We start from the raw sequence: 72,089 nt of genomic DNA on the forward strand, positions 1-72,089 counted from the left end.
AGGGGCCACGTCTGCAAGGCCGAGCCATGCCATCCGATCAACTCGGATCCTTGTTCCCGCCTTCTCCATCTTTAGCTATTTCTCCGCGTCAAATACTGGATATCTGTCTTCCGAGTAGTCTCGTGTTCAGCTTTGAGGATTGTGTGGTTATGGTCCAATGCCGCTACAACTCTTCCTGAAACCATGCTTTCGGGTTGGGAAGTTTACGGATAACATGTAGCCACATAGACCATCGTGCATTAGGAACTCTATAACTTTCGGGTGTATGGAGAGAAGGGCTTCGAACCAGGAGCTTGAAGATTCACTGCGTCGACCTCTCTTGAAGATTGGTGTTATGTAAGCCAGTTTCCAATTTTATGGTGATTGATAAGTTTTCTAAATGAACGCTACATTCGGTTCCTTGGCTCTTCTGGTAATCTCTAGGTTAGGTCTACACAACAACGTGAACACGAGAAAAAAGGCGCGAAATATGGAATGAACGCTTTACTCCAAATGTTCGTCTATGTACAGACGATCTAGGGTATCTATAGTATTTTAGATGACCTTGGGCTTCCAGAAACGCTACTAACGCTACTAAACGTAGTAGCACTATGGATAATCATCCAATCACAAACTCTATTTGTGACTCTTCACTTTCCAGATGTTTTTGGCAAAACCTCTAGTAAATGCTGATTAGATAAGATTCTTCTTAATTTTATCAGAACCTTTGTTGGGATTATTCGAGTTTTCTGGATCTCGACAACACTTTCTTTCCTTTTTCTTTGGGTATACCTGCAGCTTGATAACTGGTTTTCTGGTGCTTTGGACGCCCTCGGTAACCAACGTCTATGCGTGCCTTTTGGGGTTCCTGCCACTAGAGAATCCTTAATTATCTCTAGCGGAAGACTGACTCAACTATCTACCGTGTTTAGCATCCTTTTTCTCTATGTATTCGATTAGTGTGTTTAATCTACGTTCCGAAAATCCCGCGCACGTCGTATAAAACACTCCCCATTCTCTGTTCAATGACTCTCGGTTCCCAATGGTTTTTCCCAATGTATGGCTTGACCCCCACTTTATCACCGACGTTAAAACTTCGGATATTCTGGTTTTGTCTGAATCCATCCATTGGTTCCGGGAAGCAACATGGTGTCGAATATTGTTCGGATGCTTCTCCCGAACATCGCCTTGGCAGGGGACTGTCCAAATTGTACGATGGGGTTGGCTACCATGTAAAGATATTCTTCCTGTTCCACCTGTGAACCAATCCGTCTAGACAGAGCGTCAGCTTGTCCAAAATCAGTATTGGGCTGGTACTTGATCTTGAAGTCATAACGCAACAGTGTAGTTTCCCTTCGTTGCGGTCTGCTTGCTGTGTATACCGGGATACCTTTCTTCAGCCCAAAAATGGCTAGCAAAGTTTCATGGTCAATTAATATACTGAACTGGCGTCCAAAAATTCTCCCACATTCACAGCCACTTATGGCTAGGACTTTTACAAATGTTAATTTCTATTTTTCGGTGTGATGTGATTTGTTTGGTTTGTGTATGAACCTGTAGAACTATGGTCTACTATGATATTGGTACTGCTCGAATAATAGACCTAATCCTAAAATTGTAGATTTGTCATATAACTGCCTAATCTATAAGATCTTACGTGGAAGTCACACCATCGACTACACCAACTCACCTTATCATATCAATTACCAATACATGATGTAGAACAAGGTTAGGCTAGAGGAAGAACAATATATTTAATATGAATAGAAGATATAAGGTAACATTCAGCAGAGACCACGCCTGCATGGTCGAGCCATGCCATCCGATCAACTCCAGTCCATTCAATTCATTCTTCGCGCCTTCTCCATCGTTAGGTATTTCTCCGTGTTAAATATTGAATATCTATTTTCTGAGTAGTCTCGTGTTCACAGCTTTGTGGATTGTGTGGCTATTGTCCAATGCCACTACACTACTCTCCCACCAGAATCAACGTGATGTTGGTTCGATACCAAATTGGATGGGATCGTTGCGCGCCGGAGGTTACTAAGGATAATAAGAATCCTCCGGGTATCGGTAAGCTGAAAGATAAATCAAGAAGAATGCGGCAGCATCTGGTCGGAAAATACATGTAGTAATTTTAAAATATCTGCCTTTATGCTTAACATGCTTGAAATAAAAATTTGGGTGAAGATTATTTGAGCTATAAAAAATGGGATTACAATAATAATAATAAAACGATGCGTGTTAATAGCCGTTGGTTAATGACTTAACGTATAAGTAGTAAGTATTTTGTGTTTAGAAATATTAAAGTAATGAATATTGTATGAATGTTAATATTGTTATTAGTTTTGGTTTAAATTATGAAATCAAATAACGATTATGCCGGTAAGTTGTCCATATGAGTTGAATTCCAATTCCATCTGTATTAGTAGGCTAACTGAAGGAACAAAAGTAATAACGTGGAAGAGAATTCCAACTAGTGTTCCAGTTAGTTTGATACGGTTTATTTAGTTACGGGGAGATTCTCTCAACCTCATTTTTACTTGACCGTGATAGAATTTAGTATTACTACTAATACACACGAATGGTTATCAAAATAAAATTTAAATACATGAGTGATAATTATATGGATTTTGGACAGATAGCTAGGAAAAATCGTTAAACATGAGTGTGTTCGTAAGAGACATGCTCTGGACTCAATGTTCTGATCTGCGGCAGACTATTTATTTATATGTATACTTGCTGGCTGATTGGGCATACAAGTTAGTTGCAAGTATACAGTTTATCATAAGGCGGAATACGATTTAATTCAGATATAGTGGTTATAAGTTATTAAAATCAGTTAGACCTGTGTCATATTACGAGGTGATGTGGTGCTGCAAGATGTATTTGGCTAAATAAGTTTTTACCAGATGATTAAATAGTGAGTGATGCTCATGTGATTATCAGGGAGTACATAAGTTGTAACCAAGGGGAGTACACTCCCAACTCATGTCTATGATAATGGCTTGAACCTTAGTCAGTGTTGGGGTAAATTCGATATTGATGTTTTCAGTTTGCAGGAGGTTTGCTCGACTTCTTATACTGATTATTTGCATGCAGGATTGTGTCGCTAAACCATCAATTAGACTGACAAGGTTTCGAGATATTTACTGAAAGAGCAACTGATAAAGAAACATACTGTAATCATCTGTAGTGAATGAAGATGAAAGAAAAAAAACACTAGTGATAATTATAAGTCAATTTGCTGACCGATTTTGTTAATAGTTTCATTGATTTTATCAATCATATTACGTGATTGTCATGTCATGACAATGCTTTATGACGATATCCTGAAACTAATATGTTTAACTGGTTATAGTGTTGAATGAGGATTAGTCAGTGGAAAAATAGGTATTGTTGCTTTAGGTGATTCGAAATTATCAGAAATTTGTAACGTTAAAGAATCCGAGACGCCTAATTTAATTATAAATTTCAATTCAGAAATATTCGTTTAGTGTTAATTCTAGTAGGCTACGGAGTTTTGATTTTAAACGTTTGTTTAGCCAACAGCTACCTAGGGATTTAGTTATTTTATTAGTGTAGTTGATAGTACCTAAATTTTTAGCCTTATTATCTAAACTATGTTCGCATTTTAGGCTGCTAATATGGTAAACCAATCCATAAACCCAAATACGATTAGCAACAACGACTATGATGGGTTTATTGATAAATGTTAAAGACGATTCAGATGATTTCTAAATTCAAAAGATATGAAGATATAGTAAAACGTATGTACGGGCCAGGTTAACATGCAGGTTGTTGACGTATATAAAAATTTAAAAATAATGAACATGACCAGAAAAATAATTTTAAAGCTAAGACTGCTTGTGTAACTTCAGGCAGGAATATGATGCGTTATAAACATTCCATAAGAAGTTACTGCATTTAGCCTAGGGACACTTACAAATATATAGCAAAAGGAACCGGAAAACATATACATGTTAAGTAAAAAAAATCACTAGGTAAAATAGTTGAACTCGCCTGGGTTATTTTTGAAAATTAGATTATTCAGTGGACGACATATATAACGCCATTCATGAGGAGTAGTAATGATCCAAAAGCATCCAGAATAAAACATGCAGAATGGCAATCACTTCCAGGGTGCTTGATGCTGTTGAGGTTTTTTGGGACTCGCTCTGATCAGAACAACTGAATGAATCCAGATAATTGTGTGGTTGTCATTGAATGAGCCATCTAAAATGACCTTATGATTGCAGGAAACTTAAAGCTGAAACTCACCGTATGCTTTAGTAGTGTCATCCTTGTTGTTTGGCAATGGAACTCGAGAATATGAAATTAGGCAGGCAGTGGTCGGAAGAAAAGATATTACAGGATAGTGCATAGTTTAAAACAGGATGAGGTGTTAAGTGAAGGAACACTGAGAACTAGATAGAGATAACTATTTAGTCCTTGATCGCATTGTTAGTCAATGTATATTTACACTATTTACAGGTCATATTTGCTAGAGCTTGATGTTTAAACAAGACTATGTCGCTGAAGCATGTAAATGCTATTATAGCTTGTCAACGAACCATCAAAGCTAATTAGTTGATATAGATGATCAACTTTTATTATCGATTGAGCTAGTAAGTTATGTGAACTAGTAGATATAACATTACGATAATATATGTGACCATTAATCAAAGGACTATTAGAATAGTGGGTTTACAAAAATAAAATCCGATTGAGAACGTTAAGGTGGAAATAAGGATTAACAATAATAGGTTGCGTTTCTTTAGTTGGGCTCACCAATGTAGTATTATGGTCTACTAGGATATTAGTACTGCTCGAATAATAGACCTAATCCTAAAATTGTAGATTTGTCATATAACTGCCTAATCTATAAGATCTTACGTGGAAGTCACACCATCGACTACACCAACTCACCTTATCATATCAATTACCAATACATGATGTAGAACAAGGTTAGGCTAGAGGAAGAACAATATATTTAATATGAATAGAAGATATAAGGTAACATTCAGCAGAGACCACGCCTGCATGGTCGAGCCATGCCATCCGATCAACTCCAGTCCATTCAATTCATTCTTCGCGCCTTCTCCATCGTTAGGTATTTCTCCGTGTTAAATATTGAATATCTATTTTCTGAGTAGTCTCGTGTTCACAGCTTTGTGGATTGTGTGGCTATTGTCCAATGCCACTGCAAACCCATCATGTCTGAAATACATGATTGATAACTCGGAGGCTGGGATTGGTGTTCTGGACTCAACAGGCAAGTATAGGTAGAGAGAATGGTCGGTTATTATTCTAGACTGCTCATACGGATTTATGCGTCATTGGCCCGGTCGATAAGACACCGTTCTCTAATTGGCGGTATCATTACGTCATATTAATGGGGAACAAGGCCAATTTCCTCTGGTTAGAAGTGTGCAGCTTACCATTGGGTGTTGTACCCTCCATCAGTCTACAATATCGACAGTCTTGAAGTATTCAGCTGGGACGTTGAAATTATTTGACATTTCTTTATCAATAGCAGTTTTGATCACTCAGAGTAACACCCCTGTCACGTCGAAGTCTTTGGTCGTTCCCTTTATTGAAGTACTGTATGTCGATCTATTTGCAACTCACGAACCCAAATTATCAATAGAACCAGAGTCCAATTAAATACCAAAGTTTATTCGCGATTCACAAATAGTCGACCCAAATGTCGTTCTAACAACAATAATTATAACAATTACAAAACAAACCTTCAATTTTGTAGGTCCCCGGATCAAAAACTCTCAAATACCAAACCAACGACAAAGAGAAACCTAAATGTCCGATAAGAATGATATAAACAAAGCAGTTCAAAGGATAAGTAAAACAAATACATCCAGAAATACAGTAAAATTATTGGTGTACAATGAGAAGGTTTTAATCAGTCAAGTGTCTAAAGTTCTCCCGTAACAACCCCATTGTTAAACCCTATCATTTATAAGACGTACTAGCGATTCTTCACGATGAGAAATGATTTTTAAGGCTTTCGAATCAGCAACATTATTATCAACTTAAAAATAAATATTTATGAAGTCGTCTAACGACGCAAAAACACAGCAGGTGATTCTCGATAAGTCTGCGAGTAATCTTTTTGAACGGCAGTATATTCAAAAGATACACATATACTGGTCTGACATTTAGACACTATAACAAACAATTACCCACAAGTTGTACTGTTATAACGCTCGGTTTTACTTTGTCTAATGTTATAACGGTTGGGTTTGCATGTTTACACGTATGGGACGTCAGTTTACCTTAAACGATTGTCTACACTAGATTCCCTTCCAGCGTCTATCCTACAGGACTTCAACACAACTCAAATGATCAAGAACAAGTGATTAACCTGACCACAACGTGAATATATTTCCACACCAAAACCCCACACAATCCAACAACAATGAACCATCAATAATAAGTGAATATCATAATAATAATAAGGATAAGGGAATATATAACTCATCTGACACCTGTCAGACTATTTATATGTCTGACTAAGCAGTCAACCAATCACTATCATTCTCGCCCACACATCAGATACATTAGCAATAAGGATAGAATGTATTATGCGAGAAAAGTCCAAAGAACAAAATCAGTTTTAAAACAACTTCAGTAAGCTTCGTAAACAAGACTGTCGTTCCGTATGCCATCTAAGAGTTGGATATTAAAATTCAAAACGATCGGTTAACAGGACACAAAATGTTGGGTATATGACGATGATATTGAAGAGCTTTAATAATGAACATAATTTTATATAGAGCACTCGCAAACGAGGCTGGTCGATTCTGAACTGGTCTAAAACCATAATTGCTGGCTAAATGTCCAATAAATTCTGACTGGATATATAGAATAAACACTCTGGATTTACAGCAACGTTCTTATTCAGTAGACGATGTGTACACGATCGTAAGTATTGTATTTATAATTCGGATTGCGGAAGGCGCAATGTACAAAAAATAATCAGTTAGTATAAACAATACTGTTAGCCCTATCGAGAAACCACTTAACTTGAATTCTAGACGAAGATTATCCCATGAAGGGCGTGATGGAAGAATCCCAATTCTTTTGATGAAATTATGTGTTAATTTGCGTTGTAATTCTATGAATCATGATTGATCACTCCAGGGCATCTAGTTTTTTATCCCTTCATGTATGGTCATTTGCCTTTAAAAATAGCTCGTTTTACCAGTATTTCGCATTATGTAGGGCCTAATTTATACGGATCTTGTTGTTTTAGATTTGTCACATTGATTCAACTGAAAATATCTGTTGGATAATTCAAAATTTTGCCTAATCAGTGTATTAGTTTTCGACCCATAACTATAGAGACTGACCAAGAAGCCATTGACAAAGCTGAACCGTTGTGATATTTCTTGTTTTTAAATGAATTTACCATGTCAGTGGGGTAGAAATATAGGCGCGATTATACTTGCTTAATAGTGCTAACGTTATATCAATTGACAACAACATCTCCACATTTATTGCTATGATGTTATTTAGTTCCGTGTCCGATGTTTACGGTTTAAGATCGAAGCTTAAACTCTGTGGTGATAGCCGACAAATATTCTGATTACGAAAAATCGCAAATAGAATTTTTTCTTAGCAACGTTTATGGTGTCAGTAACTGAAACGTGTTATTATTCGTTCGTCTGTCGTTATTTAAGGATCTGCGATGGTTAAATGCATTGTATATTATTCGCCGCTTGGAAGTCGATACCCCAACAGAGATAGAATTACTTTTCGACTATTACAGTAATCGAGTCCAAAGTATTCATCTCCAGACAAATGAGTTTCAAAGTCACTTTTAGTGTCACAAAAGTTTTGAATTTACAGTCGACATTTCGTGAGTCTAAAAAGTACTGGTAAAGGTATTAGGAGGGCGTCATGGAGTTAAATATACAATGAAATTTAAAACCTGTTCCCTGAATGGAAGACTATTCTGTTTGTGCTCACACTCATTGGCATAAAAGTTTGATTTGTCATTTGAGAGAAGCAGAAGTCAGTAATTGATCATACCACGAGTACATGCCGTCTTGAAGCACGTTCAGTCACAGTTTTAAAGAGCTTACTATTGAGGGCATTGCATTGCTTAATTAAGGGCTAATCTGTCTATCTGATATCAGATATACATATTTTTTTAGGACGTCAACAATAACGTATTTCTTGTTAGTGGGCTGAAAAGAACATAAGACGTAAGTAAATGATTTATCATCATTACTTAAACACTGATGAAACAAAATGCATTTACAATAAAGTATGCAACAATGGGATAACAACTATATAATTGATACAATTTATGGCTATAGATTTACAATCAATGTCCTGAACCGATACCCAGGTGTATTCGTGGCTAACTACTGAGCACATAAAGATTCCAATATCACTAGATGGGAAAGGATCTTCAAAGTAATTGCGTGGGTCAGTGAAAGTCCTAAATTTTACTAGTCCATCCTCCCTTATATCAGTGACTAAACCTGGCTGGCCGTTCACTACTACTACATTATCAGGCTGACATGAAGTTATTTTACTGTTGTTAAACATAATTACTTGTTTAGTGGAGACATCATTAGCGCCTATTGGGGTAGTATTTGTAAAACCACTAATTTGAAGCCTATCGCTGAAGGACATTCTCTCAGCATAACGCTATGCTGCTTGCTTAGCAACTGCGAACCCACTACGCACGGAATCCTTAATTTTTCTCATATAAGACTCGAATGGGAAGGCTGAAAAACTATCTAAAGGTCCATGTGCACGAACGTCGTCAGGGAGGTCCTGCAACGAATGCACATTATAAACTAACTTTTCACACCCATAACACCATTCGTATTCACTAAGGAGGTTTAGTAAATCTATTTTGGCGGTTTCTACAACACTTTTATGTAATTGTGGATGTGCGAGCAGATACATGGATAACGCTGAACGCCGAAAATTAAGATAAAAAGGTTGTGGCAATGTTTTTTTAAGAATCACCGGGCCTAAATACAGAAGGAACAACCTACATTCAGAAGCTTTCCATGCCGATACAAAGTCTAGTGTGCGGCATTTACGGGGAAAGTCAGAAGGAGTACTTGCCACACAACGAGATATAAAATTATTTATGTCCCGAATTGCACATGAGTTAAAGTTCCGCAGTCTTCGGCGTCCTAAATCTATCCATAAATTAGGTAGTTTCTTGGTAACACCAAGGTACACCATGTGCATAGGATCTAGAGGAAAAGTTATAATCATATTAGTAGAAAGCGTTTTTATTATATAATGCCCTTGATGGTGAATAGATTGAGTCTGATGACGGAAGGTGTCGTCTGTTCTTAAAGTGTATACCGCCTCCCAAGAACAGTACACCTATCGCAACCTGCCTTACCGTTATGATTCACCGTGTACCTAACAGAAGAACGAGCAGGTGCGTCACATATAACAGCCGCCAACCGAATAGATATGCATTTATTAAACTTGACACTAAAAAGACCAACGTCAGTCGTTTCTTTTATTTCAGAAATTGTGTCTGCAGAAAATTCGTTGAATTCTGACGGTTTACTATTCCCACCGTAGATCTCTATCATGAACACGTCACTAAACCTTGGGGGAAATGATCCGTCCTAGTATGGGCCATAACTGTTGATTGGAGCTTCTAGACATAGAAAGTCCATCTATATTGACATATAAATTTAAAGAGTCAAAATCAGTTGTACACAACCAAAGCTCAACGTATCTTAGCAGATTGGTTTTCAATCCTAGATGGTAGTAAATCCCACTGCCGATTAACTTTGGTTGAACACTTGGACACGTCTTTAGGACACCTCTGATGCTTTTCGGTAAGTCCGGGATAAGAAATCGTAGACCATACAGAACCCGATCAGCATCTCTTATGCTCAGAGATGTATTTGACATTATATACATCATCAAGTCGTTCATCAGTTCTTTGCGCTTCACGAACTTTTGAGAGCACAAGTTCACTTCAGTATATCCTATAAGATATATATTTACGTACGAATTTAATGTTCACACCACTATTATCTGGAAGCCTTTGATTGATGTTGCTAGTGGACGGTGTACTAGTCGAAGTACTTTCATTACAACTGACTTCTCTCTTTACTTCTATCAATTAAGTAAACAACATTGTTGAACTCAGTTACCTTTTAGCGTGCTTTCATTAGCAAACTCACTGAACGAAAGAAAGTGATATTTTTTCATGAAAGCAGCTTTCATTTTATTCCACCTTCTGTTATAAGTGGATCTATGACAGCCAAAGGAACGTGACAAGTTCACAGTGGCCCTAAATCTACGAACATTCTCACTGACTCCAATAGAACTCATAGTATTGGCCTTACAAGGTAATCAGTTACAATGAACATGAAAATCTGAGAGCACGTCACTCACCTGCATCACGTAAGTTTTTTGTGATGGCTCCAAAGCATGTCGGAACACTTTAGCTAAACAACAAACGAAGTCACTGTATATGCGTATCAACCGAATGCCTGGTTCCGTATTTTGTACCTTGTTTTTATTACAATAGTTTCGTTTTTTATTAAGCGGTGCCTAAATTTGTGGAAGTTTATGAAAACTTCAGTTCCCGATGCAGTTCATCCAAACACTGTACGTTACGTAGAATTGTCGACAAATTTCCACAAATACACGACGTAAGGGGGAAAAGGCGACATTTCCCCTTCATTTACGCTTTCGTCCGCTTTATTTCCCCTTTCTTCCCCTTTATTTCCCCTTTTTGTGTTACTTGGGATACCAAGCATACCGAAAACATGCTGTACCAGGAACCCTAGATTCTGTTTTGTTATAATACTCATTCATCACCTGAGCTGAAAAGACCATAATACACTGCATCTAATTCAGATATTCTACATATGGAAACATTTTGTTCAATAGTGCGCTATATATTATGACTACGCTCAAAGCGCGAATTTAGAGTTTCCCTTATGACCTTGTGTGTTCTTTATTTTTCGTTTTTCAGTCAATAAGTTTGTGGTTTCTGAAACTAGGTATAATCTTTTAATCAATACATCTTTTGAATATGTTCCTTATGCGAATAAGTTTACGGCTTAGTACGGCACTCTGGTTCGTATTCTGTAGCAAGCTTTTGCCTTCCACTTACCGAGCATATATATCTACATGTATAGGTGTTTGTCGCTGGAAATCACGGATCGACTTCTCTATTTTTTTGGGAAATGCTGTCAGCTAACTACCATATAAATAAACTTGGGCTCGGACCGGGAAAAGCCTTTTATTTAAGCTGAGTGAAACTTGATTACTCGTAATATTTTTCAAACCTCCAGTGAATAATTTTGTTGTTTTTAACGTTTAAGGACCTGTGGATTCTAAAACGCAGTTTGCCTATCGTCAGTGAGTTTGTGTTTTATTTCGACAGGCTACGCGTGTCTGTCATATGTGATGTGAAGTACCATCACAAAATATGATAATTTAGATATATTTTGTCGTGTTTTTTGTTTAACTTATACGCAACCCAAATTTATGTTACGACAAGAGACGCCTGGATAACTTGTGGGAATACATAACCCATTTAAATGGTCGTGTATTCGAAATACATTTCTCGTTATTTTAGACAGCTGGCGAACAAAGTGCACTAAATACATTTAACATTACAGTACTGCGGTGTAGATATGCTTGCGGAATTCTTCGTTGTCCGACTCACAGCGGCAGTCAATGACTGAACCTGTTTATGTTTTTAGTCAAATGTCTGACACTTCATTTATCCTATAGCTTCTCATAGTACTAAATTCCCATATCTAGTCAAACATCTAGGCTGTTTACTCAGATATTAATAATAAAAGTCTGATGCATGAGAGTCCCCATTCAAGATAAGGGTGTTTTTGTGCAGAAACATCAATATTATCCGGCTGAAATAAGCTTGCCTTTATGTAATTGTCATTTACTCACGTACATGTTAGCTTCGATCATAATTTCTGGATGATTTTTTGTGTGGTCTTGAACTTCGGTACTCGTATAACTTGTCTCTTAGGAAATCAAACACAGTATATTGTAGTTTTTATATATATATATATATATATATATATATATATATATATATATATATATATATATATATTGGTTGTTTGTTCCCACTGCTGTTTAGGACTGCGATTGTTTAGTCTTTTAGCATGTGTTCATCCTGTGTAGATTGCTTCAATTATGCATGATGATCATCACCATTACGCCTTTTACACCTCATCAGCAAAAGCTATCTCGACGTTTGTATTGGAGGTAATTTAATGTTGGTTGACATTTGTTTCCAACACCATATATTATTCAACTGTAGGAATGCGGCTCTTGCTTTGTCAGCCCTCGCCTTTACATCTGCATCGGATCGCCTTTGTTCATCGATGATTCTGTCCAGGCACATACGTGAACATTTCCACCCCTTTCGGGGTTTCTCCATCAAGTGTGATTGGGTTGGTGCTCAATGCGTTGTATTTGAGGATCTTGGTTTTTCCTATGTGCGTGTTGAAGTCTACTACTGCTACACTATTTGTTTTGACCTGAATTCGTTGGTGTGTATGGGATAGAAGTGTTAGGTCATCTGCGAAGTCCAAACCGTGTAGTTGCACACAACCTGTCTATTTTAGTCCATACTTCCCTGAGTTGTAGAGGTCTTCATAACCAAGTCATTCACCAGAAAAAGAGAAAAGGAAAGAGTAGGCAACCTTGTCTGATACCGATCTTCACTTATAATGCGTCTGTCAGCTGTCCTCCACGCAAGACTTTGCACTGTAGTCTGTCGTATGAATTCCGTATGATGTTGGTTATGTTTTCAGGTATACTATAGTGTGAAAGAAGTTTCTATTATGTTATCCTATCCACACTGTCAAATGCTTTTTCATAGTCCAGGGAGTTGATGTATGGTGACGAGTTCCATTCAATTGATTGTTCAACGATGATCCGTATTTTCGTGATTTGGTCTGTGTACTAACGATCCTTACAGAATTCGACCTTTTGATCTCGAAACTGGGCATCTAATGAGTCTTTCATCCGGTTCAGCAACACTCTTTTGAAATGCTTTCTTTGTGCTGACAGTGGTGTGATGCCTCCGTAGTTCTCACATTTGCTCAGATCTCCTTTCTTTGGAATCTTGATGAGGTGTCCTTCTTTCCAGGCCATCGGCACTTGTTCCTCCTTTCATATCTTCCTGAATAGAATATGGAGCATGTTTGAAGTTGCTTCCAAGTCTGAATACAGAGCTTCAGCTGATATATAGTCAAGTTCTACTGCTTTCTCACTCTTGATTTGCCTGATGGTTATCCCGATTCCTTCTATCCTTGTTGGGGTGACATCTATTAGAAGATGTGTTTATGTTCTGCTTCGATATCCGGTAGATTCAATGTAGCTGGTCTATTCAAGAGTACCTCGAAGGTATTCTTCCCATCTTTTCCTCTGTTCTTGAATTTCGGTGATTGGTTTGCCTTCTTTGTCCTTGACTGGTCTTTCTGGTTTACTATATTTCCCTGCAGGTTGCGTTGCTGTGTCATGTGGTCGATTTATATTTCCTTCTCTTGCAGCTTCATCTGCTGTCGTTGCCAGGCCTTCCACATATTTCTGCTTGTTTGCTCTAATGCTTCTCTTCATCATCTTGTTTGTTTCTGTGTATCGGGCCTGTGCCTTGGATTTTCCTGCTATTGCACGGCTGTTGTTAATTACTGTCTTCTTGTTCTTTCTTTCTTGAATCTTGTCCAATATTTCCATAGAGGTCCATCACTCATGCCCAGCACCTCCTGACACGCTGAAGTTGATGCTTGCTTGATCCCTTTTCAATCGTCCTTCATAGTAGTTTCTTCTTTCAGTAGATCTTGTAATGCTTGGAACTTAGTGTTGAGAGTTATCTTGAATTCGTTGAGTCTGTATTATTTATTTATTTTAACACATAGATATTGGTACAAGGAGGCACCAAATACATATGCGCCACACAAATCTCATTCGATATATGTGAGGGCTGTGATACTGCCCGGGTGCTCAAACCGAAGCAGGTGGTTTTCTTAGGGGGCCACTCCCCGAGCCTTCGACCTGAAGGTCTGATCCACAAGGCAGTGAGGCATCGTAAGGAGATGCAGTCCCATGGAAGCCGGTGACCAACAATCGGTTCATACGCCATTTGTTCCCGCAGGATACTAGAGCCCATGTGGACCAATGGTTTGGGATCCGGTTAAAGCGCCAGACATTCGCTTTTCGTCCTCTCATTTTCGTAAACAACACCCCTGGTGAGAGAAGGCAGAGAGGAGAACTTCCCTGGCAGAGGCTATATAGGCGTGGCCATGTGAGAGCATTTCGAGAGGGAGAGCGGACTTTGACCACTCTCGGCCGTACCAGGGCATTTGGGGGTATGTTGAAGAAAGGCTGTATTAGACACCTCTGTAATGCTGTTTTTCCTAATTTGCAGTGTTTCTTTAGCTTCAGTTTCATCTTGGCAATCACAACCAGGTAGTGATCTAAAGCCATTTTAGCTCCTCCTCTGGTTCTCTCGTCTTCAATTATCCTTCTGGATTATTTTAGTGATACAAACATGATCATTGTTGTTCTGTGTAGTGCTATCCGGTTAGACCCTTATTGCTCTGTGTATGTGTTTGTGTGGGAATATTGTGTCATTTATAAACATTTTGTTGAAGGCACATGAATTTGTAAATCTCGCTATTTTCGGCCTCTTCCATGTCGTTCCATGATATCTTCATACCCGGTGTTGTCCATTCCGACTTTGGTGTTTAGGTCTCCAATCAGAATGGTCAGATCCTTTCTTGAACACTTCTCCCTAATCGATTGCAGACCCTCGTAAAAGTGATCTTTATCGTCGTCGTTGCTATCAATGGTGGGTGCATAACATTAGATAAAACTCATTGTGATTCCCTTCTTCTTTGTTTTTAATGATGCTTTGATATTCCTAGATCCACGAGACTCCCACCTAATCAGTTCATTTCATGCTTGTTTGGATAGCATGAGAGCAATTCCGTGAGTGTGCGAAGCATGTTTCCCGAATCTATCCTTTGTTGTCCACCTTGGGTTCAATGTGTTTCACTTATTCCGAGCATTGTCAGGTTGTATCTACTCATTCCTGTGGCTGTATGGTTGGTCCTCCCAGTCTTGCACATTGTCCGTGCATTCCATGTACCTATATTAATTGATTTCCAGGTTGTTAGAATGGGGGTCAGCCTCGTGACTTCCGAAGAATCTTGGCTTTCACGATGAGGCGTCATAATTCTTCCTTGAACTCGGAGGACAGAGTTTAAATGTTTTAATTTGTTTATTCTGGTTGGCGTTTTTCGGCGAGGTTTCTTTCTACGGGATGGGGTTGCTGACCCCATACCCAGCCCTCCTGCTTTACTCGGTCTTGGGGTCGACAGCAATCTTAGAAGAGCTACAGGCGGAGTTGATTATGCATGATAAGCAGTGATTGATGGCGGCTAGCATTTAAATTCAGGACACTTGTTTCGTCCTGTCTGGGACTCGTCAGCAGAAGCTATCCGCATTTCACAGCTGATGTTCACTCCAGGATTGGAACTCAGTACCTTTCTCTTCAAATGTCAGCGTTGTCCACTCAGTTACTGAGTTCAAATAGCTACTAAAAGATCCAAATAACCATTATTTAGGAATGTAAATTCAGTCGTTGACTATCTGAACTCAGTTTTAAGTGGATAATGCGACGGCGTTTGAAGCAAAAGGTACTGGGTGCGAGTTTTTGAGTTAATATTATCTCGGATGAATGTACATTTAGCTGACGAACTTCAAACAAAACAAAATGTGCATTTTGGATTGCACTGCTAGACACCAACCGTCTCTTTACAAAACCATATAGTATTTAAAAATAGTTGTCTTGGGTCTTTTAAAAAAAGATTTATGATATCAAGGCTAAGTTGCTTGTTCCAAATACTCTTGCCCCTTGCACTACTTTGCCTTTTTACGATGACAGTACACAACAATGACTTTCCAAGCGCCTGTTTAATTGGGTCATGCCACACATAACCAAATGAGGTTCTTATAATATATGAGGAATTACAATCGAATAATTTTGGCAGTGTGTATAACTGAAACATGAGCATTGTAATGGGGTGAAAAATCTCTAGCTCAGTTTTAGTGACTCTTCACACATACGTGTTTTGTTACTCACTGGTTTTAGCACTCATGTTTCGATTGGTGGCTCATGTGTGCGAATTCATCCGAAATTATTGTAGTTCAGGTAGCTATCTTGCATCAGCAACCATTATCAAGATGCCGGGGTCATAATCTAGGACACGGATCTGTGCATATTTAACTTTTGAGTTATTTTCTGTACCTGTATTTCGGTATTAAACTTTCTGACAATAATATTCAGCGAATAAATATGTGAATGAAAAAAAGAAGCAAATTATGTAGGATATGTTGGAATAATATATATGTGTAACTTTGCTGAATGTTTTCAGCTGACTGTATATTTAAATAAAACCAGAACAAATATAAATGTAGAATAATATGAATTCATTATATTTCATGGTTTCTCATGAGCTGCTTACAATCAAATATGTGTTAAAATTTTACATTGAGGTAAGATATAATATGAAACAATTGACATAAGTGAATGAAAAGAATTGGAATTACAAAGGTTATTAATAATAACTATATATATATGTGTTGTGAGCAGCTGATAAGAAACCACGAAATATAATGAATTCATATTATCCTCCATCCATGTTTGTCCTGGCTTTATTTAAATTCATAAATGTAATTAATTGCATGACTGTATATTGTCAACTTTACTTGATCAGTCATATAGTTCAAATACTTTACATTAATTCCAAAATATGTATTATATAACAGAAAGTCAATTCAGAAATAATATTTCATCTATCTACCGGTGTTTTTGCTCTTAATTTGCCAATATATGAGCTTCACTTTGGGTTTAGGAATGACGAGTTTTGGGATTTAAAACTTCAATGTCAGACTAGAAGTCCTCATCTAAAATAAATAAATAAGTAGCCGAGACTAATTTTTTTTTGGGTACTTCGATTATTAGTTGGGTGCCAATGCTTATATATTATTTGGAAATGAATCACTAACATCTACTGTTTTTAATTTTTAGACGTTAGTTTGAGTGTTAATAGGATCCTGATGGTCGATCTCAGGATGTCGAACTTCTGAGATAACATGCCTCATGCTTAGAAACAAGTAGTTAAATTTAGTGCTGGATATACTCACCATCTATTTTTTGTCAATTTAGAGCTCAATCTCAGTACAACTAAGGCACTATAAAATACTTAATATTACATATGAGGCTATAGAATAAAACGTTAAACTCTTAAAGGGAGTATTATTTACATCGGAACCACTTAACTTGGTCTTGATGGATTCTTTTCTCATCCGTATTCATTGTATTTTAACAGTTAACCAGATTTCCTTGCTTTTAGTGTCAATATGTTTGGTAATATTTCAATGTATGAAATGCTTCTAGATCCTAGGTCAACTAAATCAATCTCTCTCTATTTAATTAGTTCTCGGTAAAAGATGTTTCTTGGGTTAGCGTTTTTTTAGCGAGTTAGTTTTCTACGGGATGGGGTCGCTAATTTTATGCCCAACCCTCCTTTATCTGGGCTTGAGAACGACAGTAGCCCCAGAGGGGCTTCATGCAGAGTTTGTTTCTTGGGTACTCAGCTCAAAAGATGGTCTATGTGTATCTTATCACTTTGAAAAAATTTTAGCCGGTTTTAACTATTTAATGACTTCATGTCAATTTATGACTTGTTGGTATTTTCATTGTTCAAATTTTTTTAACAGAAAAGTAAATATCTATTCATATCATGGATGAAGTTTGTTCCACTCAACCTACTGACTTTATAAATAATGATGTAATCAGTAAACCAATGGATAAGGTATTCACAATACATTATGGTTATGTTTGATAAAAATCACAGGTTCCTGTTTTAAGTGTTTATGCATCTGAAAAGAAAATTATGGAATATCCACTTGTGAAAAGTGAGTCTTTACCGTTCTTTTAAATATTTAATCGAATCCTTGTTTAGAGTATGTAACTATTGGGCGAGATCCGAAGTGTGATATATGCATTAAATCTTCAGTAAGTGATTTTTTCTCTCTTCCTTTTTCACTATTTAGAACTATTTTCTAAAGTACATATTATTAATACTTGTAAAGAATTGATGAGTTAATAAAAAATCCCCTTTGGGCAATAATCTCCGAAGATATTGTTGTCCAATCGATACACACACACTCGATAACTAAATCAAAAAAGAGCCTCAAGCGCAAATGACCAGTCAGTCGGCCAAAATGTAGGAACAGGCACATATATGCATCGGTCCAAGTTGCCATATCTAATTGGCACAGTAAGATGAACACCGGATTCATAGTAGTTAATTCAGTGGTGGTGATATATATAAAAGAAGGATTGCATATGAGGGTATATTACAGGAAGTAATAATTAGTTCATAGAGAGAAAGATATTAGGCGATTTTAATCTCATTGTTTAAGGAAAGACAGAGAATATATACACCGATGCTATTGTGATCGATTCTGAGCCATGTCACCAAGAGTCTCCAATCATTAGTTAAGATAGTCACGCGGACCCCAACTAAGTAGTCTGTATCTACCAACATGGCTCACATCAGAAGTTAGTGACTTCAAGCACTGATGCCACGTTTTGGTTTGGCCACCCCTAACTTTCTTCCAACCGTCTCCAACACTAGTCAGCATTGCGCATTGTGGTAATCGGTGTTCAGGTAAATGACCAGACACAGAGTTTAAAAAAGTTAGTAGTTTTAAAAGAATTTTTTTATTGATATTGTAAACTAGATCATTTATTTATTTATTGTTAGCTTTATTCAATGTTATATTTTTGGTACATTATAGAATTCTCAGCACAAACTATTTCAAGAAGTTTCCGCTTCTTACTTTTTCATCGATATTGACGGCAAATATTGAATGATCACCAGTTAGAAGTTAGCACTCCAGTCAATCGACATATAAATAATCTACATTCTTTTCGCTGCATATTACCAGCAACGATGATAACTCTGATTGGGCCTTTTGTAACAACGAAAAGTTGTGCACTTTTCAAAAACGCACTTGAATAGGTTATGCGATTAATATCCAAAATGATGTATTAAAACAAACGAAATTAGATAACTTATTGAAGTATGTAGATGGCCGAAACAGGTAGCTCAGATGTTCAAGCAAACCGCCAAGATTTGTAGTATTCAGACGAATGACTAAGAAAGTATAAACCGCTAGTCTATGAAGTCTGCTGATTATTGGTCTAGATCATTAAAAGTCGAAGAGTTCCTGGTTGATATCCATACGTTTGTTGTAATCAATAATTGGGAGATCTTAAGTTATTTGATTGTAAATCGTTTACATCAGAGTGGATATATTATTTTTCTTGTATTCTCATTTTAATTTGAAATTGAGCGTCATTGTATACTTTTCCTTCCTTCGATTTCATACGTTATTTCTTCCAAATTATATTTCTTATGTTAAGTTTTCCTCTACATCTAACTTTATTTTCTCAGGTCCTTTTGTATCTTACCTTGCAACTTTTCTATCTCATTTCGTTCATATGATTTGTAGTGGTATTGATCATATTATTTGGATAGGCAATGAAAGATTTATGACTAAACCACCCAACTCCGAACATACAACACTTTCAAAACCCTCCCAAGCTAAAAATATACTTCACCACCTGAAATACCTCATTCATTAAGAAATATGTTAGATATTTCCATTTGAAAAGTATGCTTTTCAAGTATAAACTCTTCTTAGAAGCAATAGAGTAAACATTTAACTAGTATACTAAATAAATCATAAAAAGTAGATTTAAAAGCAAACGTTAGAGGAAATACAGACAAGTCGTTTTCTGGACGTTTTTATAAAGAAAACAATGAAATGATATTTGTGAAATATTATGAAAATGATATAGGCTAGCAGTTCTAGAAACGAAAATAAAGCGTTAATCAGTCATAATGAAGTGATTGTTACAAATGTGTATCAACCTGAGTTGTCATAGAACATGAATACACCAAGATGAATAATAATAATATCAACAGAGTCTAAATAATAGTAATAGGCGTTGTTTAATGAACGAAGAACTGGTTAGTGTAAACCATTTTACTGTATTATAGAGAAACACACATTGTTCCTAAATTATGAAACCAACGCATTCGATACACTATTTGCCTTTCTTAAGGTGTACCTCACAAACTCCATCGTTCTTTCATTCATGTTGTTATTTCGATTACTTTCCGTTTCCCTTTCTCTCCATTTTCCTTTTCTGTCTGCATGAATTCTACTTTCAGTTCCCGACATATACTACTTATATCCGTCCGTACACGTAGTACATACCACATTAGTGGCAAAAAGTACGAAAAGTATGATTCAAAAAGGAAAGATGAAAAGGCTTATATGGAAACTTATAGTCCAAGGGAAGCCTAATGGTGAACATATTTGCTCTCTTCCTGTAGATTGTCTCCGACCCCTAATCGTACGAGAACAAAACAAAGAAAATGGGTTTAATTTGTTTTACTTGAATTGTAATCGTTAGTTCATACTATGTGAAAGAAATATAGGACTACATTAACGAACGTTTAAGATGCATTATTATAATAGTTGAGGGTTTATCACTGTTCCTGTAACCATGGTGGTCACATTTTTGCTTTTTGATAACATATGCTTCTGATAATTTCAATGAACTTGAAATATCTAAATTATTGAGCAGCCCAAATACAGTTTCCATGTTTGAAATGTAACACGTGTTGCGTATGCCTGAACACCGATTACCACGACGTGCAATGCTGACCAGTGTTGGAGACGGTTGGAAGAAAGTTAGGGGCGGCTAAACCAAAACGTGGCATCAGTGCTTGAAGTCACTAACTTCTGATGTGAGCCATGTTGGTAGATACAGACTACTTAGTTGGGGTCCGCGTGACTATCTTAACTAATGATTGGAGACTCTTGGTGACATGGCTCAAAATCGATCACAATGGAGTCGGTGTATACACTCTTTGTCTTTTCTTAAACCGTATAATTAAAATTGCTTCATATCTTTCTTTCTTCCTGTAATATATCCTCATATGCTATCTTTCTTTAATATATTACCATCACTGAATGAACTACTTTTATGTTAATGAGGTATGGCAACTTGGATTAATGCATATATATGCCTGGTCCTACGTTGTAGCTGACTGACTGACAGTTAAAACTAATATTTCTGACTTAAACACTAGTTTACGATAAGTTGCTCCACTTAGCTTTTGTTTGGGCATTTGAGTCTTATTTATTTATTTATGTTTGAAATGCTAGACAAACTGAATTGATTTCTGTTTTCAATGATGTCTTTTCAAGGCATTGAATTGTAAAAACCTTTAGGAATTCGATAAGAGAATCGTGAATAATACAACTATTCCTTTATTTTTCAACACCATCTGATGAATTCTCATCCGCTCTGCTTTTTTCTACTTCATCTCAATATTATTAAATACTATGAAATGTGTTGATGCAATAGGCAATTTTGACAAGATGAATATATTCATCTTGTCAAAATTGGTATAACAGGTTCTTATTACTGACTAACTGTGTATCTTTACTATTTTCATGAATACTTTTTCTAATCTTATCTTTACTTATGGTTTTGGTTTTTAAGAATCTTATATGCATTCATATGATAAAACTTACTATACTTTATTTATTTATTTAGTTACTTTCAAGAGAACATGCAATATTTGAATTAGATGAAAATTATATTTGTACTATAACAGATCTTGGTTCACTAAATGGTACAAAACGTAATGATTTACATTTGAAACCTAAAATAAATTATGAATTAAGAGATGGTGATTGTTTGTATTTTGGTGGGATTTATTGCACTTTGAATTTTTGTCTTTCTTCATCTACATCATCGTTATGTCTTCTTAATCCAGTTCATGAAGATTCAAAGTCACTTGAACTATCTTTACAGGTAAGGTTTTTTCTAAATATATGTACTATATGGTTTAAAGATATTATATTCGATCGAAATCTAAATAATCTTTGAATTTTTAAAGTTTGAATTACAAGGGGATCTTAGTCAGAATGCCACTGAAACCTAGAAACAACTGGATAATTGTTTTGTCCAAGTGTGAATCTCCTCAGCAGTGCACATCCACGACACTGTAAGCGGGACCCGGACCAAGGACCTTGAAATTACGCACGAATACTTAACCGCTTGACCACTAAACCGACATCCAACGGTATTGATATACAGCTTCAACCAATTCGCTATAATGCGCAATCCTCATCTGTTGCGCTTGGTATGTAGCTATCTCATACCTGGCACGGATCAAACAATAGTAATTGGCTCTGGAAGCTAGTTCGTGATTGTTAAATAGTCTCGAATTAGGGTAAGAAAGAGCTGTTCAATGTCTTTTCCACAATTCTACCAACTGATATGAATTCATAAAGAAAATACTTCTATTTTAAGATTTGCACATTTGCTTGGAAATCTTAAGATTTTTCTGAATTTTTTTGAGTGAACTAAGATTATTTGGACAAAAGAGAAGTATTTTTGGTGTGTTTAGCAACCCCGCCTTTAGAAACAAAACTTACTGAAGAAGCAAGTCATAAAATTCATTTAAACCATCTGAATTCTACCGTGGGAGTCAACGAGGTTTTATGTAGAAGAGCTATGAGGCCTCATGGTAAAAGCCGAGATTCTCCAGAAATCACGAATCCAGTGCCCCCTCTGATAACAAGAGTTACGATTAATATAAAGTGTTTGAACAGTGTAAGGGATTGGGAGAGTCATTCAAATAGCGGCGGAAATGGGAAGATACAATATGACTGTGCTTTGAGTAAGTGAAGTTGGTTGGACACAATCTAGACAGGAAAGACTACCTTCATGAGTGATGTTATTTTATTCCGGTCTTTAGAAAGAAAGTGGCCCCCGCCACAACGACAAAAGGCTAATATGGTCTTCCTTTCAGATGCCAGCAAGCTCAGTAAATTCAAGATAGTTCTCGGCAACAAGTTATATGCTGTCCAATACCTAGTAAAAGAAGAGGAGACCACTATGAAGAACAACTGGATAGTGAATCAAGAAGCAGCGAGTACTGGACCCTAAGAAGTACCGGGATGAAATGTGGATCTTTTTAGATAACCTGGGAAAGATTCGAGAAAGGAAAAACAGGAAGACAGCCGAACGAGAGCAGAAAAAGCAAAAACGCAAACTGAATATGCACAAGCACGCAAGCCATTAAAGAAAACCATTAGAGTTGATAAAAAGAAATATATAGAAGATCTACCAATGACATTGGAAAAGACGGTAATAGGAGGAAATCTTAAGGAACTAAGTGGTACAACTGAAACACTAGTAGGGAACTATGGTGGATCAGGCGTATCAGTCATGAACAGAGAAGGGAAACAATTCACTGAGGTTCTAGAGAAGCGGAACAGGTGGGTGGAGCACTTTGAACTTTTAAACCGACCGACATATTAGACCTGTCAGACATCAGATCAGCATATAGACCTCAATAAGTGAGAACCCATCCCACAACAGAAAAAATCAGCAGGACTGTAAGACGAATCAAGAGTGGCAAAACAGCAGGATCACTGAGTTCACATATAGAGGGAACTACAAAAATGTTTCACTCTATTTAGAAATACTTAGGTTGGAGAACAAGTATCTACAGTCTAGCCCCCAAATGCCCTGGCATGGCCGAGACCGGGGTGCTTCGCCCTCCCCCTCGAAATACTCTCACACGGCCACGCGTATACAGCCTCTGCCAGGGAAGTTCTACTCACTGCCTTCTCGTGGCATTACTGTTGTGTACGAAATTGAGAGGACGAAAAGTGAATGCTCGGCGCTTTAACCGGATCCCAAATCTATGGTGCACATGGGCTCCAGTATCCTGCGGGAACAAATGGCGTATGAACCGATTGTTGGTCACCGGCTACCATGGGACTGCATCTCCTCACGATGCTCCGCCACCTTGTGGGTCAGACCTTTAGATCAAAGGCTCGGGGTGTGGCCCCCTAAGGAAACCACCTGCTCTGGTTTGGGCACCCGGACAGTATCTCAGCCCGCACACAAAAGTGTGGCGCATATATATTTGGTGCCCTCTTGTACCAATATTTGTGTTCAAATAAAAATAAAATAAAATATAAAAATCTACAGTCTAGGAAGAGAGAAGTACCTCGTCAAGATATCGATGAAAGGAGATCTCAATATCTATGAGAACCACAGAGGCATCACATTACCATTAGTATCAGGCAATAAAGATATTTTTATACTATTTGAGAGTTTTTAACTGGGCTAGAAAATAAGTTTTTGATTAAGTGTGGGATAAAACAAGATTTTTTGTTTGATATTGTTGATTAATCCTTAAAAGCACTTAACTGTAGTTCAAGTTTACCAAGTGATCATACTTTTTAGAATTCAGTAATGATGATTTATTGAGGAGATTCAAAATATTCCTCGAAAAAGTCCAGATGGGCTCAGAAAACTCTGGGAAACATTTTATAGAATCAGTGTTGAATGGAAGTTTCACAAAAATATGTAGAAAGTGAAGAGTCACGTGTCACACTTTTTTATTGGATGATTACCTATCCTGCTATTATGTTTACTGTTGCTGAAGAAGCCCAAGGTCATCTGAAATGCTAAAAATACCCCCGACTTTCTGTACATAAACTAACCTTGGAGTAAAACGTTCTTTTCACACTTCTCACCTTTTCTGTCGTTCAAGTTGTCATGTAGATTTAGCCTGGGGTTATTAGAAGGGTTTAGGAGAGCGATTTGAGCGTCCAGATAGAAGACTTATCATAATTTATCAAACGTATACATTGTTTTGGTAGTCAGGTCATAATGAATCGTCTTATGCACACTCTAACTTGTGTATACTTGTAAATAATTGTCATTGATGGCATTCGATGATCTTCACTCTTTATTGCAAATTGACTGAAGCTAGTGCTGTACCAGGGTTCGCTTCTGAACCTAAAGGTCCTTGACTTGATTGCTAATGGGGTCATTGAGTTTTATACTGGGACTAAACAACTGTCCAGTGCCTTCTTGTTCGAAATGGTACCCCAACTGAGATCAGTCTGTAGCGAATACAACTTAAGAATTTACTCAATCCTTACAAAACTCCAACCATACTTTGAATAATCTATTTCCACCTCAAGTTATTTTTGTTATTTTGTCATCGTTATACATTGCTATTAATTATTCCATAGTTCTGAGGAATTCTTCGCAGTGGTTAGATGGTAATGATCCTTGATGTTGGTTCATGGAAGTGTTCTTTTGAGAAATTTCAGACTCAGTCAGTCAGTCAGTCAGCTACAACGTAGGACCAGGCACATATATGCATCGGTCCAAGTTGCCATACCTAATTGGCACGGTAAGATGAACACCGGATTCATAGTAGTTAATTCAGTGGTGGTAATATATAAAAGAAAGATTGCATATAAGGGTATATTACAGGAAGTAATAATTAGTTCGTAGAGAGAAAGATATGAGGCGATTTTAATCTCATAGTCTAAGGGAAGACAGAGAGTGTATACATCGACGCCATTGTGATCGATTCTGAGCCATGTCACCAAGAGTCTCCAACCATTGGCTATCATAGTCACGCGGACCCCAACCAAGTATTCTGCATCTACCAACATGGCTCAGACTAGAAGTTAGTGACTGTATGGACTGATGCCACGTTTTGGTTTGGCCGCCCCTAATTCTCTTCCAACTATCTCTAACACCCGTTGAAAAATTTCAGACTAGATTGCAAACAGTTATCCAATTTTCCCCCTAGTTTTTTAGTAGTTAATTCACACTTCCTACAGTTAATATCAGTTTGTAATGTGAACTAATATTATTTAAATTGTTGATTTTTAGAAAACTAATCAGGATACATCTTGTCAGCTTCATTATTCCCAGACAGAAAATCAATTATCTGTTCAGTCGAATTTTTCAACCAAACAGAATGATAATGATGATAATAACGATGACAGTGATTGTTCAGTTTTTAGTGAACGTCTTTTAGCTGAAATTATTGTAAATACTGGTGAAGTTTCACAAGATTTATTGCCAAATCCCAATCGCTTCATTGATAGTTATTCACCTTCTTTATCAAGCAGTACAGATTCAGATGTTAAAAAAACTGAACTCTTAAAAAATGAAGATGATATTAATCTGTTACAACATGAAATGCACGAAAGTTCATCATCAGTTAAAAATTGTAAACTTTATGTGCATACTGAAAATGATGTTCATTTAGAAAGTGAATCAAACCAAAGTAGGCTAAAATTTGTCGTTTATCATCTTTTGACTGTTTACTTGTTCTATAGCAAATTAGTTTATTTCTGTTTAAACCCGAGCTCTTAATTTTGGGGAAATGGCATAAAAACCCCAAAATTTCCCCAGACCTGGGGAAATCCCCAAAATCGGGAGCTCGGGAAATAACATTCTATTTATTTATTATTTTATTTGCAATATAAAATGTCACAAACCTTTTCACTGATACTTTCATACTCGTCGAATAGTTTACTGGCTCTCTGGGCTCAGTAACTTATCAGATAATGTGTGTTAGCATTTGGAATAAAAGTTATGCTGGGTTGGAGTCTTAGTGGCAATCGCCAATACTGGAGAAATGACAATAGATTGAAGTAATAGACGGAAAGATCGCTTGTCTAATCAGTCAGTACGGTAAATATACAAGGACACTATCTGATAAATATATATAATATTTAGAACAATATTGTTTTCGGCTTAATCATCATCAGGCTGTACTCTAATATACAGTAATGTATTTATATGCACATACGAAATTATTAAACCAATCAAGGTAGTTTATGAGTCAATGTTAACAATGGAATAGATTACATAAATAAGTGAAAAGTACAAATTAGTACTATGATGATAGGTGTACTAGTTGTGATAAGAATAATAAAGGCTTGAATCAATGTTAAATAATCGGAAATAGGTCAATGATTAGAAAAAATATAGACACTGAAATAACATTCATAATAATAAATAAAATCATTTATTAAGGCTAAGGGAAAGATAAGAAGGGTGTTACAAATTTCTTATGAACACAAAGACTTGGATTGTTGGCTCGAATTCCTATAGCGTCTGATATGTGTAAGAGACGAGATCGAACACCATAAGGAAAACTAATAGGAATACGATAAATAAGTTTTAATGACTTATTTCTGTCTACTACATGGCCACTATCGATCAAGTGTGATAGAACCGAGCTGCGTATTGACTTGGCAGAACCTTTTCTTAACCACAAAGGGAGGTGTTCACTAACTCTTTTGTTCAGTTGTCTGGTAGTGTGTCCAACATAGCTTTCTCCACAGGAGCAGCTGAATTTGTAAATACACATGGAAGTGGCATAACCAGGTAGGTTATCCTGTAGTTGGGGAATCACCATAGATCGGGTTGAGTACGATAGACAGACAAACTATAGACTGACTAGAGCAGTGAAGAGAACTTTTATTGCAACCAACTTCAGTCTCTTGAATCATAATTAGGCAATCACAAATCTCTGATGTGTAACACAGTTACCCATACGTTAAAGGATTTTCCGAAACAACTTGTAATACCTACCATTTCTACTTTTTCTTTTACAGTTTTACAGTCAATGTCTTTCTAACTAAATATTAACACTATTTTATGCTCGGATTCCTTTCACACGTTTGATTTCAATCGTAAAAATTCAGAAAATTTACTGTATGAGGTTTTTGTTACACTGAATAATGGATATTTGCCTTCAACCTCATTTATTCTAAGATTACTTCTATTGTCATATCATTTTTGTTGCATAACATATAGTCTATATTGTACAACTACACAGCTGAATTAGTTCACTTTAAGTGCATACATTCAAATGTAAATACACTTTGTTGTGCTTGAGGATAAACATGGGGAATGTAAGCATTAAGAAATATGCCGAAATTACCCAACTTCTATTTAGTGATAAATAAAATGAAACATTTTCTTGAATTGTAATAAAACATGCAAAGATTAAGTGATATAAAAAGCATACATTAAAATAAATAACACTTGACTTGTTTGCAGAAAATCATCGATTTCACGGAGGTCCCCCTTCACTGATTAAACAATTATTTTTAACAGTTGAGATCATGAGTCAATTGAAGCCAGACCAACATGGAAAACCTAGAAGCACTGGACGGCCGTTCTGTCCTACTATGGGACTCCTCAGCGGTGCGCATCCATGACCCCGCCTCGCGGGATTCGAACCCAGGACCCATCAGTCTCACCCCAGGCGCTTAACCAACTAGACCACTGAGCTGGCCGGCATCCGACGGTGTTAATGGCTAACTACAGCTAATCCACGAAATTGAGCGACACATTCACCATTGTCATCACTGAGTTACTATCTCACAACAGACCCAGTTGAACTCCACTGGTCACTACTCATGACTCATGATCTCAACTATTGAGATTACTACAATCTCCACAAAACCCCTTCTGAAATAATTAATTATTAATAATAAAAACAAGTTTCATAGAGTAAATGGTTGACAGCATCTACTATATGAAGTTGAATAATAGTGTGAAATAATAATAGTTGTGAGATAGTAATTCACTGATGACAATTGTGGATGTGTCGCTCAATTTCGTGGATTATTTGATGTTAGACATGAACACCATTGGATTTCGGCTGGCTCAGTGGTCTAGTAGTTAAGCACTCACGCGTGAGACTGACATGTCCTGGGTTCGAATCACGCGAGGCGAGGTCGTGGATATACACCGCTGAGAAGTCCCATAATAGGACGCAAACGGCCGTCCAATGCTTCCAGGTTTTCCATGGTGGTCTAGCTTCAATTGACTCATGATCTCAACTGTTGAAGTTATTTTTAATTGACTTAGTTACACATTTCCGTACTTATTTATTTCGTACATGGTTTAACCATTTGATCACGCCTTATAAGGCAGCACCACTTCGTCATAAGTTTACTACATAGTCTTTCCAACTTTTTTATTGCAAATTAATTCTTTCTTGTATGAGACCCTTTTGTACACATACGTAGTTTATAAATATTCTTAAGTTCTTGAAGTCACTGGATTTGAAATATATTTTTCTGCTTGTTGTACCACGTTTAACAAACCTTTAACCATGTTTAAATGCATCATCAACCTAACCATTACTCTGTTAGAAGTTAACTGTGACGTTGACAGACAGCACGGCATTTATTAGTCATGACTCAATGTAAAAGTGATTGAAATACTTCCTGCAGTAAAAAAAAACCATGTTTGTTTTCTACCGTCTCCGACACATCTTTTCTATTATTCAGGCTGCTTGTTTTCTTAATTTTTGTGTGGTATATAAATATTAAATTATTATCGGTCGTAATCTTTCTTCAACTTACTGTAAGGAAGCTGTTTAATGAAATACTTGTCTATTTATTACTCTATGTTAACTAAAGTTGAATTTATCAAATAATTTTAAAGTAATCTACCATCATAACTCATATTGTTCTGTTTGGAGGAGATTTAACAAGGCATTCCTTAGATCCTAACATGATTGCACTCAAATGAGTAGTCAAGGTGTAAAGTATCTTTTCACGTCACGGAAAGACTTTAGCTACACTACTATTAAAATTTCTCTCTATGCGAGGCTTAAGGCTGTGATTTCCTACCACCGGTAAGGTGATGGTGTGCGCACTGATGAGAGGTCGCATGATAGAACAAATATAGCTATCCAGTGCTCTCTGACTTCCAATGGTCGTTTAGTTGTGATATAAACTTTAGTCATGTTAAACACTTTCCATAAACCTTTCATTCTAATGAAAAGAGATACTTTTGTTTATTATCTAACTAGAATATCTCTCAAATAATGTTTATCATTACAGGGATATCTTATGATTTGCGCTCATACTTTAAATACTGAATGCAGTGTAAGACCAAATTCTGTTTTACTTTTTTTAAAGATTCATCAACCACAGAATCTGTCAGGAAATCTAAAGGTTATATCATTGATGCTACTCCATTGGAATTGTTGACTAAATCGATTAAAAATCATCTTTCATCTAGTGATGTTGTTTCTGCTACTCCTATGATCCTAACAAACGAAACAGCTTCAACTCCTTTAACATACAATCGAGCAAATGTCTTACTTGCACGAGACTCTGATCCAGGTTGTATTGTTCAATCAATGGATAATCAATTCGGATTAACTATTCGTTCGTCTACTTGTTTGTCTGCTGAAGAGTCAGTATTTACTATTGAGGAGAGTGATCTAGTGACAAGCAATGCAACTAAAAGGTATTTATTTTGTTTGTTTTCTTCAGACTGGTTTCTGTTTGTTATTCTCAATTATTCAAAGCTATTTTTGTAGTAAACAAAGTACTAAATATACTTAAACCAGTTAAGGTAAGGGTTAGAGTGCTATTGTGAGATGACGACATACAAATCAGACATCTCTCTCACTCTATTGATGGATTGTAATTTGTGTCAATGAAGTATCATCCTGTCCCATTGTCTGATTCCAATTCTTAGTTGGACTTTGTGTATCTGAGCTCAGTTGACGCATAGTATCGTGATCTATTATTATCTAGTTTACTAATCAAGTGATCTAGTCTCCAGTCTATTACCTCATGTACTCTAATCTACCATCTGTGTGATCTTAAGTTTCAACTTAACTTTCCTCTATATTAAATGTACATTATCGATCAAGTCTACTGCCTTCATATATAACTCGCGTTTATTATGTTGTTATTCAGGTTGGACGTTTCTACTTATCACGTACTGTTGTTTTTTTCTAGCATATATGAAACCAGTGGTACTGGAAAAAATGAACTAATTCTAAACAGGTCATCTGTTGATTTAAATAATAATAATAATGAGTTCACTGCAAATTCCGATCGTCAATCTACAGTTCAACATGTGAATGAATCAGTAATAAGTAATGATTCTTTGCAAATTGTAGTTGATGATAATTACGGTTCAAGAAAATCACGAATATTCAATGGTATTTGTCCAGAAAAAGAAGAAAATATACAGGTAGGATGCTTTATGTTTTCATTTAAAATAAGTTTTTGTTGTTGGAATTTGTGCAGTTCAATGGCAAATTTATTCATTATGGACCACTGACATTATCTGGTAGATATTTTTATTCATACATGCGACTGAATTTTCGGGCATTGATCTCCTACCAGGACGTCCACTTATCGACTTACAATACACAGATGATATAGCCCTGTTTGGTGAAGACGCTGATAAAATGGAGAGTGTTTTGGTAGCACTGAGTAACAATGCCAGAATGTTTGGGATGCGCTTCTTTCCCTCTAAATGCAAGTTGTTGCTCCCTGACTGGCTTGCGCCAACACCTGAACTAAGGAGAGGGAGTGAAGTAGTCGAACGCATCGACAACTTGACTTATCTTGAAAGTCTGATCAGCCCTAATGGGTCGGTGTCTGACTAAATCTCAGCACGGATTCGAAAAGCTCGTTTGGCTTTCACCAACTAGCCTCATCTATGGCGAAGGCGAGATATCCGTCTATCGATAAAAGGACGAGTATACTGTGCGGCAGTTCGTTCTGTTCTACTTTACGGCTGCGAAACGTGGCCATTACGGGTAGAAGATACTGGAAAGCTACTAGTATTTGACCACAGATGCCTTAGAAATATTGCTCGCATCTGCTGAGATCATCGGGTAAGTAATAGTGAGGTTAGACACAGGGTATTAGGGAATGATGGTAAATCAGTTGATGAGGTTGTAAATCTTCATCGACTGATATGGTTGGGTCACGTGTTACGTATGCCTGAACACCGATTACCACGACGCGCAATGCTAACTAGTGTTGGGTATGGTTGGAAGAAAGTTAGGGGTGGGCAAAGCAAAATGTGGCATCAGTCCATACAGTCACTAACTTCTGGTATGAGCCATGTTGGTAGATGGAAACTACTTGGTTGGGGTCCGCGTGACTATCGTAACCAATTGTTGGAGACTCTTGTTGACATGGCTCAGAATTGATCACAATGGTGTAGGTGTATACACTCTTTGTCTTTCCTTAAACCGTGAGATTGAAATTACTTTTCACCTTTCTTTCTACGAATTGACTTCCTCCTTGCATCATATTCTTATATACATTCTTTATTTTATATACTACCACTATTGAAGTAACTACTATGAATTTGGTGTTCATTTTGTTGTGCTGACGAGTTGTGACAACTTGGACCGATGTATATATGTGACTTACTAACTGAGATGTCTAGTAAAATTGCCTATATATATATATATATATATATATATATATATATATATATATATATATATATATATATAATATTCCGTAATGTTGACTCCTTTTTGTTATCCTACTTGATAATCATTAGTAAGATATAACATCAGTTTTCAAGAAACTGATACTCTCTGGTGGGACTGAACCAATGCTACTCAGTTTTACTGTCTGAGAGATACTGTAGTGAACAGAACACGGGTGGGAACAAGCGAATGTATTTAACACAAAATTACAGAGCATCTCAATAAAATCTGAGAACCATATATCAAATCGTTAATTTGCAAAATGTCCACCAATTGTTTCAAAATGCCTCAGACTTCATTGTCCTTGGATTTTCATACAAATTTCATTCTATTTCCGCTCTTGCTTTCTTGATATTCTCCCATCTTCTGCTGCCAGAGATTACATTCCTGACTTGCGTCATACACTACTGATATCAATATAAGTAACACGCACCACAATACTACCACTGAGCTATTGGAACATTAACTGGCCTCCTATAGGATTTAGATATTTAACAATAGTTAATCATCACTGATTATTGACCAATTTTATGTTTCTCTAGTTCTCTTTTTCTCTTGTTATTGTTTTAAATATTTTTCAGGTGGAATCAGCTAACTTGTGTACAACAACAACAACTCCTACTACTACAATTATCAATAATAAGAACGAACATTGTGGCTTGATCACTGTTAACGATCATGATATTGTTTGTGATAATATTACAGTAACATTACAGCCCTTAGAAAATCTTCAAATTTTTCATTATGGCATACAAAATCAAGATGATCAATTTCTTAATAACAGTAGTATATCTAATAAAGATCAAAATATTCACAATGATTCACCTTTTAAAACTAATGAAGTTAGTTTTATAATTTTTATTATTGTCATAGCTGCTGTTTTATCAGTATAAGGTTTTTGGAGATTATTAAGTTATTGATTGAGATCTTGGACCGATTGATGTTAAACCACCATTAAAAACCTGGAAGCACTGGACGGCCGTTTCGTCATATTGTGGGACTCCTCAGCAGTGCGCATATACAACCCCGCTCGCGGGATTTAAACTCAGAGCCTTCAGTCTCGCGCGCGAACGCCTAACAACTAGACTACTGAGCCGGCTGGCGTCCAACGGTGTTAATGTCTAACCTCAACCAATCCACAAAATTACGCGACCATCAACCTCATTACAATGGAAGATGGGTTCGAATCTCGCGGGATGCGGGATCGTGGATGCGCACTGTTAGGGAGTCCCACAATAGGACGAAACGACCATCCAGTACTTCCAAGTTTCCAGTGGTGGTTTAACACCAATCGGTTCAAGATCTCAACCAATAGCTGCTGTTTGTTTGTTACTGTTTTTTTTTTCCATCGTTTTTCTTTACATCTCTTCGATTAGTATGCATTTTCCTTCTAACTATTCATTGTTCAAACGATTACTGTCTTCGGAGTATATGATTCTAGATAAATATTTAAATTTAAGTAAAAAGTTCCCCGCAAAAATCATTCCAATTTTTGCCAACCCAACCAAAATCTATTAAATAAATCATGGTTGTACAAGTACGATATTGAGCTTGAATAGCAAAACAACAACGTAAATGATAAGGTTTAGAAAGTATTAATAAACAGCTATTTCATCCTTGTCTGGTACATCTCAATATTGCTTGTTCATAAAGCAACGGTATTCAAGTTCTTTTTGACAAGCTCTGTTTTTTTAATTCACTTAGTTGGTATTCAATTCTCCATATTTTTATTTTTAGTCAGCTTGTGGGATAACATGATACTACACATTCTGTTTTATTTATCATATATTCGCACCTCCAGCCTAGTTAGATCCACAGGGTACTCACTGTTATCGCCAAATGAGTCTTTTCGAAATGATTTAATCACTTAATCTTATCACAGACTAAGATACAACAATGTTTTACCACTTGCTGCCACCCTTTTTTGGTGGAAGTTTATCATAATAGTTATGATTTTTTGAATTATCCTGTTTGATATTTATCTTATTACACTGGGAATAGAAGTATTTAGGCTGTACTGTAAAGTCAACTATGCTCACAAAACATGGGTACTTTTTCATGACTCCTACCCACAGATAACCTTGAGACTATATCTTATTAATAACAGTTAGAGCGCACAACTCTCAACTCGTAGATCGCAGGTCCGAACTCTTGTTCACTATGTATTTATTTATATAAGCCACACTATTTGTACAACGGCTAATGAAGCGACTCTACTACCTAAGTAAAAGTGGATGGGTTGAGGTTCAAATATGTGGCACATTAATTTTAAAGTTAATTACTGTAGACGTTAAGACGCCACCTCAAATTTCTGTACCTACCTTGCGAAATTTTTAGTTTTATAGTTGTAACTGTGATTATTCAACTTTCCTTCTGAGTTACTGAACTGCTGAATAGTCTTAAGAATCGAAAATTATTCATTGGTAACCTGTTTTTGTATTGATTTTTTGAATGTTCCCATTGATGCTTAGGAATTCAATTGATCCGTCTCTTATTGAGATATGTGGATTGCCTCGAAATTTCCTTAAATCATAAACGCTATAAGCAGAGATGGATGGTGGCTTGTAGTGAAATTCAGGAGTTTATTTTTGTCTTATTTGTAACTCGTCAGCTGGATGTACCTGCGAACGGTAGTGGGAGTAAATATCAACTCTAGGATGCAGCTACATCCAGCTGACCAGTCCCAATTAGGACTAAACGCGTGTCCTTCATTCCACTGCTAGCCACTAACCATCTCTGCTTATAATACACATTGCTAGTTATACTGGTTGATAATTAATATGTGTCAACGTTTCCTATACATGATAGTTGTTTAGTTAATGAAATAGCTTTAGTTAAAATTAATTGAAATAAACTGTGCTCCTGATAATCTTTTAATGACCTCGATTGAACTAATAATCATGATTAATTCACAAGAATATCTGAAACTACTTATGTAATATATGGTAGTAACATATATGGTTTTCTTAAAAAAAATCTAATGAGTTCAATTGGTATATATATGGTATGGTTCTCGCTAATCATGTTCATTATCTTTTACAATAAAGCATAATTCTTCAGAGAAGAAGGCTGATATCGTTTTATCTCAAGAATGGGGATCGGATATAATTCATACTGAGATTTTGTCTGAAAAAGTTCAGTATAGCAATCTTATTAATAATAATATTAGGAAGAAAAACACTAAATCCAGTCTTTTTACTTCATCAAAACGTAATATACGGGGTACAGATTATAAAACAAATACCATCACAAAACAAAAACGGTGTAATTCAAAGCCTAAAAATCAGCTAAGTATGGAGCAATCTGTTGAAAGTCCTTTACACACTGAACAACAACGATTAACTGTCTCAGAACTGGCAAAAACTGATATACCCCAGTCAATACCTTCATCTAAGTGTGATGTTACTAGTGAGGTTAGTGTTTATACTCTTTTTATTTCATATCGCTTTATTTTGTTAACAATAATAATACGGCCTTTCTTCAGGATACTAACAAACTCAACGAATTCAAGATAGTCCTCAGCAATAAGTTCCAGGCCTTTCATGATCTACTCAATGGAGAAGGAACTACTGCGGAGAGCAACTGGAAGGGGATCAAAGAGGCAATCACTTCAACATGTCATGAGGTCCTGGGTCACAAGAAGCACCACCACAAGGAATGGATCACTGTTGATACACTGGATAAGATTCTAGAAAGGAGGAACAAGAAGGCAGCGATCAATACCAGCCGAACAAGAGCAGAAAAAGCCAAGGCACAAGCTGAATACACGGAAATAAACAAACAAGTGAAGAGGAGCATGAGAACCGACAAACGTAAATATGTGGAAGATTTAGCAACGACGGCGGAAAAGGCTGCAAGAGAAGGAAACATGAGACAATTGTATGACACGACAAATAAACTCTCTGGAAATCGCCGCAAACCAGAACGACCAGTGAAAAGCAAGGAAGGCGAGGTAATCATCAACATTGAAGAGCAACAAAACAGGTGGGTAGAACACTTCAAAGTACTGTTGAATCGACCAGCTCCACTGAACCCACCCAACATCGAAGCAGCACCCACGGACCTCCCAATCAATGTTGGCCCACCAACAATTGAAGAAATCAGCATGGCCATCAGACAAATCAAGAGTGGCAAAGCAGCAGGACCGGACAACATTCCAGCAGAGGCACTAAAAGCAGACGTAGCGGCAACTGCAAGGATACTCCACATTCTCTTCAATAAGATTTGGGATGAGGAACAAGTACCAACAGACTGGAAAGAAGGACTACTGATCAAAATACCGAAGAAAGGCGACCTCAGCAAGTGTGATAACTACAGGGGCATCACTCTTCTCTCAATACCAGGAAAAGTCTTCAACAGGGTATTGTTAAACAGGATGAAGGACTGCGTAGACGCCCAACTTCGTGACCAACAGGCAGGATTCCGTAAGGATAGATCGTGTACAGATCAAATCGCAACTCTACGGATCATTGTGGAACAATCAATTGAATGGAATTCATCACTCTACATCAACTTCATTGACTATGAAAAAGCATTTGATAGCGTGGACAGAACAACACTATGGAAACTTCTTCGACACTACGGCGTGCCTCAGAAGATAGTCAATATCATACAGAACTCATATGATGGATTACAGTGCAAAATCGTGCATGGAGGGCAGTTGACAAAGTCGTTCAAAGTGAAGACCGGTGTTAGGCAAGGTTGCTTACTCTCACCCTTTCTCTTTCTCCTGGTGATCGACTGGATCATGAAGACGTCAACGTCTGAAGGGAAGCGCGGGATACAATGGACATCTAAGATGCAGTTGGATGATCTAGACTTCGCAGACGATCTGGCCCTTCTATCCCAAACGCAACAACAGATGCAGGAGAAGACAAACAGTGTGGCAGCAGCCTCAGCAGCAATAGGTCTCAATATACACAAAGGGAAAAGCAGGATTCTCCGATACAACACTCCATGCACCAATCCAATCACAATTGACGGAGAAGATTTGGAAGATGTAAAAACCTTTACGTATTTGGGCAGCATCATTGACGAACAGGGTGGATCTGATGCAGATGTGAAGGCGCGGATCGGCAAAGCAAGAGCAGCATATTTACAACTGAGGAACATCTGGAACTCAAAGCAACTCTCAACCAACACCAAGGTCAGGATTTTCAATACAAATGTCAAGACAGTTCTACTGTATGGGGCAGAAACCTGGAGAACTACAAAAGCCATCATCCAGAAAATACAGGTGTTTATTAACAATTGTCTACGCAAAATACTTCAGATCCATTGGCCAGACACTATTAGCAACAACGTACTGTGGGAGAGAACAAACCAGATCCCAGTGGAGGAAGAAATCAGGAAGAAGCGCTGGAAGTGGATAGGACACACATTGAGGAAAGCACCCAACTGTGTCACAAGACAAGCCCTCACATGGAATCCTGAAGGTCAAAGGAAAAGAGGAAGACCAAAGAACACATTACGCCGAGAAATGGAGATAGACATGAGAAAAATGAACAAGAATTGGATGGAACTAGAAAAGAAGGCCCAGGACAGAGTGGGTTGGAGAATGCTGGTCAGCGGCCTATGCTTCATTGGGAGTAGCAGGCGTAAGTAAGTAATATTATGATAGTGAGGTTGAATTATGTGACCAATAAAATGTATAATTAAAACAAATGATTATAGGTGAGATGTTGCATTGTCTGTGTTAGACAGTGGTTTGATTACAAATATTTGGTTGTTTTTCTAATGGAGAAAATCACTATATTCATGCTTTCAAACTAACATTAAACCGAATCTTAAATGTTAATAGAAGGGTGGGGGAGGCAGCTATCACTCACTTCATGAAAGGATATTTCTTCTTGATAAACCTGAAAATAAAGCTGTTATTAGTGATATGTGACCGTGACTTTGAATCGCACTGGACATCTGTTTAAGATGGGTCGCATGCGACCTTTTTTGCTAGTTCTTGATGTATTAGTTCCGTAATTTTGAGATTTACATCCGGTAACTGAATTTCATATGTTAAATTGTTTGTTGTTGTAGCGTTGAATTTCTCTAGGATCTCTGGAGATCCTGATTGTCTGAGGGAAATCTGTTACTGCCGTTACACTCCACTACAGTAATCACCGAAACTTTTCCTTGGGATCTTAATTTTTCTGCTTTTCGTCTTACCACTCACCAGCCAACCTACCTGATGTTCTAGGATATGGGAGAATGTAATCCGGACAACATAGGTCGATAAGGTCTCTTCGACCATCACATCAAGGTACCACCTACGGTCGGTTTCCAATAATGCGATTGTGTTGATTACTATGGTACGAAGTTCTTCGTTGTTACTGACTGACTGGATCTAATCTAATTCATTGATTTGTAAATGTTTAGATTTTCCCATTATTAATGTTTAGGATACAATTGATCAGTGAATTATTATTTATTGTAAAACATATTGAGATTGATAAATTGTGATACGTTATAATCTTTTATTGTACTTATATTATCACATATAATGCATTCGAATAGAACAATCTACAACTAGTCTTAAATGAATATTAATGATTATAAGAGTGTTTGTAATGAATACTGAATAACAGAGAGTTGGTCGATATTCTGCTAATCGTTTAGTGAAATATATTAACATTTATTTAATTGTCAGCATGGAGTTGTTGAGATTGTTGAAATTCATTGAAATCACGAACCGATTAAATTAGACAGTCATTGAATACCTGGAACCACTAGATGGTCGTTTGTCATCAGTGCACATCGACAACCCTACACGCTGGAGTCGAACCAAGGACTCTCGGTTTCACATGCAAACTCTAACCTGTTCGGGTGCGTTTGTGAAAATTTTACGACCCTTCGCTGTACAAGTTACAAAAGTTTAAAATCGGAGACATCGTGATGGCTGGCAATATGCATTGAAAAGAATGAATATTATTCAGATGTCGACTTCTGAAACACTCATATCTAACTGGCAATCATTCAATATTTATCGTCAGTATCGATCAAGAAATAGGTAACGGAAGCTCGCTGAAATACCTTGTACTCAGAACTCTATATTGTACCCAAAATATAATATTGAATAAAGCTAATAATAATTATAATAAACCGCTGAACCAGGATCCCGTTTAACTGGTTTCGCTTAGTATATTGATTTTTTTTTTTACAAAAGATTATGAATGCTAACAATTTATATTTCTTTCTGTTTTCTATCCCAGCGATCTCAATTAACACCTGATGATAATGATTGTAAACTTCGTCGTTACATTGAACAATGTTCATTATTTCGTTCCACTAGATCAATCCGAAATCGACCCACTGAACGTGTCACCAATTGTACTTTACCAGGTTCTTTAGGTACTGTAAAGTTTCGTAGTCGAAAAAATAAACAAAAGTTCACATCAGTTATTTCATCAATTCATTTAGATAGTCCTAATTCAGATTCGGAACTACAAGATTGGAAGTGTTCATGGTCTCTTATACATCATGATAATGATGTCAATTGTAATACTAAAAAAGTTACTAATCAATCAAGTTATAATCGACCTCGTGCACCACATATTCCTAGTCCATTACATTTATCAGGAAGTATTTTAAGCGAAGAACCTTCTCAATTATTTGATGAAAAATTAGAACAAATGAAAAATGAATCAAATATTTCTCCATCGAAAACAAATAATTCAGCAATCAAAACTATCAACAACAATATCCATAAAAATAATTCATGTATTTTAGAATCTGCTGTCAAATTAGCTGGTTTTGATGAATCACCGGAGAATGTAAGTTACAATATAAACTTCTCTGTAATTTCTTCCTTAAACCTATTACCCCTCACGGAGGAGCGTAAGCCGCTCATCAGCATTATCCATCCAACTTTGTCCTGGGCAATCTTTCCCAGTTGCTATCTATCCTTTTCTTATGTGCGTCCAATTCTCAGAGCAGTGTTCTTCGACCTTCCTCTTCTTTGTTTCCCTTCAGGATTGTAAGTTAGGGCTTGCCTCGTGATATAGCTTGATAACTTCCTCAATGTGTGTCCTATCTACTTCCAGTCAAACGGCTCTCGTTCTCGCTCTCAAATCTTCCTGAATAGAACATGGAGCATGTTTTCAGTTGCTTCTATGTCTGGTATATTGCCAGATCCTTCTGCTTTCCCACTCTTTATTTGCTTTATTCTAAACCAGTAATGTACTTGGAATCTAAGATCATGACTGGACGAATGGCATATTAACCTAGTTTGATCACCTAGTACCTTAAGATTGCATTTCTTTAAGTTGCTCGACTATCTTGTGGCATAACCTCCTTCTGTCGAAAGCTCAGGAAATGATTCTCCTAAAAAGAAACCAATTGCTTCGGTCTAAGGGTCTGAACATTATCAATAACCTACACACAAATATGACTAGCCTCGGCAAATTCTTTCTATTTTGTTACATATTTAGAGATTAACTTAATTCTTTCCCAACCACAGAATCGTTTAACCATTTTGATGGCTTATTAGATTATAATTCCTTGTCTTATTTCTTCCCAACGGATAGTATCATCAACTGTTATGCATCAAAAAGGTATACTTCAAAACCGAATACATAAACTTTCTATTACAAAGGTCTATATTTTTATATTTTCCCATCGTCGTTTGATGAGAATATATTCACTGTTATTGTCTCTTTCAAAATTTACCATCTATTTTTCCCCTCCAAATTTAGGATCCTTTAGTGAAGAATACATTAAATATTAGTGAACGCCTATCTCTACCATCATTTTCTGATCTTACACCTAATTCATTTAATGCTAAAATTTGTATCGAAACAAAAAGCAGTAATGAACAACAACAGTTTAGTCCATTATTTCCTACTTCTACTTTACCAATAACATCGTTGTCTGATGAGTATACATCATCACCTGTTTTAATGAAACCTAAAAGAAACCTGAGAAATTCATGTACAACTAGAAAAAGAGCATTCACATCGCTTACTACTACTTCAGCAACCAATAATGGTGTTGATAATGATGGTAAGGATTGTCTAGTACACAAAAATTCTAATAATAATAATAAGGTAGGTAGAACTAGGAAAACATTACCATCTATACCCAAAGAAAATAATCTATCATTGCCTACAGATAAAACAATTAAACAGAATTCGAGGAAGTCAAAATTTGAAGTGAATAATAACTCTCCTGAAATGCCTGTTCGACGATCTACACGACTTATTGTACAGTCTGATAAAAGTTGTAATAAACCTCCCCTTGCTGTTGCTTCAACGTTGCAGCATCATATACCACCTATTGTGAGTATTCCAGAAGATAAGTGTAGTAGTAGAAGGACTAGGAGTAGCGCTTTAATCAATTTAAAACCAGAAAATACCGCAAAAAATCAACGAAAAAGACGGATGACAACATGTACAAATGAACCGAAAGAAGAAATTCTTAAAATATCAAACACTGATTTCAATAATACTTCCTCAACATCTACTGGATCATCAAGAACCAACATTGTAAGTTTTGCTTGCAATATAAAATATGCTACTTGTTCTCACTTAAGTAGTTATTTTCATTGACTAAAATATTACGAGATACCATCTCAATATATAAGGAAATTCTTCGAAATTAAAGTTTTCGTTTTGATTAATAACTGATATTTTGATGGGATATAGTGTAATGTAATTGGTACTATTCAACTCATCTGATTCATAGGAACTTGTAAACATGATGTATTTTCCTATCGTTTAATCATGTATTCGGTTATAAAAAACTTAAGTTTTCTTCGTCCGTACACTGTCAATTATCCCATTCTTCTTAACCAGCTTTTAGTCTGTCACTTATCGTCAATGTATTATCTTATATAAATGTGTATCTGTTCGATTTGTTGTACATTACGTCAGCACCGCAAGTGAGGTATTCGTGGCCTTATGTCTGACTCCGGTTAAATCATATCCTAATTTTTGTCGAAATATGCATGCTACCAATCCTCATATATTTTTATCGACTTAATTTGCATTACAGAATAATGAAATAAAATAAGTTGAATACGAGAATGAGTTTTGAATAAGTATATTTTGCACAGCTACTGATCCAAACAGACAATCAGAGGAATGAAGTGACACGCAGCGGTAAAGACGAGTTAGCCAATTCCATTTGATCAAGCGCGACTCAATATTTATAGTCAGATAAAAATAATCAAGACATGTAATGAATAGGATGAACAATTAACATTCTCAGGGTCACTTAAGCGTCGCCCAAAGGCCATCCATAAATTATGGTCTCACTCTTATTCTTTAATAATCGATCATCACTTCAAACACCGATTCGTTCTTAACTCTCGCGAAAAGGAGACATTTTGTTAATAATAATAATAATAATAATAATAATAATAATAATAATAATAATAATAATAATAATAATAATAATAATTTTATATTCTATTCTCCACAGACTAATTCCATTCAATTAGTATTCAGTGGTGTTGAATCTTCAAGTTATTCAAACATTCTAAAAAAACTGAATGCATTTGAAACAGAAGATCCTACACTTGCTGACTATTTAATTACTGATCAAATTAAACGTACCTTAAAAGTATTATATGCTAGAGCACGGGGTATACCAATTATTTCAGTGGAATGGTTAAAAGCATGTAAACAATCACGTAAAGGTTCAAATCCAGGTGAATAATAATTCATTTCTTTTTTTCTTCATGTTTATGCTTAGGTTTGTCATTTCATATAGCTATGATAATTTGTTATTTCCTAGTTTAATTTTAAAAAGTAGCTAACATTGTCAAATTCTGAATGTGCATTTTCATCCCGACCATTTTTGCTACCTTGACGTGGTGGTTGGGCTTGCCTATCGTGATGAAGCAACCGAGCTATGCTGATTGGAACAATCGTCCCTCAACATCCTACCATGTCAGACAGGTCGGTTGAAGAGCGGTAAGACTAAAAGCAGCAAATCCAAGGTCCGAAGGCGAAGTCGTACTGTTGACTGTACAGAGGTGTGACAGCAGTAAGGGGTGGTTCCTTCAGACAACCAGCATCTGCAGCGATGCTGCCTTCCCCCAAGGAGGGGTGGGGTTAGAAAAGGGCGACTCTAAAAATGCACACCTCACCTTATCCCACGGATATCCGTCTCCGACGGCAATTTCTCGACAAGTACGGAGCTAACACGAAAATTACCCACTAAAAGGTCATGTGTGACCGACCTCAAGCAGTTGTCCCTTGGGCACTGCGGTCACTTTGTCGGGTCACTAAGACCACCTCTGCTCCAATTTCCTTTTCAGGTGCCCTCAGAAGAACGCTTCCACGGTGTGGGCAACCGGGAATTGATGACCGCCTTCATACCTCTAACAGCACTCAAGACTGGCATTTTCATCACATTCAGAATTCATTGACTGAATTTGCATATATTTCAGTATTAATAGTTATACATAAAGATTACGTTACTGATTTAATCCACTTAACATTTTGTTAGAATATCGTTGTGTCTGATTTAAAAACCAATCAACAACCCCACTGATAACACAAAATAGAATGATTCTATATTTATTATTCAACTCAGTTCTACGGTGCTACTGATTATGAATATAGTGAGCTCAGGCGCTTTGAAGGTTATTTTAATAGTTGTCACTTTTCGATTGCCAAAACTTCGTAAAAGAATACTTCTTCTGGAGGTATCAGAATAGGAGACTAAGTTAAGAGTGATCTTGGCGGCCTCAGATCGTCACTACAGAGCCCAAAATACGATTGCTGGGAGCCTATCATACATAACATTTCTATGAGGGTTTTTTTGATGCATTATCTCCGTGCTTATCGACAAAACTAAACTTTATGGAGTAAAGTAAGGTTTGCTATCTTCATGATCGACCTTTTCCAGTTCCCCCTTTTTTTTAACAAAAAAAAACCAGCATTCACTAATCTCATCATATATAAGTAATATCGTTTCTATAGTCTACGGTTCTATTCAGCTGCTATTTACTTTCTTAATACTTGACTCCAGCTTAACCATCCATCGGTATTAGATTCAAATAACATAGGAGTCTGCATTAATTAAAAGTCCAAATAAAGTATTTATAATCAATGTGTATATTTATAGTTTCTGGTTAGCGTTTTTTTAGCGAGTTAGTTTTCTACGGGAATACAGTGGACATCTAGGATGCAGCTGGACGATCTAGACTTCGCAGATGATCTGGCCCTCCTGTCGCAATCGCAACAACAGATGCAGGAGAAGACAAACAGTGTGGCAGCAGCCTCAGCAGCAATAGGTCTCAATATACACAAAGGGAAAAGCAGGATTCTCCGATACAACACTCCATGCACCAATCCAATCACAATTGACGGAGAAGATTTGGAAGATGTAAAAACCTTTACGTATTTGGGCAGCATCATTGACGAACAGGGTGGATCTGATGCAGATATGAAGGTGTGGATCGGAAAAGCAAGAGCAGCATATCTACAACTAAAGAACATCTAGAACTCAAAACAACTGTCAACCAACACCAAGGTCAGAATTTCCAATACAAATGTCAAGACAGTTCTACTGTATGGGGCAGAAACCTGGAGAACTACAAAAGCCATCATCCAGAAAATACAGGTGTTTATTAACAATTGTCTACGCAAAATACTTCAGATCCATTGGCCAGACACTATTAGCAACAACGTACTGTGGGAGAGAACAAACCAGATCCCAGTGGAGGAAGAAATCAGGAAGAAGCGCTGGAAGTGGATAGGACATACATTGAGGAAAGCACCCAACTGTGTCACAAGACAAGCCCTCACATGGAATCCTGAAGGTCAAAGGAAAAGAGGAAGACCAAAGAACACATTACGCCGAGAAATGGAGATAGACATGAGAAAAATGAACAAGAATTGGATGGAATTAGAAAAGAAGGCCCAGGACAGAGTGGGTTGGAGAATGCTGGTCGGCGTCCTGTACTCCATTAGGAGTAACAGGCGTAAGTAAGTAAGTAATATTTGTAGTTAACCTAAGAATGAATCAAAACAGGATTATTTCACCAGTTGTCGAAGTTAGGCAACTAATCCAATCCACTTGTACTATTCCTTACGTACAATAATTTCAACTGACTTGTTAACCATTTGCTTTTGTTTCTAGTTTATTCATTGTTCTGTTTTAGATTTTCTTTATGATTTCTTTATATTTCTTTATGTAATTTCAACATGGAATTCCTTCAATAAAATTCTATGCTCAGATCCACTTAATTTTAAATTACATTATTATAATACACAGTCTATGCATACTACAGTTTCAAGTGAACAGTCTACACGATGTCATTCCTCATTTGTGATGAAATTATCTAGAAATAAACAAAAAGACCAATTTGAAGAAACAAATGAATTCTTATGTGGTTGGTCTTTTTGTTCAACTCCAAATGTTTTACCATCTTCTATGGATTTACAAAAACTTACAGAGTTTGCTGGTGGTTATTGGATGTCTGATGAAGATTTATGTAATACTATGAAGAATTTGAATGATATAGTAAGATTCTTGTTGTTTTTCTTCATTTTTTTGTTAGTATTTTCGTTATTGCTGAGTATATTGCATAACAGTTCGTTCTGTTTTAACTTAGAACTGTAAAATGAGATCTTCAAAGAAAAATAGAGAATACTTATAGCCTGTTAGTAATTTGATCAAGACTCCTTTGAAGCGTTGCTCATGAATATTGTATTCATTAAGTTATCAATTCTGAAGTTGAACACAAGGTACACAGTAAATATGAAGTGATTAGGGCAAGTGTTACGTATATCCAAACACCGCTTATCCAGACGAGGGATATTATCTGGTCTAGTAAAAGATTGGAAGGAAACTAGAGACACTCTAACTAAAAGATTGGATCAGTTATGAAGTCATTGAATTTTAATCTGTTCTTATTGGGGTGATCTAGAAAATTGCTTGCAAAAGACAAGCAAGCATCAGGAAACACTAGGAAGCGTTTCATCCAATCAGTGTTCACGTGGAGTCTTGGCCAAAAATATCAAGGAAAAGAAACGTCACATGCAGAGGCTCTGATTGGCTGGCTGCTACACTGCTACTATGTTTAGTAGCATTCCAGAATCTTCTAGCAACCTAAGGACATTTAGAATATTATAAAAATCCTGTATTTTCTGTATTAAAATGAACCTTGGAGTAAACTACTCGCATACTTTGCGTCTTTCTCTCTCTCTCTCTCTCTCTCTCTCTCTCTCTCTCTCTCTCTCTCTCTCTCTCTCTCGTGTTCAGGTCGCTGTATAGTTCTAGCTTGGTGGCTACAGAATAGCTTAGGAGACCAACATAGCGTTCAGTCCGCAAGACTTATCAGTTCTATATTGGTCAGTTCAGATTACTAGGTTAGTGTCTCAGATTATCGTAACCAAATGGTTGATGAAATTAGTTCATATGACTTAAAATCGGTTTCAATGGCATAGACACATTTACTCTTTATCTCCTTTTTAATATTAACTATACAGTTACTACTTCTATTAATCTGGGTTTTGTCTTGACAATTTTTATCTAATCAACTGATACACATACATATGGCATTTTCTATGTTGCTTATCAATGACTTCTAATTGTTTTTATACGATCAATTACGAAATATGTAATTTTCAGTCACTTATACCTATAATACACTGATGAAATGGAGACTTAATCGATAAAATTTGATAAAAACGTAAGTAATATTATGTAATCAATTCGTATGAAGATTTTATCATTCAAATACAATAACCATTAAACACAACTGTATTATCTAAATTCAACAGTTCCTACTTATGATGTCATATTACTTACTTACGTACTCCTATTATCCCTCGAGGAGGAGCATAGTTCGTTCACTAGGATTCTCCATCATTATATGTATTAAGAAATCGAATATGATGTGTGGGCGAGAATGATAATGATTGGTTGTCTATTTAGTCAGACATGTAGATAGTCTGACAGGTGTCGGATGAGTTATATATTCCCTTATCCTTATTATTATAATGACACTTACTTATTATTGATTGTTCATTGTTGTTGGATTGTGTCGGGTTTTTGGTGTGGAAATATATTTACGTTGTGGTCAGGTTAATCACGTGTTCTTGATCATCTGAGTTGTGTTGAAGTCCTGTAGAATAGACACTGGGAGGTAATCTAGTGTAGATAATCGTTTAAGGTAATTTGACGTCCCATACGTGTAAACGTTGGAAACTCAACCGTTATAACATTAGACAAAGTAAAACCGAGCGTTATAACAGAATAGAACATTATAGTTTCATGATTATCATCTAATTCCACTGGTTGAAATCATGAGTCAATTAAAGCTAGACCACCATGGAAAACCTGGAAGCACTGGATGGCCGTTTCGTCCTAGTGTGGGACTCCTCAGCAGCGCGCATCCACGATCCTGCACCCCGCGAGATTCGAATCCAGGACCTATCAGTCTCGCGCCAGGCGCTTAACCAACTAGACCACTGAGGTGGCCGGCATTCAACGGAGTTAACGTCCAACTTCAACCAATCCACGAAGTTGCTCCAGCGTACACCATTGTCTTCAGTGAGCTGATATCTCACAACAGTCCTAGTTGAACTCCACAGGTAACGACTTCTCACTCGAACTCCAGGAGTGTCTCCTGAAGTCAGTCACTAGTGAGTAGGTGATTATTATTATCAGGATGTGTTTTGTGGAGATTTTTAGAAATTTCACTTGTTAAAATCATGAGTCGATTGAAGCTAGACCACCATGGAAAACCTGGAAGCACTGGATGACCGTTTCGTCCACGACCCCACACCCCTCGAGATTCGCGGATGTGCACTGCTGAGGATTCCCATACTAGTATGAAACGGCCATCCAGTGCTTCCAGGTTTTCCATGGTGGTCTAGCTTCAATTGACTCATGATTTCAACAAGTGAAATTTCTAATAAAAAAAACTCCACAAAACCCATTTCGATAATATTATCTAATTATTGAACTACCGATTTGGAATTCAATGATCTGGTTAAGAAAAAAACCTTTCATAAAGGTAACCTATCGTGTGCATGAAATGATTACTTTTTATGTTTGTTTTTGTCAGCCAATTTTGTATTAGTATGATGTGAGTATCAGCAAGAGAACCTATGAACCTCAGGAAGACATAATATGTAATTGACGACTGTTTTACAAAGATTCATTTCACAGTCATAATAAGAGAATTCTTTTAAATTTCGATTTCTCGTTATGATCTGATTTTATTTTCCCATGGTAATCTCTTTTTCTCTTTCTTACTGTTGCAATTAACTAGCCTATTAAATCAGTTATTATCACAACTAAAGAAGAATATCATTCTATGTTATTGTTGAATTCAAAATCATCTTGTAAAAATTCCCGACTTTCAAGAAATTCAAAAGAATGCAAACAAACCACTCCAATTTTACGCGCTTTATCTTCATTACTTACAGTATCTACTGATTGGTTCTTACAGACTATTATGAATCGTAAATCTCCAAATTGGCCTATTGATTCACAATATAAGTAAGTTTCAATTCGATTATTCTTTATCATAATACAATGTTATTTGTGGTCATTATTCACTGTTTTATTACATATTTTATAGTCAGTCAGTAACAACGTAGAACTTGGTACACACGTACATCATTTCGAGTTGCCGTACCACATTGACACAGAGATACAGTTGTCGGTTCAAATCCCATCGTGGTAGGGTAGAGGTAGTGAAAGTATAAGCAGCAATCGGAAACATTAGGGTTTGGAGATGATAGTCAAAGAGTATAATCCAGTGAGATAAATTTGCAAAGAGGAAAATTAAAGGTACATGAAGAATTCAGAAGATTAGAATTTGGGAGAACACAAAGAGTGGATGCACCTGCGCCATTGTAAACGACTTTGAGCCATGTCATTCAAGGTCTCTAACCATCGGTTACTATCATCTCGCGGATCCCAAGTAGTCTACACCTACCAACATGACAAAGTCTATTTGTCAGTAACTTGATGGATTTGTGCCATGTTTCGGTCTGGCTGCCTCTAGCTTTCTTCCAACCTACTCCTATACCAGTGAACATCGCACGTCGGGGCAGTCGGTGATTGGGCATACGTAACACGTATCCCAGCCATCTCATCATATCTTATGTATATACCATGTGTAAATTATCGTAGTTATATCTTCCAAGTCGGAATAATTGTTCATTCAAAACGTTTTTCTTAACAAAATATATCAGTAATTATATATTCACTGCATATTTTTCATATAAGTTTAAAACAATTAAACTTATGTGTAAGGGATTTATAGAAATTATTAACCATTTCACAGTTTACAACATGAACTGAATTCAGCTAGACATTTATTGACAACCAAGCAACATTGGACAATTGTTTTATTCTATTACAGAATACGTTAACAGTACTCATGCTATTACCCCACCGGTGATTAAATCCAAGATTTTCAAATCAGTCTGTCAGTCAGTCAGCTACAACGTAGGACCAGGCACATTTATGCATCGGTCCAAGTTGCCATACGTCTTTAACACAACAAGATGGACACCGGATTCATAAAAGTAGCTAATTCAGAGGTGGTAATATATAAAAGAAAGATTGCAGGAAGGAAGAATTAGTTCATAGAAAGAAAGATATGAAGCAATTTTAATATCTTAGTTTAAGGGAAGATAGAGAATGTATACACATGCGCGATTGTGATCGATTCTGAGCCATGTCACCAAGAATCTCTAACCATTGGCTATCATAGTCTCGCGGACCCCAACCAAGTATTCTGCATCTACCAACATGGCTCAGACTAGAAGTTAGTGACTTTGTGGACTGATGCCACGTTTTGTTTTGGCCGCCCCTAACTTTCTTCCAACCATCTTCAATACCGGATAGCATTGCACGTCGTGGTAATCGGTGTTCAGGCATACGTAACACGTGGCCCAACCATCTCAGTCGATGAAGATTCACAACCTCATCAACTGATTTACCATCATTCCCTAATACCTTGCGTCTAACCTCACTATTACTTACCCGGTGATCCCAGCAGACGCCAGCAATATTTCTAAGGCATCTGTGATCAAATACTAGTAGCTTACGAGTGTCTTTTACTCGTAATGGCCATGTTTCGCTGCCGTAAATTAAAACAGTATACTCGTCCTTTTATTGATAGACGGATATCTCGCCTTCGCCATAGGTGACATAAGTTGGCAAAAGCCAAGCGAGCTTTTCGAATCCGTGTTGAGATTTCGTCAGACACCAACCCATTAGGGCTGATCAGACTGTCAAGATAAGTGAAGTTGTCGACGCGTTCGACTACTTCACTCCCTATCCTTAGTTCAGGTGTTGATGCAGGCCAGTTCGGGAGCAACAACTTGCATTTAGAGGGAGAGAAGCGCATTTCAAACATTCTGGCATTGTTACTCAGTGCTACCAAAAGACTCCGCATTCTATCAGCGTCTATACAGCCGTTCTTCATATATCTTCCATACTAACAATGATTATAGGTGTATATACATCTTGTTGGGAAGTTTCATATGTAAATGAAGCAGAATCATTTCACTTTTAATGATTAATTAGCTAAAGTCATTTCATGAAATAAATCACAAAATTATCAGGGATTCTCATTGTTTTGTTCATGTGTAAATGTTAGTTATACAAAATCATACTTTCTTTTCATTTGTTTACCGTGGTCTTTCTGTTTGCCTACTTTTTACAGGATACAATGAATCTAATTCCCTCAAGTCATTATATATATAGCTCTCATGCTCCTAAAGGAAGCAGTCTCACCAGACGGGATATTGTGTACATGATCAACCCTGTTCAATTATCGTACTTCCTGCTACTACTACTACTAATAATAATTGATATATTCTTAATTATTGTCACATTTATTATCTAAATAATTTGCCTACTTTTGCATTGAAATCATGAATTGATCTAAGTTAAAACACCATTGAAAACCTGGAAGACTATTTCGTCCTAAAGTTTAGACTCTTCAACGGTGCACATCTATAATTTCACATATAGGATTTGAATCCAATGATGGTTTAAGTTAGATCGGTTTATAATTTCAATGGAAGTTAACAACCTTCACAACTTCATATTGAAAATCGGTTACTTTTGTTTATTGTAATGTTTATTTTATTATTCTCAAATACCTATTTGATCGTATACTTTGTTGTTTATGGATTGAAAGAATCAATGAATTGTTTTGCTTTATTTTATTTCAATAAAGGTTCGTAGTTTATTTTTAATTTTCGAACTTATAAATAGATTTGGCTGAGACATTCCAATTGGTTGTACACTAACAACTGATAAATCTTCTGATAGGCTCTTCTAATAACCTCTGACTAACTCAACACGACAACTTGAACACGAGAGAAAGAGCGCGAAATATAGAAAGAACTCTTTACTCCAATGTTAGTTTATGTACAGAAAATTTAGGGTGTCTATGGCATTTCAGATGGCCTTGGGCTTCTGGAAAGTCCTGGAACACTACTAAAAGTAGTAGCAGAATAGGCAATCAGAAATGTGACATGTGAGTTTTCACTTTCTATTCAATGTTGATTGGATACAATGTTTCCCAGCGAATTCAAGGCTTCTTTGAACTGTTTTAGAGGAATTTTCTGAGTATCTACAACACAAAACATTCCACCAGTAAGACTTTATATCTAGTTGAACTGCGGGCATTTCAGTCAGTCATCTACAACGTAGGACCAGGCACATATATGCATCGGTCCAAGTTGCCATACCTCATGAACACAACAAGATGGACACCGGATACATAAAAGTAGTTAGTTCAGAGGTGGTAATATATAAAAAAAAGAATTAGTTCGTAGAAACAAAGATATGAAGTGATTTTAATCTCTTAGTTCAAGGGAAGACAGACAGTGTATACACCGACGCCATTGTGATCGATTCTGAGCCAAGAGTCTGCAACCATTGGTTACGATAGTCACGCGGACCCCAACCAAGCAGTCTGCATCTCCCAACATGGCTCAGACTAGAAGTTAGTGACTTCAAAAACTGATACCACGTTTTGGATTGGCCACCCCTAACAGGCATTTCAGTGGACACTATCTTCCTGTTGATTAAGATAAATTGTGATTTAGCACAAATAGGACTCTATAGATTCATTCGTAACCATTCTAAAATTATAGTCGAAATGAATAAACGAATGATCTGTGCTAATTGACTCAAAGTTCGAATCAATTCTTCAATACAATTATTCCAACGATATAACAGTATAATTTAAAATCCAGAGTCGGCACATTACTGTCTAGTTGTCCAACAGTTTAAATGTTGATTTCCAAGTGACTCACGTCATGTCAGATGTGGAAGGAGACGCTAACTGTATTACTGAATTTTAATTTCATATATAGTTAGTTGTTTTTTTAAATTTTAATATGCGTTACTAGTTTTTCTTCCAAGATACAATGCTGGTCGGAGTGATCATAGGTGCAAAGAAATCAGGGGACGGTCAATCAACGACATAATGTCTGTTGTATCCTCGTGAAGATTAGATTACGGGTAACTTCTGAGGACTATTATTGAACTAATATTATATATATATTGTATAACTGTTCAGTAACTAGATTACGTATATCTATATTACTCTTATTATAAACTTTCATTTGACTTATACTTACGTACGCCTGTTAATCCTCGTGGAGGACCATAGGCCATACACCAGCACTCACCATCCAACCCTGTCCTGGGCAATCCTTTCAAGCTCTTTACAGTTGTTAGTCATCCTTTTCATATCTGCTTCTATTTCCCGATGTAATTTGTTCTTTAGCCTTCCTCTTCTCTGCTTCCCTTCAGGATTCCAAGTTAAGGCTTGCCTCGTGATGCAGTTTGATGATTTGCGTATTGTATGTCCTATCCATTCATATTGTTTTTTCCTAATTTCTTCAGCTGAAAGCTGTTTTGTTCTCTCTCACAGAAGGCTGTTGCTGATGGTATCCGGTCAATGGATGTTGAGTATCTTTCGTAGACAACTATTTATAAATGCTTGCACTGTTTTGATGATGGTTGTGGTAGTTCTCCAAGTTTCAGCTCCATACAGTAGAACTAATTGTCTCGACGTTCATATTGTAGATTGTGACATTTGATATTAGTTGAGAGTTGTTTTGAGTTCCATGTATTCTTCAATTGTGGGAATGAAGCCCTTGCTTTGCCAATCCTCGCCTTTACGTCTGCATCTGATCTTCCTTGTTCATCGATGATGCTTCACAGGTAAGCGAAGGATTCTATATCTTCCAGAGTTTCGCCCTCAACTGTGATTGGGTTAGTGTTCTCGGTGTTATATTTGAGAATCTTGGTCTTTCCTTTGTGTATGTTGAGGCTTACTGATTCAGAGGCTGTTGCTACACGAGTTGTCTTCATCTGCATTTGTTCATATGTATGCGATAGGAGGGCCAGGTCATCTGCGAAGTTCAAATCGTCTAATTGATTCTGGGTTGTCCATTATATGCCATGTATTCCTTCAGATGTCGAGGTCTTCATAATCCAGTCGACCACCAGGAGAAAGAGGAAGGGAGAGAGTAGACAGCCTTGTCTGACTCCGGTCCTTACTTGGAATGCATCTGTCAGCTGTCTTCCATGCACGACCTTGCACTGTAGTCCGTAATATGAGTTCCGGATAATATTGACAATCTTCTCAGGAACTCCGTAGTATCGAAGAAGTTTCTATAATGTCCTCCTATCTACACTGTCAAATGCCTTTTCATAATCAATGAGGTTAATGTATAGTGACGAGTTCCACTCAACTGATTGTTCGACGATGATCCGTAGTGTTGCAATTTGGTCTGTGCACGACCGATCCTTACGAAATCCAGCTTGTTGATCTCGAAGTTGGGCGTCTACTGCGTCTTTCATCCGGTTCAGCAAAACTCTGTTAAAGACTCTCCCTGGTATTGACAGTAGTGTGATGCCTCTGTAGTTTTCACATTTGCTCAGGTCTCTTTTCTTTGGAATCTTGACGAGGTGCCTTTCTTTCCAGTCCATCGGCACTTGTTCCTCCTCCCAAATCTTTTTGAATAGAAGGTAAAGCATGCTTCTAGTTACTTCGATGTCTGACTTCAGTGCTTCAGCTGGTATGTTGTCGGGTCCTGCTGCTTTTCCGTTCTTGATTTGTCTGATGGCCATTCTAATCTCTTCCGTCGTTGGTGGATTGACATCTATAGGAAGATCTGTGTGCGCTGCTTCGATGTCCGGTGGATTCATTGGAGCCGGCCTATTCAGGAGTTCCTCGAAGTATTCTACCCATCTGTTACGCTGTTGTTGAATTTCGGTGATTGGTTTGCCTTCTTTGTCTTTGACCGGCCTCTCTGGTTTACTGTATTTCCCTGCTAGTTTCTTCGTTGTATCGTGAAGCTGTTTCATATTTCCTTCTCTAGCAGCTTTTTCTGCCGTCGTTGCTAGTTCTTCCACGTATTTCTTCTTGTCGGCTCTAATGCTCCTCTTCACTTGCTTGTTTGCTTCTGTGTATTCAGCTTGTGCTTGGACTTCCTGTGCTCGTGTTCGGCTGTTGTTAATTGCTGCCTTCTTGTTCCTCCTTTCTTTGATCTTGTTCAGAGTTTCTATGGAGATCCACTCCTTATGATGGTGTTTCTTTAGGCCCAGAACCTCTTGACACGTTGACGTTAATGCTTCTTTGATGCCTTTCCAGTCGTCCTCCATAGTATTTTCTTCTTCCTTCAGTAGATCTTGTAAGGCTTGGAACCTGTTGTTGAGAGCTATCTTGAATTCATTGAGTTTGTCAGTATCTCGAAGGAAGGCTGTATTGAACCTTTGTAGTGCTGCTTGTCCAGTTTTTCTTTAGCTTCAGTTTTAATTTGGCCACAACTAGGTTGTGATCTGAAGGTATATCAGCTCCTCTCCTGGTTCTCACATCTTCCATTGTCCTTCGGAATTTTTTGTTGATGCAGATATGATCTATCTGGTTCTCTGTAGTGTAGTCCGGTGAGATCCATGTAGCTTTGTGTATACGTTTGTGTGGAAATATTGTGCCTCCTATGACCAATTTGTTGAATGCACACAGATCTACAAATCTTTCTCCATTTTCGTTTCTCTCTCCCAGTCCATGTCGTCCCATGATATCTTCATATCCGGTGTTGTCTATTCCAACTTTGGCACTTAGATCACCCATCAGAATGGTGAGGTCTTTTGTTGGGCACTTTTCGATTATTGACTGCAGCCGCTCGTAGAATTGATCTTTGATGTCGTCGTTGCTATCATTGGTGGGTGCATAATATTTGATAATATTCATTGTGATCCTCTCCTTTGTTTTGAATGATGCTTTGATGATTCTGGATCCGTGAGATTCCCATCCTACAAGTGCATTTCGTGCTACTTTGGACAGCATAAGACCGACTCCCTGAGTGTGTGGAGCGTTTTCCTCTTCGTGACAGGAGTATAGTAGCATTTCTCCCGTAGTTAGCCTTTGTTGTCCAGCTTGGGTCCAATGGGTTTCGCTGATTCCCAGTACTACCAAGTTGTATATCCTCATTTCCGTTGCTATTTGACTGGTCTTCCCGATCTCCCACATTGTTCGAACGTTCCATGTACCTATAAAATTTTTGCTCTGATTGTTAGAAGGGGCATCGGCCTCGTGACTTCCGAAGGAACTCGGCTTTCACCATGAAGCGTCATAATTCTTCTAAATGAAGACCTTCTAACTCCCAGGGCAGAGTTTAAATGGTTTGAATTATTTTTTCTGGTAAGCGTAGTTTTAGCGAGTTAGTTTTCTACGGGATGGGGACGCTAACCCCATGCCCAACCCTCCTCCTTTACCCGGGCTTGGGACCAGCAGTAACTCTGGAAGAGCTACAGGCGGAGTTATTTGATTTATAGGCTATTATTATACCATTTACTGTTTTTAAGTTATACTCAGTTTATTGGTTACCGTCTCCCACGTTTTGGCTAGATCTTGTATGAATGTTATTTCGTATTTTATGGTGTGATGAGGTCTGTTTGGCTGGTATATAAACCAAGTACGATTCGCATAGTGGAAGCTGTTATTGGTTTTCTGGACTCAACTTGCAGGGTTAGGCGAACAAAGGACCAATAAGAACGCTAGGCTGCTCATACCGGTCGAATATTATTGGTTCTAGCACAGTGCTAAGATTGTATAAATCATATTTCGATTGGCGAATAAATCACGTAATAATTAGCCGACCTTAAAGTCACAACAATATCAATATATAAAATCACTGATTGTTTGGATTAACCCTGGTTGGTATGTCCGGATTTTCTCGTTCAAATTTGTAGAATAATCGCAGTGTATAATTGAACACTAAAAGTAATATGGTCCTAAATCATTTACATTTCCGTCCGATGCTTTGATATTCTTTAATCTCCTGAATTTAGCGTCATATTATACTTCTCATTGATTCCTTTTGAATTTAATATACAGAAAGCTTTAGGAAATCTATTTTCGATTAATGATTAGCCTTATAGAGTGTTGATATCCATAGCAGGTTACTTATTTGCTTACTTACGCCTGTTACTTCTCGTGATAGACCATAGGCTGCCCACATGCACGCTCTATCCAACCCTGTCCTGGGCAATTCTTTCCAGCTCTTTCCATTTGTTATTCATCCTTTTCATATCTGCTTCTATTTCCCTATGTAATATATTCTTTGGCCTTCCTCTTTTCCACTTCCCTTCAGGATTCCAAGTTAGGGCTTCCTCGTGATGCAGTTTGATGATTTGCGTAATATATATCCTATCCATTTCCATCGTCTTCTCCTGATTTCCTCTTCAGCTGGAAGTTAATTTGCCCTCTCTCATAATAGGCTGTTGGGGGTGTATAAAAGTAATTGAAGTAGTAGAATATCATTGATTTTGGTTAACAGTGCATACATGTTTATCTACAACAATCTAACGTTGTGTTAGTTGATAATCTTGTAGATTTATGGTAATTAGAGAGAATATTATGTGTAGGCTAATGCATTCGTTTATGCGATGAAATTGTAAGCTAAACTGTACTATATTCATATAATATTAGCACATATAACCTGATTAATTATTTGTCAATTGTGTGAATAAGTTCATCAGTCAGGTACAACGTAGGACCAGGCACATATATGCATCGGTCCAAGTTGCCATACCTCATTAACACAAGATGAGGTATGACCGTTATTGCTACCTTGACGTGGTGGTTGGGCTTGCCTATCGTGATGAAGCAACCGAACTATGCTGATTGGAACAATCGTCCCTCAACATCCTACCATGTCAGACAGGTCGGTTGAAGAGCGATAAGACTAAAAGCAGCAAATCCAAGGTCCGAAGGCGAAGTCGTAATGCTGACTGTACAGAGGTGTGACAGCAGTAAGGGGTGTTTCCTTCAGACAGCCAGCATCTGCAGCGATACTGCCATCCCACAAGGAGGGGAGGGGTTAGAAAAGATCGACCCTAAAAATGCACACCTCACCTTATCCCACGGATATCCGTCTCCGACGGCAATTTCTCGACAAGTACGGAGCTAACACGAAAATTACCCACTAAAAGGTCATGTGTGACCGACCTCAAGCAGTTGTCCCTTAGGCACTGCGGTCACGCTCTCAGGTCATTAAGACCACCTCTACTCCAGTTTCCTTTTCAGGTACCTCCAGAAGAACGCTTCCATGGTATGGGCAACCAGGAAGTGATGACCGCCTTCACACCTCTAACAGCACTCAAGTTCATATCTTGAAAAACGTCACCGGTTAATTCTTGACGTTTCTATCAATGATAATAGATGTTAACTGCATTAAGAAACGATAAGATGAATAGAAATGAGTTGAAAATTTACTAAACTTAGTTTTTAATCCCATTTAAACTTGTAGGTTACATAATTATTTCCCAGTTATGAAATAATTCTGCCGATTTCTAATTCGTTTTAACTGTAATTAGTTTGTTGATTTCAATGTCGATTGTGTAGTAGATTTTCCACTCAGTTCAGTAACACTGGTGAAACGTTTGCCTGATACTAATGGTGTTGTGATACTTCTGTGATTCTGTAGTTCTCACAGATGTTGAGATCTCTTCTCATCGGTGTCTTGACGAGGTGCCCCTCTTCTCAGACTGTCGATACTTGTTCTCCAACTTAGGTATTTCTAAATTGCGAGGAACATTTTCGTAGTTGCCATTATATCTAAATTGAGTGAATGAGTTGATGTGGTTTCTGGTTCGGGTGCTGCAGCATTTCTAATTTGTCAGACGGTCTTGCTGGTTCTTTTTATTGTTGGCGCTGTAGCATCCATAGGAATGTCTGTAAGTGCGACTTTGATTTCCTTTGTGTTCATTGGAGTTGATCTATTTTAGAGCTATTCCCTGTGATCTACCTACCTGTTACCCTGTTCCTGAATCTCAGTGATTGATTTGCCTTCTTTGTCCTTGACTGTCCCATGTGTTTTACTAAATTTCTCTGCCAGCCTCTTTGTTGTATCATATAGTTATTTCATATTTCCTTCTATTGCAGCTTTATCCGCTGTCGTTACCAGGCCCTCAACGTATCTTGGCTCGTCAACTCCAATGTTCTTCACACGGTCGTTTGCTTCTTTATACTCGGCATGTGCCTTTGCTTTTTCTTCTATTGTACGGCTGTTGTTGGCTACTAAGTATTTATCATCGTTGGGCTCTTTTTTATGATATTCTGGTCTGCATCACCTTGACCGCAGGTCATTTTAGAGCTCAAAGCACTTGATATCATTCATTTTATTCCTTACTCGTTCGCTTGATGAATGTATTCTTACAGGACGGGTAATTAAAAGAGATCTTCCGGGACTTTCCTACATTGACACATTTTATTTTTGTTCCATAATCATAAAACAATCTGCTTATTATATTGTTGTATACCTCAGCTGATAAACTTTTCTATGATCCATAAACTGCTGTTGTTTGTTCTGTTCTTCGTATGTTAGTGTTATTTTATTACGGTATTCTAACTCAACATTTTCCACTTATGGTATAGTTATGTTGTTATTATAATTTATTAATTATCTTGATTTATGGTCAAGACCTTACTGCCTATAATTGTATTAGTTTTAGATCATGATTGAATTGAGTTCATAACAGAAGCTGTCTCCTGACTTCATTTTGGACTCAAGGCAAGGAATAAAGAAAGGCTTGCGGATAGTGTATCAAAAGGATTTCAGCTTGCATTGGCTCGAGGTTAACTGTACAGGTCAGACGAATTATTGGTCACGTAGATTTAGAGTAGGAAAAATTGTTATCAAAATTTTGATTGGTGACTCTTACATGAAATCGACCAATGTACCTAAGCAATTTTAGGTGCTTTTATGATCCTGAAGTCATAGGTTTACTATCCTATAAGAGCTTTTCGTGATTCTTTGTACAAAATCACTCCAACTCCTTGTGTATGAAACATTCTCTTCTCCATAGCCAAAATTAAGTAATAGCCCTCCTAAAGTTAGTCTTTTTATCAAGATGGTGTCCAAAGATTTTCACTGATTCCGAGGATAACCACGTTTTATCTTCTCACTTTCGCTGCTATTTTAATTGCCCTTGCAGTTTCTCACCGCATCTGGACATCCAATATACCTATAATGATTGTTTTTCTGGTTAAGTGAAGGTGGATAAGTCTAGTGGGTTGTAGAGAATCTAGGCTCTCATTATGGGACATCAATGCTCTTCTAAATGAAGACCCTTGAACACCCGGCGCACAGTTTATATAATTAAAATGGTTTCTTCTCGTTAACGTTTTTCAATTAAGGTTTCTTTCTACAGGATGACGTTGCTATTCCTATGACCAACAGTCCTCCTCTATCCAGAGTTGGAGCGACAGTAACTATGCATGGCTACAGACGGAAAAACTATTAGTTTACATTAACTTAATGTTCATTAGTCCCACCATGACACGCTGCTGGATTTCAGTTAGCTTATAATATTATTAAGAAAGATAGTTTGTATGTTATGTCTCAAGGCTCTGTCAACTATCACGTGAAAAAATCGCCAATCAGGACACCGACTTATATGAACTTTTCCCTGTGCTAAACCAATGGTGCGCACGACCAGCCTTGAGTCTACTCTGAGTCCTTATTGGTCCTCTGTATATTAGCTTCTTGCTTAACCTAGCCCGGTTCAGTTCAGAACATTAATATCAGCCTCCATTGTACGGATCGTATATTTCAGATACACTTAGTTAATACACAAGCAATTCAGGCCGCATCGCACCATAAAATGAACAATAGTAACTGTACAAGATCAGTTCAAAAGTGGTTGTGAGTGTGGGATACTATCACTAACAAACTGGGAATACATTAAGAATGATGTGTTTTATGACAGCGGCTAACAAGTCACATGAAAACTTATGATAAAAAGAATATGAATGTTTGTTCAATCCAGTTACTTAATAATTGTCCAATAAGAATCCATAAATAATTCTTAGCAGTTCTTGTTCATTTATTCCTCATTCGGATATAACAGTGTGACCTTGAGATTCAAGATATCTCTGGTAATCATGGTAAAATTGATAAGAAATTCGGTCACTGTCCAATCGGAACAATGAAAATATTTTTTTTGAGTTTTAGAATTATCTTCAAAGTTTCTGAAGAACGTTGATTGATCAAATTAAATGATTTCTGAAGTTCTCTTTGAGTTCTCCTAGCATTTGTATTTTACAGTAATAATACAGTCAATACCAGTCAGGTGGTGGGAGTATGTTAGACATAGTGGAGAAGATTTGTAGCTCAGGTGGATAATTTTGATGGAGTTTTTTTCTTTGAGCTGGATGTTTTGGTCGTGGAGCTTTTATCATTCTTCTGAATGGCATCATCAGCATAAACTTCTAGAAGTTTGTTAGACAGATTTACTAGCCAACTGAAGACTATGTCATTTTCAGAAATATCCACCTTCTCTTTGTCTAATAATCACTACAAGTCAAAATAAATTGGGATAGATTTAAATTGTTTTATCATTGTCTGATCCAATTAAAAGATTAGTCTGCTTATTTAGAGCGATTCCGTCAGTTTATTATAAAGACGATTGATTTACTTTTTACAATTTAGAAGTGTACAGCCTATCCGACAGGAACGTTTCTTCGAAGTGATGTTTGCTCATTATCCATTATTTACCTACTTTTAAACCCATCCAAAGGTATACACAAATACTTAAATTTCATCAGGGAATACTTTAAACAACTGGAGAACAATGAAATAATTAAATAACCGTCCCACATACATTATATTCTCAACAGATGATATAATATCAAAGTAGCATAGACTATTGTATACCGGATAATTAATTTACCTAGGAGTATCTTTATCTATCTTTTATGCAGTACAGATTAGTCATTAATTCTTTAAACAAATTATAGGTTGAATTCACTTGGTATTGTTTACTTAAATATTCCCATTGTTGTTAAGGACTGATCAGTCGCTTATTGGCATATGTGCATCCTGTGCGTATTGGCTCGATATTCTCTTAATTCACAAGCATCATAAGCAAACATGGATGATGGTTAGCAATGGAATTCAGGACGCGCATTTCGTCCTATTTGAAGTGAACGGTACTGGGTTCGAGTCTCAGGGTGAACACCAACTCTGAAATGCAGGTACATCACGCTGACGAGTCGCAAATAGGATGAAACGCACGTCAAACTGGATTTCACTACTAGCCACTATCCATCTTTGCTTATAAATTATAGGTTGTATTTACAAGAAATATGTGACGAGACTCTAATTTATGGACGAGCCAATCAGAGGCGTTTAAGAGATATCAAGGGTACGGCGCCAACTTCAGTGCTTAATGCTAACATACGATCGGTTCATTGGGAATTTTGTATAAAACGTTTTAATTGAGCGCTATAACAAATAAAACGACGGGACTATAATTTGTGGACGAATCAATCAGGTATAAGATAATAGATCTCAGATTTCAGCGCGAAAGACTTTCATTCATTTAGGTAAATAAATTTCTGGCATTATAGCTCATGTCACTTCCTGATGGAAACTTCATACATAATTCCTAACGAAGGCAAATTACAGCACTTATTGTGAACCGGATAATAAAAGCATCAGTAACACTAGCTGCAGCCAGGTACTGCAATATATACGGATGATTGGAGAGCGTACAAACTCCTACATAGGCTTGGTTATGTGTATCTTGTCGTTATCTACAAGTAGCATTTTGTGCACTCAACAATCGGAGTGCACATAAACAATATTTAAACTATGTAGTCGAGGCTGAAATAGTTTTTGAGACTTTATCATGGTTCCAGAGGCCGATTATTCCGTAGCCATATGGATGATCTCCTCTACTGCATGCATTACGATTTTAGAACCAGTGAACCTCTTCCTAACCTTGACAAGTTTTTGAACCATGTATAAGACGTGTATCCACTTTATTTCCTTGGTTTTGTATAACAGATTTTTACTCTATACTGACTGTTTGCTGATTGGCTACTATTACTCAAGTTCACTTAAGATTCGTTCAAAGGTTGCCTATAAATTAGAGTCTCGCTAAATATGCCTTAAACCATGAGAATAGGTAACTGAATAACAGTTCATTGACCAATTTCTAATTTATATAACAACCTGAAATATAACATCGATCAAATCGGATCAACACTTGGATAACCTATCAATTATCTATATGATATTGCTTGTATAAATTATACATTACTCAATTAGAATATGAATGTGACTAGAATACAATACAATTTAATAAACAAATTCATTTCTATATATTTAGAAGAATGAAAGAAAGTAAAAAGGCAATGGTCAAATAGCAAGTTGGTTTATTTAAATTTTATCCTCTAAAAACAATCAATCAATAAATAAATAAACAAAAAATCAATAAATAATAGACAATTTCTAAAAATGTATTGTTTTTCATTATTATAAATCTTCTATATCTAAATCGATATTTATATATTTACAAGTGATCAACATAAACATACATACATAGTAACAAGTAAACAAACAAATATTTATAGGAAAAACAAAATACAAACAATAAACAATCAAATGATTGAATGATTTTAAAATCAATAATCATTGAATTGATTATTGAAGCCCAAGATAGGGTTAGATGGAAAATGCTAGTGAGCGGTCTATGCTCCTTCATGAGGAGTAACAGACGTAAGTAAGTAAGTAAGTAAGTGATCTTTTGAAGATTAGATTTGATCGTTGATAAAATAAACAAACGATTAACATACATATTGATCTTGTCAAAGATTATACTTAAAGTTATTAAAGAATTTCTGTATAAAAATAATGTTTTCTTTCTCAAAAAACAAACATAATGATGTAATAAGAAAAACAATCTTCCTCTCCCCCCTTGACTATGGTAATATTTATGTATCACATTAACAATATAAATAAATATTCAACTAATCAATAATTTACAAAGTCTAAGCATAATGGGAATGTTCATCAATTGTATTCTAGGTTCAAGATGTGGTACTAAAAATATCAAAAAATCAATAGAAATAATAAACGAATCATTCGGACAAAATAACAACACAACACCACCAACACCAATGATAAAAACAACAACAACAACAAATAATAATATAGTAACATTAGAATATTCTTTACACCTAAATTGATCAATAATCAATTGAATAATTTAACAAAACAATAATTTTATGTCTTTTATCATAAACAAATAAATAAGGGGGAGGGAGAGAAGGTAACAAGAAAATTAAATAAATAAAAATCATTGAAGGATCAGTATTTCATTATTTATTTTTTTCGTTGTTGTTGTTGTGGTTGTTATAATCCCTGAGATAAATATAGTTTCCAAGTAAATAAAAAGAAGAAAACTTTTTTTTCTTTCTTATCTAACAAATGTTCTAAGTAATGGAGCAGATGTAGGTCTTAATGGTGGTTTATGTTTATTTATTCTTCTTTGATACATATGAATATGTTGACGTTCTGAGGCTCTACCACGTTGTAAACTATTATTATTCATAGGTAGTTGTTGTTCATTATCACGATTATTATCATTATTATTATTGATCTGTTCTAAATCACTCGATTGATTGAATATATTCATAGATTCTTCCAATGTATTATTATTATTATTATTACTATTATTATGATTATCATTACAATCTATGGTTGAATTCATATCGATCCATTCACTTTGTATGAATTGAATAAATTGTTTTGGTATATCATTCATAATTACAAATTGTTCATAATTAATATATTGTATAAAGGTAATTAATTGTTTTGGCAAATCAATATTATTGATTTTTCTATGAAAATCAATACCACCAATTTGTTTTCTTATTTTATTTCTTGTTATTAATTTTAAACTAAATGGTTTATTCATTAATTGATAACATAATTGATGTAATTGAATTAAACGTTTATAAAATTCATTATATTTATTATTATTATTATTATTATTATTATTATTATTATGATAATAATAATATTTAATATATAATTTACATAATGGTAAATTTTCAATGAATTCTGAAAACTCTTCTATAGTTGGAATAGTACATTTTAATACAAGTAAATTAATCAATAATAATATTGATTGTTTTATCAATTTTGGCATCTTATTATTATTACCATTACTACTATTATTACCATTATTATTATCATTACTATTACTATTATTACTAATATTATCACCATTATTATTATTATTATTATTATTATTACGATATAGATCAATATTCGGATGACATAATATACATAATAATATACTAAACCAATTACAATAGGAATATAAATAATCCATACATTCAAATTGTGAATAACCATTTTTAATAAGTTTTTTAATAATCAATAATTCAATAAATGACTGATTATTAATTTTTGTTAATATTAAATGATTATTTATAGATGTGATAGATTGATATAAATATTGATTAAAACTAATTGCTAATAAATTAAATATAATCACTGAATTAATACGATGTATATCAATACCTTTTGTTAATAGATTTGTTAAATGTATATTATAAAATGTTAATAGATTAATATCATTTAAATAATTATCATTTATATATTCATAAATACTAGCAAAGAAATAATCTAATGCAGATTGATATGTATAATGACCATGTGTCCAAAATTTCCTATATGGTAATATATTATTATTATTATTATTATTGTTTGATCGTGAATTCTTTTTACATATACAATCTGTCCAACGACGACATAATTGTGGACGATTGATATCAATACCATAATAGGATAATAATGGTAAAACATTCCATTGTAAACAATCTATAGCCCATAGAACTGGTGAACATTCTTGATAAAAATAATGATGATTATGATGATGATGATGATTCATTAAATATGGATAGAATGTATTGAATTGATGTCGTTTCACAATTATCGTTAAATTATTTAATGGTTGTTTTATACGTTTTAATATATGTTCAATTGCTGGAAGATTACCTTTTTGTATGAAATAAGCTAATTTTCGATTGGTTTGTTTAAATAATCCACAACGATGAATATCAATACAAAAACATGTTGACCATATTGGTATAGATCGTTTAATTCTTTTATTGCTCATAGCAACTAAACTTCTTTTTTTTCTCTTTTTAATGTACAATATCGAATAGTAACAATTAAAAAATAAAAAAAAATTCTAAAGACTCAGAGACATAGTAACTCCATTACTTAAGATATATGTATTATATCTAATACTAATCATTACAAGGTCAAAGAGCCCAATAATTAACCAATCATAAATCAGTTTTTAGAAGAAAAAAAATTTAGTGGGCAACACACATGTGACAATACGTAAAATTCCATAATAAAGGTAGACTATCAATGAATTTATGTAGGATAGACATTCATATGAAGAGTGTGTGTGTGTGTTTTTTCTCATTAGATATGTCTGTCCTACCCGTATATACATCTATATCAAAACTTATTCTTATTTATTGTTTATAATTAAAAGGTGGGTGGGATCATGATCGATAGGGGAGGAAAAACTATCGTAAATTTTCAAGTAAATTAAACGAGTAGTATCTTTCATCAATTGAAATCAGCTGATGAATTATCTCAAATCAAAAAGTAACAAGTAAATCATATATACTCACTTAAGTTTTCAGATAAACATTTTAATTGAGATCATGAACCGATTGGTGTTAGACCATCGTTGGAAACCTAGAAGTACTGGATGGCCGTTTGGTCCTACTGTGGGACTCCTCAGCAGTGCTTATCCACGATCCCATATGTGGAATTCAAACCCAGGGCCTTTTAATCTTGCGGGCGAATGCTTAACCTGCTGAATCACTGAACTGACATCCAACAGTGTTAGTATCTATACTTACATCGATTCATGAATACCTGTGCAACCATTCATCTATTGTCTGAGATAGATACCTGTCTCTATTTAACACGGATTGGACTCCACTGGCCACGGCTTTTCATTAGAACTCCAGGAAATCATCTGTGTCCCAGTTCATATTATGCACATGATGATTATTATTATCGGAATGAGGTTTGTGGAGATTGTAGTCATTTTAATAATTGAATTTATGAGTCGATGTGCGCTGGATGGCCGTTTCGTCCTAGTATGGGACTCCCTTGCAGCACGCCGGGTCAGTAGATTAGAGGTTAGTCGTTTGCATGCGAGACTAAGGATCATAGGTTCGAGTCATGCGTGCAGGATCGTTGACACACACCGCTGAAGAGTCCCATACTATGACGAAACGGCTGTCCACTGCTTCCAAGCTTTCCATGGTGATCTAGCTTGTATCGACTCATAAATTCAACCATTAAAATTACTACAATCTCCACAAACCCCATTATGATCATAATTTCAGATAAGGGCGAGAAAAACGCCTTTATTTCAGATTAATAAGTTGTACTTGGCAGTGTTCCTAAATGTATTCCTGCAAAACATGGTACTTTGTGCTCTCTGGAGAGACTATTATTATTTATTCCACTTAAAACCAGACTTCCAACCATAGCTGCTACCTTGACATGGTGGTCGGGCTTGCCTATTGTGATGGCAAAACCAAGCTATATTGACTGGAACATATGTTCCTGTAGGTTCTACTATGCCAGGCAGGTCGACTGGAGAACGGTTAAACTAAAAACAGCAACTCAAGGTCTGAGGGTGAAGTCGTACTGCTGAATGCAGATGGGTGTGACAGCAGTAAGGCGTTTCCCTCCGACAACCAGCATCTGCAGCGATGCTACCTTCACACAATGAGTGGTGAGGTTAGAAAAGGTCGACTCTAAAAATTTCACACCTCACCTTACTTCACGGATCTCCGTCTCCGGCGGTAAGGCCCTTTGAAGAACGAAGCTAACACATTAAAAACTCCTGGGGCAGAGCTAGCTCTCTTAGACTGGATCCCAGTAGACAGTCGCTTGTGCGCTGAACGGAACAGTAAGAACTCGCAAAGATAGGGACACTTGTCGTTGCCTCTTCGTCGTCTCTGCCTACTCTCCCACTGACTGCAACCCAGATGATGTAAAAGATGAGTTTTACAGAAACATTTCCGACCTTCTCCAGGAAGCTAGGCGCTCTGATGTAGTAATAGTGTCTGATGACTTCCATGCTCAAAAAACGAAAAGGAAAGGCACCTAGGTGGATCTTATGGTGTCATGGATCAAAGAACAGATAATGGCGACCGTCTGTTGCAGCTATGCTCAGATAACCGCCTCTTTCTTGCAAATACTAACTTTAAGCATAAGGAAAAACATCTTTTGACATGGTGACCCCCTAATTCATCCCAACATTAGACCCAACTAGATCATACCGCCATCAGCCACAGGTGGAGGGGCTCGATAGAAGACTGTCGCTCATTCTGGAGCACATGCCTAGATTCAGACCATGCTCTAGTGCGAGCGCGTATTTGCTTGCGTCTTACTGGACGTAGGAAAGACGCTGCAAGTAAACCTCTTAGGGTCCTACTTAATGATAGTCAAGCTAAGAGTATATTTCAGGAACAACTAGGAAAACAGTTAGGCAGTCATATAGGTGATGCCCACCTCGAGGCAGCATGGAATGATATCCGAAAAGCTGTGGAGTCAGCTGTGATATCTGCTAGTACGGTAACCCGTAAGGTAAGGGAGAAATACTGGATCTCAACAGCATCTATCGCACTGATAGATGCTCCGAAACTCATTCCACCTGGCTCTGAACATAATGAAGAGCGAAGTCAGCTTAAGCGCAAGCTGACAAGAAGTCTACGCAATGATCGCGAACAGTGGTGGGTAGCGAAAGCAAGAGAGATGGAAAAGGCAGCGGCAATAGGTAATAGCAGACAATTGTTCAGACTCGTTAAGGAAACCGGTATTAGGAACCCGACTGTTAGCGAAACACTCTCAGAGAAAGATGGACATATTATGCATTCTCAATCCAGGAGATTGGATCGATGGGCAGAACACTTAAGGGATCAGTTCAACTGGCTTTCAGCCACACTTCGGTTTCCCACGATATCCAGTCAACCTGAATGGCAAGTTAATGTAGGTCCTCCGTCTCTTTACGAAGTTGAAAAAGCCATAGGAAATCTGAAGCCAGGGAGAGCAGCAGGCCCTGACAGGTTTACTCCTGAGATTTTTAAGGATGGTGGTTCAGTATTAGCAGTGAGATTAACTGAGGTCTTAGGTAGAATTTGGGAACTGGATGTAATCCCATCCGACTGGTTTCAATCACTGATTGTGCCAGTCTATAAGAAAGGACAAAAGTCCTCTTGTGACAATCACAGAGGAATCAGTTTGACTAATATAGTGTCTAAAATATTAGCTTCAATAATACTTCGACGCCTAACGAAAGCTCGTGAAGAGCAGACTAGAGAAAATCAGGCTGGTTTTCGACTTGGATGTGGTTGTATAGACCAGATATTCACACTATGTCAGGTTCTAGAACACAGACACACATTCAGACGCCCCACAATGGTAGTATTTCTCGACCTTAGAGCAGCATTCGGCTCTGTCGATCGTAAGGTTATATGGCAGTGTTTGTCACTGAAAGGAGTACCAAAGAAGTACGTTAACCTTATAAAGGCTCTCTACTCGAACACAACTGGTAGAGTAAGAGCTTATGGCGAACTGTCATCAGAATTGATTACCTCAAGTGGTGTTCGTCAGGGCTGTCCACTCTCCCCATTCTTGTTCAACTTTGTCATTGATGTACTTGTAGAGATAACATTTTCCTCATCTAAATGTACAGGGGTTGAACTTCAACCAGGAGATTCGCTTGTTGACTTAGAGTATGCCGATGACATAGTTCTATTTGGTGAAGACGATGACAAAATGCAGTCTTCTGACCACTCTAAGCAACAATGCAAGCATGTTCGGGATGCGATTCTCTCCTTCGAAATGTTAAATGTTGCTTCAGGATTGGGTTGCATCGACACCCAAACTAAGGATAGGGAGTGAAGTAATTGAGTGTGTCTACCGCTTCACTTATCTTGGAAGTCTCATCAGCCCTTGTGGTCTGGTGTGTGACGAAATCTCAGCACGGATACAGAAGGCTCGACTAGCTTTTGCTAACTTACATCATTTATGGCGTAGGTGAGATATCCATCTATCAACCAAAGGACGTGTTTACTGCGCAGCAGTTCGTCCCGTCCTACTTTATGGCAGTGAAACATGGCCGGTAAGAACAGAGGATATTCGTAGGTTACTAGTACTCGATCATAGTTGTCTTCGAAATATTGCCCTTATATCCTGGGACTATCGAGTAAGTAATTCGCTTGTTAGGAAACGGGTACTAGGTAAGGATGGCAAATCAATTGATGACGTACTGAAACTTCATCAGTTGAGATGGCTGGGACACGTATTACGTATGCCCAATCACCGACTACCTCGATGTGCAATGTTTTGTTGTATAGAAGTAGATTGGAAGAAAGCTAGGGGTGGCCAGACCAAAACGTGGCACAAATCCATCAAGTCACTGACAAGTGAACTGAGTCATGTTGGTAGGTGTAGACTACCTGGTTCGGGACCGCGAGATGATAGTAACCGATGGTTAGAGACCTTGAATGACATGGCTCAAAATCGTTTGCAATGACACAGGTGCATCCACTCTTTGTGTTCTCCCAAATTCTAATCTCCTGAATTCTTCATGTACCTTTAATTTTCCTCTTTGCAAATTTATCTCACTGGATTATACTCTTTGACTATCATCTCCAAACCCTAATGTTTCCGATTGCTGCTTATACTTTCACTACCTCTACCCTACCACGATGGGATTTGAACCGACAACTGTATCTCTGTGTCAATGTGGTACGGCAACTCGAAATGATGTACGTGTGTACCAAGTTCTACGTTGTTACTGACTGACTATAAAATATGTAATAAAACAGTGAATAATGACCACAAATAACATTGTATTATGATAAAGAATAATCGAATTGAAACTTACTTATATTGTGAATCAATAGGCCAATTTGGAGGTTTACGATTCATAATAGTTTGTAAGAACCAATCAATAGATACTGTTGTTACTGACTGACAGACTGAAAGTCAGACCCAGATTAACGTTTGACAGGCAAAAATGTTGAAACACTTATTCAGATTTAAATCCGTTGGTATCGTTTGCTTGTATCTTCCCATTGTTGTTTAGGACTGCAATTAATCAATCTATTGTTGGCATATGTGTATCCTGAGTTCGAGTTCCGGAGTGGACATCAACTCTGGGATGCAGGTATATCCAGCTGGCAAGTCCCAAATAGGGCGAAACACGCGTCCTGGATTTCACTGCTAGCCACCATCCAACTTTTCAGATTAGTTAGCTTAAACTTATAAAATCCTAACACATTATAAAATTAACCTTTTCGATGATTTTGTTGAAGAGGCGGTAACAATTCAACAGTTAGACTCTGAGAGTCAAGTGCACGCTGTCATTCTACCATAACTTTAATTCGTAATTTTTAGTTATTCATACTTTATCTTAATGTTTTTAATTTTTAGTCATTTATTATTACCACTTATATGTGTTTAATTCATTCTTCATCTTCCTCGTACTCTTTGAATGAATAATTATCCTTCACACAACCCTATTTTGGTCCTTGAAATTATGTACTCATTTTCATATTCTCTGACAAACTTAGTGGGGTAGTAGGTAAGGTAGATGAGCGATATAAACGCTTGACCTTCAGACTACAAGACATTGATAAATCAGCTGAATACGTCGATTTCTGAATCATGGTAATACAATATCTGAAAAGGGGCTAACATCATTTTAAATATAGATGTAAATTTTACGTATATTAGGAAATTTTTGTAACACCGTACAACATGGTTAGACTTGCAGATTTACAAATATGTGCTGTTTCTCGTAGACAGTCGAGTGTCGATCTGTTTTGTCATTTGCTACGACCAGTTTGATACATTTTTCTACCTTTGTATACTTTCTTTTTGAGTGCTGTTGTTGGATCCCTTCAACAAGCTGTTCGATTTTCAATTCATTCAAACTTTGTTCCTTTTTCAGAGCATCAATAAATTTCCATATGCTTGGATGAACAGCACCAATAAATTGGTTAAAGCATCTATCCCACTCCTCCCCTTCATTGTTTGTTTTAGGAAAGTTTTCGACAACATAATTGTAGACGTTTCATAGTGCGATCTCGAAAACCGGTTGGCTGAATCCTCCACGTCTTGTCAGTCTCTCAATCCATGTGTCTTCAAAATAGTTTGTTATTTCTACGATTTCATTTTCTATGTAGAATGGTAACTTCATTAAATTATCAACCGTAGCTGTGACATTTGCGACTGGTACGAGAGCTAGCGCTGCCGAATGACAGATCTCAATAGTAGAATTTTCGTCTTTCACAAAACGTTGTTGACGGTTCACTGATTGTTGAAGTACCCGTTATGTACATAGACTCAAATAGAACGGTAACTTTGTTGTACTTCATTCAATCGATGTAAGAGATATAAATTTATTTTATATGTCATTACATCCTCATTACAAACACATAATCGTGATTAAGTTTATGACCTCTACATTTTA

The 72,089-nt window shown here is 36.7% G+C and overlaps 2 protein-coding genes across 2 annotated transcripts in view; one reads left to right on the forward strand and one right to left on the reverse strand.

The window, feature by feature from the left end:
• Nucleotides 1-10,927: 10,927 nt before the first annotated feature.
• Nucleotides 10,928-51,865, forward strand: MS3_00001046 (uncharacterized protein). The gene is made up of 16 exons (XM_051208569.1): nt 10,928-10,951; nt 17,773-17,867; nt 17,910-17,970; nt 18,018-18,070; nt 21,698-21,958; nt 25,862-26,261; nt 29,926-30,259; nt 30,760-30,997; nt 32,843-33,103; nt 35,309-35,674; nt 39,467-40,027; nt 40,949-41,737; nt 42,675-42,903; nt 45,442-45,728; nt 48,487-48,716; nt 50,899-51,865. The coding sequence occupies exons 2-16, from the start codon at nt 17,796-17,798 to the stop codon at nt 50,906-50,908; spliced, it is 4,152 nt and encodes a 1,383-aa protein (XP_051070165.1). The 5' UTR covers nt 10,928-10,951; nt 17,773-17,795; the 3' UTR covers nt 50,909-51,865.
• An 11,064-nt stretch (nt 51,866-62,929) lies between these two features.
• The window catches only part of MS3_00002598 (uncharacterized protein), a 13,738-nt gene continuing 4,578 nt past the window's right edge, over nt 62,930-72,089 (reverse strand). The window contains exons 1-2 of the mRNA XM_035734097.2: nt 70,500-72,089; nt 62,930-65,705 (exon numbers count right to left, since the gene is read on the reverse strand). The exon at nt 70,500-72,089 is cut by the window's right edge and continues 4,578 nt beyond it. Of these exons, the coding sequence (XP_035589179.2) occupies nt 63,972-65,681 (1,710 nt within the window). The 5' untranslated portion in view covers nt 65,682-65,705; nt 70,500-72,089 and the 3' untranslated portion in view covers nt 62,930-63,971. The remainder of the gene's footprint in view (nt 65,706-70,499) is intronic.

The sequence above is a fragment of the Schistosoma haematobium genome, chromosome ZW (genome assembly GCF_000699445.3).
Source record: "Schistosoma haematobium chromosome ZW, whole genome shotgun sequence".
NCBI classification, from domain to species: Eukaryota; Metazoa; Platyhelminthes; class Trematoda; order Strigeidida; family Schistosomatidae; genus Schistosoma; species Schistosoma haematobium.

Bases quoted from the DNA above. Each gene is read 5' to 3' on its own strand.
- MS3_00001046 (XM_051208569.1), top strand. From the start codon at position 17,796: ATGGATGAAGTTTGTTCCACTCAACCTACTGACTTTATAAATAATGAT. The intron at 18,071-21,697 runs GTAAGTGATTTT...TTATTTATTTAG, and splicing joins ATATATGCATTAAATCTTCA to TTACTTTCAAGAGAACATGC. The intron at 45,729-48,486 runs GTAAGATTCTTG...GCAATTAACTAG, and splicing joins TGAAGAATTTGAATGATATA to CCTATTAAATCAGTTATTAT.